This window comes from Melampsora larici-populina (genome assembly GCF_000204055.1).
Source record: "Melampsora larici-populina 98AG31 unplaced genomic scaffold MELLAscaffold_5, whole genome shotgun sequence".
In the NCBI taxonomy this organism is placed as follows: domain Eukaryota; kingdom Fungi; phylum Basidiomycota; class Pucciniomycetes; order Pucciniales; family Melampsoraceae; genus Melampsora; species Melampsora laricis-populina.
In genome coordinates, this window is record NW_006768769.1 from 2,539,056 (window position 1) to 2,603,268 (window position 64,213).

General features: G+C 39.7%; 16 protein-coding genes across 16 annotated transcripts; 8 read left to right on the plus strand and 8 right to left on the minus strand.

Annotated features, from left to right (window-relative positions):
• Nucleotides 1–1,122: 1,122 nt before the first annotated feature.
• Nucleotides 1,123–3,067, plus strand: MELLADRAFT_93668 (uncharacterized protein; the record flags this gene model as incomplete). The annotated part of the gene is made up of 5 exons (XM_007406036.1): nucleotides 1,123–1,311; nucleotides 1,418–1,723; nucleotides 1,797–2,120; nucleotides 2,195–2,344; nucleotides 2,411–3,067. The coding sequence occupies 5 exons, from the start codon at nucleotides 1,123–1,125 to the stop codon at nucleotides 3,065–3,067; spliced, it is 1,626 nt and encodes a 541-aa protein (XP_007406098.1).
• Nucleotides 3,068–4,094: 1,027 nt separating this feature from the next.
• Nucleotides 4,095–5,642, plus strand: MELLADRAFT_103327 (uncharacterized protein; the record flags this gene model as incomplete). The annotated part of the gene is made up of 4 exons (XM_007406037.1): nucleotides 4,095–4,359; nucleotides 4,400–4,929; nucleotides 5,003–5,109; nucleotides 5,522–5,642. 4 exons carry the CDS (start codon nucleotides 4,095–4,097, stop codon nucleotides 5,640–5,642), a joined length of 1,023 nt encoding a protein of 340 aa, XP_007406099.1.
• A 4,336-nt stretch (nucleotides 5,643–9,978) lies between these two features.
• On the plus strand, nucleotides 9,979–11,167 carry MELLADRAFT_76897 (uncharacterized protein; the record flags this gene model as incomplete). Its single annotated transcript, XM_007406038.1, has 5 exons — nucleotides 9,979–10,406; nucleotides 10,477–10,534; nucleotides 10,611–10,654; nucleotides 10,723–10,801; nucleotides 10,871–11,167. The coding sequence occupies 5 exons, from the start codon at nucleotides 10,228–10,230 to the stop codon at nucleotides 11,066–11,068; spliced, it is 558 nt and encodes a 185-aa protein (XP_007406100.1).
• A 666-nt stretch (nucleotides 11,168–11,833) lies between these two features.
• Nucleotides 11,834–13,475, plus strand: MELLADRAFT_103329 (uncharacterized protein; the record flags this gene model as incomplete). Its single annotated transcript, XM_007406039.1, has 2 exons — nucleotides 11,834–12,923; nucleotides 13,042–13,475. 2 exons carry the CDS (start codon nucleotides 11,834–11,836, stop codon nucleotides 13,473–13,475), a joined length of 1,524 nt encoding a protein of 507 aa, XP_007406101.1.
• A 492-nt stretch (nucleotides 13,476–13,967) lies between these two features.
• MELLADRAFT_93672 (uncharacterized protein) lies at nucleotides 13,968–15,420 on the plus strand (the record flags this gene model as incomplete). The annotated part of the gene is made up of 5 exons (XM_007406040.1): nucleotides 13,968–14,566; nucleotides 14,660–14,753; nucleotides 14,828–14,884; nucleotides 14,991–15,174; nucleotides 15,254–15,420. 5 exons carry the CDS (start codon nucleotides 13,968–13,970, stop codon nucleotides 15,418–15,420), a joined length of 1,101 nt encoding a protein of 366 aa, XP_007406102.1.
• A 622-nt stretch (nucleotides 15,421–16,042) lies between these two features.
• On the minus strand, nucleotides 16,043–17,943 carry MELLADRAFT_71015 (uncharacterized protein; the record flags this gene model as incomplete). The annotated part of the gene is made up of 4 exons (XM_007406051.1): nucleotides 16,043–17,427; nucleotides 17,508–17,644; nucleotides 17,721–17,752; nucleotides 17,867–17,943. 2 exons carry the CDS (start codon nucleotides 17,617–17,619, stop codon nucleotides 16,259–16,261), a joined length of 1,281 nt encoding a protein of 426 aa, XP_007406113.1.
• A 4,692-nt stretch (nucleotides 17,944–22,635) lies between these two features.
• On the minus strand, nucleotides 22,636–24,360 carry MELLADRAFT_103332 (uncharacterized protein; the record flags this gene model as incomplete). Its single annotated transcript, XM_007406050.1, has 3 exons — nucleotides 22,636–22,721; nucleotides 22,829–22,856; nucleotides 23,077–24,360. 3 exons carry the CDS (start codon nucleotides 24,358–24,360, stop codon nucleotides 22,636–22,638), a joined length of 1,398 nt encoding a protein of 465 aa, XP_007406112.1.
• A 1,502-nt stretch (nucleotides 24,361–25,862) lies between these two features.
• Nucleotides 25,863–27,527, minus strand: MELLADRAFT_71017 (uncharacterized protein; the record flags this gene model as incomplete). Its single annotated transcript, XM_007406049.1, has 8 exons — nucleotides 25,863–26,393; nucleotides 26,478–26,548; nucleotides 26,632–26,735; nucleotides 26,808–26,890; nucleotides 26,964–27,058; nucleotides 27,125–27,247; nucleotides 27,321–27,345; nucleotides 27,417–27,527. The coding sequence occupies 8 exons, from the start codon at nucleotides 27,478–27,480 to the stop codon at nucleotides 26,386–26,388; spliced, it is 573 nt and encodes a 190-aa protein (XP_007406111.1).
• A 1,848-nt stretch (nucleotides 27,528–29,375) lies between these two features.
• Nucleotides 29,376–30,211, minus strand: MELLADRAFT_103334 (uncharacterized protein; the record flags this gene model as incomplete). The annotated part of the gene is made up of 5 exons (XM_007406048.1): nucleotides 29,376–29,531; nucleotides 29,601–29,679; nucleotides 29,759–29,802; nucleotides 29,870–29,927; nucleotides 30,000–30,211. 5 exons carry the CDS (start codon nucleotides 30,209–30,211, stop codon nucleotides 29,376–29,378), a joined length of 549 nt encoding a protein of 182 aa, XP_007406110.1.
• Nucleotides 30,212–32,382: 2,171 nt separating this feature from the next.
• MELLADRAFT_51796 (uncharacterized protein) lies at nucleotides 32,383–35,367 on the minus strand (the record flags this gene model as incomplete). Its single annotated transcript, XM_007406047.1, has 6 exons — nucleotides 32,383–32,533; nucleotides 32,606–33,537; nucleotides 33,613–33,800; nucleotides 33,960–34,019; nucleotides 34,942–34,945; nucleotides 35,320–35,367. The coding sequence occupies 6 exons, from the start codon at nucleotides 35,365–35,367 to the stop codon at nucleotides 32,383–32,385; spliced, it is 1,383 nt and encodes a 460-aa protein (XP_007406109.1).
• Nucleotides 35,368–38,692: 3,325 nt separating this feature from the next.
• On the minus strand, nucleotides 38,693–38,962 carry MELLADRAFT_93678 (uncharacterized protein; the record flags this gene model as incomplete). The annotated part of the gene is made up of 1 exon (XM_007406046.1): nucleotides 38,693–38,962. One exon carries the CDS (start codon nucleotides 38,960–38,962, stop codon nucleotides 38,693–38,695), a length of 270 nt encoding a protein of 89 aa, XP_007406108.1.
• A 3,104-nt stretch (nucleotides 38,963–42,066) lies between these two features.
• On the minus strand, nucleotides 42,067–43,123 carry MELLADRAFT_60428 (uncharacterized protein; the record flags this gene model as incomplete). The annotated part of the gene is made up of 4 exons (XM_007406045.1): nucleotides 42,067–42,465; nucleotides 42,540–42,645; nucleotides 42,732–42,858; nucleotides 42,931–43,123. The coding sequence occupies 4 exons, from the start codon at nucleotides 43,121–43,123 to the stop codon at nucleotides 42,067–42,069; spliced, it is 825 nt and encodes a 274-aa protein (XP_007406107.1).
• A 290-nt stretch (nucleotides 43,124–43,413) lies between these two features.
• On the plus strand, nucleotides 43,414–45,448 carry MELLADRAFT_33611 (uncharacterized protein; the record flags this gene model as incomplete). Its single annotated transcript, XM_007406041.1, has 6 exons — nucleotides 43,414–43,657; nucleotides 43,694–43,817; nucleotides 43,911–44,164; nucleotides 44,373–44,909; nucleotides 44,943–45,179; nucleotides 45,240–45,448. The coding sequence occupies 6 exons, from the start codon at nucleotides 43,414–43,416 to the stop codon at nucleotides 45,446–45,448; spliced, it is 1,605 nt and encodes a 534-aa protein (XP_007406103.1).
• Nucleotides 45,449–47,862: 2,414 nt separating this feature from the next.
• On the plus strand, nucleotides 47,863–51,744 carry MELLADRAFT_115506 (uncharacterized protein; the record flags this gene model as incomplete). Its single annotated transcript, XM_007406042.1, has 6 exons — nucleotides 47,863–48,815; nucleotides 48,937–49,126; nucleotides 49,228–49,612; nucleotides 49,695–50,366; nucleotides 50,452–51,242; nucleotides 51,332–51,744. 6 exons carry the CDS (start codon nucleotides 47,938–47,940, stop codon nucleotides 51,404–51,406), a joined length of 2,991 nt encoding a protein of 996 aa, XP_007406104.1.
• A 929-nt stretch (nucleotides 51,745–52,673) lies between these two features.
• On the plus strand, nucleotides 52,674–55,678 carry MELLADRAFT_47121 (uncharacterized protein; the record flags this gene model as incomplete). Its single annotated transcript, XM_007406043.1, has 7 exons — nucleotides 52,674–53,214; nucleotides 53,327–53,408; nucleotides 53,493–53,523; nucleotides 53,600–53,786; nucleotides 54,054–54,156; nucleotides 54,280–54,347; nucleotides 54,390–55,678. 7 exons carry the CDS (start codon nucleotides 52,674–52,676, stop codon nucleotides 55,325–55,327), a joined length of 1,950 nt encoding a protein of 649 aa, XP_007406105.1.
• Nucleotides 55,679–56,554: 876 nt separating this feature from the next.
• MELLADRAFT_93682 (uncharacterized protein) lies at nucleotides 56,555–58,131 on the minus strand (the record flags this gene model as incomplete). Its single annotated transcript, XM_007406044.1, has 5 exons — nucleotides 56,555–57,384; nucleotides 57,464–57,566; nucleotides 57,637–57,886; nucleotides 57,988–58,042; nucleotides 58,092–58,131. The coding sequence occupies 5 exons, from the start codon at nucleotides 58,129–58,131 to the stop codon at nucleotides 56,555–56,557; spliced, it is 1,278 nt and encodes a 425-aa protein (XP_007406106.1).
• Nucleotides 58,132–64,213: the final 6,082 nt, after the last annotated feature.

Sequence of the window (64,213 nt, forward strand, 5' to 3'; positions counted from 1 at the left end):
GAACCTCTCACATAGGTGACAGGACTCCCAGTACAGCCGTTCCTGAAAACCACACAACTGGTTTTTATTTTTATTTTGCCAGTGTACATTGCAAATAAAAAGTTTTTTTTTTGAATTAATCCATTCAGATGCTGATGGATCATTTGGCAAAAGAAAATCAGCCTATAAAAGTGTTTTTTAAAATATTTTGCTTATGTACAAACACAAAAGCAAAAACTCATAGCAACCAAAACAAAATACAACCGTCCAACCTTTTCAGGAACGGCTGTACTTCAAGTGTCCTCCCACTCCCAAAACAATAAATTAATCTTACTTGGCATTACTTTACGAGTCATGACTCATGACTGATCCACATTAAATATAGCACCCAATCCAATTCTGAAACTCGACAGCTTAAAGTCCTGATATGGAAGGTCATGAGAGAAGACAGGATATGGCGACTCGCAAGAAAAGGTCTTGTGGATCTTTGATGGAGATGATGTCAGACTCATAAATAGCAAGTTGAAAGACTCATCTATTTGTCGAGAGCAATCGAAGGAACGAGGAAATATGGGCCGCCCGTTTTCGAGAGTCCGGGCCTTCCGTATTTGGAATTTGATACATTACAAATTCAGATACATACATCCAAAACGGGCATAACTCCCACAGGAGGTATGTAACCACAGAAAGTCGTACGGCGCCCTGAGAACATTACTTAAGGCATAAGCAATCTTTGACCGGGAAGCCAAAAGGACTTGAGCACATGCTCAGCCGCTTGAGCCGCTCCGAGAATGCAATATTGGTGTACCATGGATCACCAACCGAACAGAACCGAGTTATATGACTTATTGTGATATATAATAGATCATTACTTCTCACACATAAATTATTTGTATCAGCTCTGAGACTCACCTCAGGCATTACAGATCAGGGGATGGTCTTTAATGTAGCCCAAACCATCCTCATTGTATATATCTAATGATTACTTCTCACCAACCTTTCATGAAATGTAGCTATTTGGCCTTTTGCTCTTGGCCGGTGAGGGACCCTGTGTCACATTATGAGGCTTGAGTTCGGCAAAGGGGCTCATCATTCTCACTATATAATCCCCACACAAACAAAGGTTCAAACCCACGATACCCAATGTCCAACAATCCTGCTCCATATAACATCAATCCACTTAAACCCCATATAGCGCTACCTTTTCCTCCTGTTCCTGGCAAGCTCAGCGGCATCATCTGCAGTTCTGAGAATTTCCGGTTGAGACCCTGCCATTCAACTGTATATTTTAAACCACGCAAACAACCCTACGCTCCTCTGATTGGCATTAGGGTACGCATGATTTTCTCTCACATCTACCTCTAATTTTGAATACCGTACCTGATGACAATTGGTCAAATTCCTCCAGTGCAAGATTGACCGCACTCACTTTCGTCAGTATTGGCTGGACAGGTTCTCATCCGAAATTCTAGCACACAACAGGCAGTTTGGCCGAGTCAATCGAAACATTCAAAACCCCGTTGTTCTCTCTGACAACCACAACTTTCAGGACAGTCACATCGGAATGGACTTTGGTCATTTGCTTAATAGTTTTACCCCCGCGACTCCACCTCCTACCCAACCAACTCGCCCCAATCCCCCAGACCGAGTACTGCCCACCCACTGTCGCGGCTACTTAGGACGTTTTGCTGAAGGACATCTGTTGTTGAAGAACAACAAATGTTCAATCAAAGCCTGCTATCATGTGAGGCAATCAAACAATTCATAGGGCCGTGATACAAACTGATGACTGACATGTTTCAAATCAAACTCAATAGTGTTGCAACGAACTCAACACCGATTCTGTCTGTCGCACTCATGCTTCCCAGTCTAAGCGTAAAGTGAAAGAGGCACAACAACAACAACTTGAAGCCGCGCCTCCCAATGGTTCAAACTCCAACAATGTTGGCTCAACCTCCAACAGTTATTCAGAGACGGCACCGACTCAAGCAGGACGTCTTTACACTAGAAAACTTACTTCTCAAGAACTTGATAAGTTCAAGACGTTGGCCATTGAGAAACAGGTGTTTGAAAGGTTGCATAAGGCAAGCCTAAATACGGCAAAGAAGAACATCACACTTTTGTTGTGGTCAAATCCCAATGTGCGTATCCACTACTCAATGGATGATTGCTTCAACGCTGACATTGTTGAACATCCTTCACCTCCCTTAACCAGACTGAACCACACGGATTGTTAGCCCACGCCCCTCAATGGCCGTTACTAGCTTTGGATGAGTCTGAAGACCTCATGAAGGTTGTTCAGGAGACACTCGGTAATCAACTTCGACATAGCTTACATGTTTGGAATGAGCACGACGAAATATGGGTAAGCATTATCCTTCTTTCATTCACAATTTACCTGATATGCTCATATTCACACCATTCAACATAGCTTCTTACTCCGACCAACATGATACAATCTTACGCTTCAGACCGCCGTAAAATTCTGATACTATTGCCCACTGTCAATGAATTGGACTGCAAGGGTCTAGAATTACACAAGGTTCAAATGGCCGCCTCACTTACCAAGGGCTCAATGGATCTTTGTTACTTTCTAACTCCATCTTCATCTAACAAGATTTCGCGCAGTACCCCAATCCACACTCATAGTACACCAATTCGCATAGACAGTTCACCAATCAACGCTCACCAATCTAGAAGCCCTTCGAACTCTGACACTCAAATTATGTCAACCGCCGACTCCGAACCGACCACTGATGAAGAAGGTGATGTTGCAAGCTCTTTAAAATGGCCTCATTCGGTGTCTATGATTCAGATGCTGGCTTTCTTCGATGCTTCTACGCGACCCAAAACTCACATCAAAGCCGCTTGGTCAGAGGTCTTTGGCAGCCCACACGTGTACAAGAAATCTACTGTTACACGTTATCGCCGATGGCTTGGATTTGTGCCTCGATCAACACTGGATAAGTATATTACAACACATGGTTCCAAGAAGACTATTCGTCAGGCCACAAGATACTTTCACGACGCGTGGGCCAAAAGTGCAAAAGTTGTTGACAGTAAACCTACAAAGCATCATAAGACTTGATTTGACGGTTGTGTTATTTTGTCTCGCTCGGAGCTCAAGTTGTCTTTTATCTTATTTTTTCACTGCCTCCTCCTTCTGATCGCAGAAACCAGTGGTTAATCTGTTTTATATTTTAATTTACTTACTCGCCACTGTTCATTTTCGTTCATTACGACATGTGTATAAGTTGTGTATATCTTATTGTTACTCGCTTTTGTAAATAAGTATATATCCTTTCTGCTTATCTTCATTATTTCTTGAAATTAACTACACGCTCATTATGACCTATTGACACAATGAGAATTTATACATCAACAGCCTCGTCTATGGAGAGAAGAACTAAATTAATAAATATGTCAAACAATTATGAATCAACATCCTTACACTGCGAACATAATGTATTCTTCCGAGGTGAAAAATGATTACATTTATTTCACAAAATGATTAAAAATGCATTAATTCTGCATTAATTCTGCATTTTTCTGCATTAATTCTGCATTATTAATCATTTTGTGCATTAATGTCAATCATTTTTCACCTTGGAAAAGTACATTATTTTTGCAGTGTTAATAAACCCACGCTAGTTAGCATTGCTACCATTCCTCTAGCCGCTACCATCAACCGATCGGATGTCCCCGATCGGTCGATCATGTTTCGCTTACTTTGTATCTGATATTGATGACTCAATCATGGAACTGCACAACGAATGATAAAATAATAAGGATTATAGTTCTATCATTCGTATCGTCAAATAACATAACTACATTACTCCATATGCCAATTGATTGTTATTTAATTACATATAGTAATGCTAGTTCAGAATCTTCGCTCGGCATATTTTCTATGCAAAACTACAAATAAAAGACTGGCACTGTACTCTTGTATTTGTTTCTCCATTTAGTTCAATCCTTCACTTCCAATATTGACTTCATTGAAATTAATTATCTATCTTTCCAGGTGGGATTTGATTTCAATCATTCCGTGTTATTGATTTTGTTGCTCACATTTATTTTTATTAAAATTCTTTGAATGGTTCCTATAAGCTGCAATGCCCGCCCCAACATCCTCATCCACACCTACTGAATCGACTGTAAATGTAGCAAACGAGACGGCTAGGAGCACTCCTGAATCAGGAAAGGATGATATCGAACCGTCAGTCAAAAGCGTTACACCTGCTCATCATCTCGCTGTGACTCCACCTGCCGGTGCAGTAGGCTCAGTGCCTGAGGTCATCCACGAGCTAGCGGAAGGTGTTATTACTTTACTCTCAACTAAACCGGATGCAGCACAAAAATCGGTCAAAATCGGTGACGGTGAGTATAAATATTGTAATGTTCAACACCTGACTATTAGGCAATTCAACTTACATTGAAAGATTTTATTGTGTAGAAAATCTCATATACCTCAACATTGGGTATAACCTCACGAGGCCAATTGCTCAGCTTTGTCCGGATTTACCCGCCATGCAGTTTGGCTTCATGTACGGTGTGATCTCAGACCGTCACGCCAACATGAACATGCGACTCACTTTTGACCCTGAAACTGTAAGAGATAGTGGATATACTGAAACCTTTGTTTCTTACAAAATTGGCCAACCAATCAGTATGATTTCCACCCGAGACATGTATGATTGGAGTACACATGAGATCTACGTTGATTGGGAGCTACTTCCAAAGAAGCTTACCGCAAAACAACATCAACGTTGGACCAGCCTTGCCGCCCGATCACACTGTTTGGCACGCTCAAAGGCGAACCTGTATGTCACTCGCATGCTTTCGTATTATCAAGAAAGCCTTTGCATCCTGTGGACAAACCATTGCAAACCTAGCAGTAAGGCAGCTACGAACCTTGAGAGTTTCTACAATCAAGCAAAAAGACTCCAGGTAAGTATATATATGTTCCAATGTCAAGTAATTATATTATCCGACTGATAAACAACATTCATTTTGATGTAAGGTAAAGAACTTGTACCTCTTACAAAGTTTGGTAGCTCAACCGCCTGGACAAACTGGTTGGTATATGTGCGAGAGCCAGCATGAATCTCAGCCGAAGCGCTACGTTTGGTATTATGATTTTTATGACAAAGAGGCCAACACCGATCCCTGGAAAGATTACATTCATTCTTTAATTCATCACACCTATCATGAAAGTGGTAGGCAAAGTTTGATAGTACAGATTGACTGTGACCAAGAGGGCAGAATAAGCGATGTAGAGTGCTACAATTCACAGTAAGTCAGATAGAAGCTTGATAGATGCTACTTTTTACTCAGTCCACCCGCTCTTGTTTATGTGTATGTTCTCATAGAGATCTAAAGCGAGGGCCAGGCGACTGGGAAGACATGGATAACGCTTTCTTTTTGTTTCCACTGCACCATAAATGTAACCATCTTTGTGATCAACTTGGCTTACCAAAGCTGAACTGATTATTGGCTTCCGTTATCTGCTATCCATCATTTCACTTTGACTAATCTCTAGCACAAATAAGCTTTCAAATGATGGTTTTATTGTTATGTTTTTGATATGTGGCCAAGCAACTGCAAAAGTGATGCGTATAGTATGGATGATTAATGTTATTCAGCAGAATACTTCAGACTGAAGCAAAGATACATTAAACAAATTGATTCAAACAGTTATAAATGTTAAATGAGACGAGAAGAAAGAAAAATAAAGATAGCAAAATCGGGTGAATTGATCATCAAGGTCAAAAAATATGAATTGTAATTAAAGCAACTCTCTGGATAACCGTTATACCTACAATGACGTAGTGTTGTAAAAGATGTTTCCCAAAAACTCCACCTTGGCACGTTTTGAAATCTTTTCGCATAGACGTTTGTTGTGAAGTCTGATCATTTCGTTCAAGAAAAAGTTATACCTGGTTGCGTGCATCATGCGGCACATTGCGTCAAATCGACCAAACCACACATTTTCAATCTCGGCAGCAGACGAGTTAAACTTCCACTTTCCATTGGCTTTTTTCAATTCAGGGAACTTGTTTGGATCATTGTTAATGCGACATGTTGAATGAGATTCTTTGTGTGACTTGAAATGGAAACTGTCTACCGGGAGAAGTGTATTCTTGAAATGCGCTGTGTCTTCCTTGCTTGTGCGGATGTGAGAATATAGATTACATGCGTTATCGTAAAATATAACTTGTGGCATATCATCGGGGTTCGGGTAAAGCTCTTTTATCCAATCCTGAATGGTTGGTTCATGTTATACGATCAGGTAAGGTTTTTTCTCATTAGGAACTTAAAGTAATGTGTGCTTACTTTGACCTTGGTCACCGATTCCGATACGAAGAAAGTTTTACATGCTAATATTACGCCACATGGGGCCACCATCAGCTGTTCGTTGTGGGTCTTACGACGGGAGAACAAGATTTTGGGTTTGTTGACAGCAGATTCCCCACCATCTCGGGCCACTTCGTGTTCGCGTTCTTCTACCTCACAATATAAAAGATCTTCCTCACTCATGTTCACTTCCCCAGTTTCAGTGGAAAGTAACTCGCTCGGATCAATCTGAATCTTAGCTTTAGGCCGGTTGAGCCTCCTAGGCAAGCCAAACATTGTATTGTTGCGTTCTTTGTAAGCTTTGTATGCTTCAATATGCTCAATATCATCACAGGTCTGACTGTTGAATGAAACCGGTCTCATGCAAGGTTGTGCCTTACATATACCGCTGAGCAATCGTGTGTGCGTTGGGCAATAGCGGTCATGGACCTTGTGCAGAGGTTCATCGCAATAGTTTGAAGCTCTGTGGGGATCGAGGACTTTGAGTTGGGATTCGGTGACACTACAACACCAGTGACCAATAGTTATACCATCGGTGACGAGGGCACGCATGACTTTGTAAAAGGTAATATAAGTATTGATATTAATGTAGTTGTTCAAACAATGAGTATAGGTACAAACGTACTAGTTGCTTCGTCTGTCCCAGGTATCCTTTCAACTTTAGTGCAATCAGAACACACATGAGCCAAATATGGGGTGCCTTTGACTTTCTCCCATTCAGAATGGGCTTCCATCGCTGAAAAAAAACGGCGATCATCTGTACCCTTGCCATCACTTATCAATCGTATCCCTCGTTCACTGGAAGATCTAAGTAATCGTTGGATGTCCAGCCCCTGGGAACAAACATGCGGGCTAATCCTGCGTGTATAATTAGGATCATTGAAATCATTCGTGTAGTCGGCCTCAAGGTCTGCGTGCGTGTGATTGTATGAGTTTACAAGGTTGTAGACCGATACCCTACGTGTTTAGACAATGAAATAAGTCAGTATTTGTTCTAAGTGTAATCAGGCGAGTGAACTCACACTGCAAGCATTTGTAAGTGGTTGAAGTAGTTGGCTAGTTCATGGCTCATGAAGTAATGTTGAGTGACCTGGAAATATAACGTGGGCTGGCCTTCTTCCGGTGTATAGTATTCACGAATACCGTCGTGTCGGATGTAACATGGCGTATAAGTTGAGTTACATTCTAGGCAATGAAGATGATGATCATTGATGTCAGTGGTTCATTCCAGTGTGGAGTAAGACAATTTTCTACACTTACTACGACAGTAACCATTAAAGTGCTGGACGGTTTCTATTCCTTCAACATCTAAGTGATAGCCATACACTTGCCGTCGAATTTCAAGTGCAACTGGCCCACACTCGTCGATACAATTGAAACAGTGTAAGGTAGGAGGGTAGAAGGTGTGTTCAGGTATGACCAGAGCGCAATTGGGGCGGTCCTCTGTTGGAATACCATTAACGGGTAAGTTGTTGGGATTGTGGTTGCAAGACGGAAGGTCGTAATACATGATGTGCCAGAGCCTTGCCCACGTAGCTGGGGTCTGGGTGGGGTCTAGGCAGCGCGTAAGGTATTCGATTGGCCCTTCGGTGGTTGTGGTGCCGTACGCTCCATCTGTCTTATTCAGGAACTCGGCAGAGAGCGTGGCAAATGTGGATAGATGTTGGACAGTCAACGTCTCATAAGTATCGGGGTATGCTTCGAGGAGTTGCATCATCAGATCCTTGACTAGCATTATATAAAGTATGTTTTGGAGTGGTGATAGAGGTTTGAGTTCAGTTTGGATGTAAGGGATTCAGAATGAGTCAAAGAGAGTAAATGATCATTTATTATAACTCTTATTATAACTCTCTTCATATATATTTATATATATTGTGCACGAAGTATTTCTCATCACAGTGCATTTCTTTGAGTCTTAGCGTCGAGTAAGGCTCGAGCGATTGCACGAGCGTGGTGAGGTCCTTATTCGCATTAGAGGATGAGGCTAAGGAAATCTCAGGCAAAGGTCAATTTGCAGGCAAAATATCCCGGTTCATCTCATCTTCTGATTAGGTCTCGGTGAGGTTATGCCTCGGTGAGGTTATGTCTCCGTGAGTACTATCCGCTGTTTGATGCCGGTTGTGAGGGAATCTAAAAGAGTCTGCGCGTATCTCACGTCTGGGCAGATGGGTAAACTCAACTAAGTCCCTCGCTGAGTCTCGCACGCTTCGAGCGCAGCGAGGGACTTATGACTCCCAAGCACATTTTTGCCTGTGAGGGGATTGCTTTTTGGCTGGTGGAAATTGGTGTCCTTATAAATCTTTTTCATCTATTTGTGAAAATCCTTGAGCCAAAGAAATAATCTGTTCGCCTCTATGAGGCCCTTTGAACCATCGAAAAAAAAACCGAGGAAACCGAGGACCCTTCCTCTAAGGGCTCCTCAAGTTCCAGCTTTTGGTGTAATTTCCGACTGTATCCACTTGTAGCAATTACATATGACGGCTTAAACAAGACAAAGTCCCAGAAATTACCCTCAAACGTGAAACTTCAGGAGCCCATAGAGGAAGGGTTCCTCGATTTCCTCGGATTTTTTTTTGATAGATCGAAGCGGCTCAGGTAGGCGAAGAAAAAAATTCTTTGGACCAAGAAATTTCACAAATAGGGGAAAATGTTTCATAAGGAGAGAAGTTTTTCTCTGCCAAATTTCATTTCCCTCACAGGCAAAAATGTGCTTGGGAGTCATAAGTCCCTCGCTGCGCTCGAAGCACATTAAATATAGCACCCAATCCAATTCTAAAACTCGGCAGCTTTATGCAAGGTCATGAGAGAAGACAGGATATGGCGACTCGTCTGCGTATTTCAAATGGCCCGTGGCTCTGGCCCGATGGGCCGCCCATGATTTCACTCCCCTTCGATTTCTCTGCTATTTGTCAAAGAACCTGGTGTAGTGAATTGAAATCAATCAAATCAAATGCTCTTGAAGTGAGAAGAAACAAAAACTACAGCAACATCTTTATCGTTAAACATAGTATTTCATAAGTTTGTATCGTAACAAATTTGAAAATGAGAATAGTATGACAACATTTGAAAATGACATCACAGGAAAAAGTGAAATGCTGATAAAATAAGACGAGAAACTTGAATGTAAATAATGCCGTCAACATTTCGGCACACGTCAAGCGCATCATTCATGCGCTTCAGTCGATTACCTTGACATGATTCTTCATGACAACACTTGAAGATTCCGGGAGTTCTAAAGCATCATGCGATCTTACGACCCGTCAGTAATCAAAGTCTCATAGGCTCTATCCTTTAAAGCGGTGAGCACTGAGCTGAGCTGACCTAAAGGTGACGATAATGAGGAATGTCGTGCGCATGTGGGTAGATATGTACCACAACGAAAAGTGCGCTATGTATCACCAAGATTTGGGTACAAGATAAATTTGTATTACAATCGGCTCACATCGGGCACAAAGCTGAGCTTTAACTTCAAGCATCAAGCACGATATCTTTGTGCATCTTACTTTATGGTTCATCAAAACTCTCGGCTTTACGAGTTTTAACTTTTGGACTTACAAATTAAATCCAATCTGGCAGACATCATTGCCGGCGGAAAATGAAAAAAATTGATCTTGGACTTGTAGATTTCTTGTTTCGCAGTCTGACAGCAAGTTTTTCATTAATTAGGTAAAGGTTATCCTGGTGCGGTAGAATTATAAATACGTCGACAATTCTTGAATCGTAAATCAAAGAAAGTCTATCAACCGCAGTGCGATCAGCCAGTCGTTGTCAATCACACCTTTTACACTCGCACTCTTTTTGCACATCTTTCTCTCATATCACAATTCAACTTTTCTCCAATTTCTATCTTTTTAACACTCACACTTTATTATCCTCACTCGGAATTTCATTATGAAGTCGTTTATCATTATCATCACTCTTCTTGCACTATGTCTTAATGAAGCAGGAACAGCTCAAATAGTCACTCGAGATGCAGAAGTCGATAAACATACGAAATCGTCATCAAACCTCATGACCTGTCATGCTAATGCCACAAGTAACGTAGTCTCTGATTTAGAAGATTGCGATAAGTTAGTCAATAATCAAGTTTTACGTTCTTGAATCGATCTAACCAAAAGTCAATTTTGATTCGTTCAACAGGGTCGCTACTTACATGGCCACAAACAAGTCGGCATGCGCAAAGTACAGGTCTTGCACCGTGAGCAAAATATTTCAAAGTCTAGAAAAACTCAACTTTTACTGAGCCCATAGGCTTTTATACTTGGTTTGTATAGTTGATGACCAGAGCCGGTATCGGTAAAGCACAGGCGGTTCAAGTGTAAGTGTTTAATATATCCTCATAGTGTGTCAGACAACCCACTCACTCGCTCATTACTTACTTTGTAGGACATCGCCCACCGAACTCAGATACGCCTTCTCCGCCTACTTTGAAAAATGTTGTAATGTTACTGATCCAATAAAGCCTGTAAGTCATCTTTTCTCATGTTTCTCTATCTGAATCTCTTTGACTGATATTCATCCATACTATTTATAGCGTTTAGAAAAATTCCCCAAGACTGCTGATGGAGACCTTTACTTGACTATAGCCTTATGTGCAGTTTCTGATCCAAAGTGTAATACAGGTGATCAAGTTTCAGTTTGTTCTGATTCGACTTTTGAAGAATTGAAAAACGCTCAAGCAAACTTAACAGATGTTCCAAAGATTGGTGTGAATCAAGATTTATCGTATTAGATTGAATTTTTCTTTTTACATACTTGTACTTACTTTACAAGCTTATGGTAGTGAGTCTTGGGAGTCGGATATGCAATCAAGAAGCGGGACTTGGATGTTGCCTTGAAGTCAGAAATGAATTTGTGACAATCTCGTATATCTTTGGCCTGTAAAGGACAAAAATTTATGGAGACACAAGAGGAGTTCTCAAGAAAATCATGAGCGCTTTTTCCCTAAAGTCTCAAACCCGTGTCTGAGCAATACGTCACTTGCACCTGCCTACATGGTCTTGTGACTACCTTACATTATTATCCACCTTGTGTATATGTCGGAGTGCATTCGCCTTGGTAGCCAAGATTTTGATCTCAAACTACAAAGGCAATCAATAAATTGGCTGGTTTGCGTGGATGATTGAAATAAAGACTTCATTTGTTCGCCAGTGAATATACTGAAACTATAGCTGTTGTTGAAACTTATGCAGATGAACAAATTCAAGTCTAAAAAATAGTCTTTTGTGGGTTTTCAAATCAAAACATACCAAAAGAAAAAAACATCCCTAAATGTTTTGTCTGATAATCTTTTTCTATGTCTCAAAGTTCCCGAGTCTGCAAAAGTCGTGCTCGAGTTGCAACAATTGCCACACCGCATGCACAGGGAGGTCGGTACGGTCTGGTTACTGGTAAAATATAGGTACGGCTCATATGTTACATGAGGTGTGAGTCGAGAGTTGGGGTATAAATTGAAGTCGATGACATCATTTGTTTTGATTTTTCAGAGTGAGATGTGATGTTCAATTCAAACAACAACAACAACAACAACCACCAACATCACATTCCTAATGAGAATGATACTATCAACACTCATGTATCAATTCAAGAACAACAACAAGAATCAATCTCAATTCCAATATCAAGAATATCTCAAAGAACAATCAACTCAAACAACAAAGCTCAAGTTAAGCTCACCAATCTCTTCAACACTATCAAACGTAAATTACTTATTCATAAAAGAAGATATTGGATTTACTCAATAGCTCTAATGATGATGGTTTATTATTGTCTATGGAACTTCAATTTGGTATCATCCTTTAAACCTAACTATTCAATTTCAAACTTATTTATCAAATCTTTTAAAACACCATTAACTTATCGAAACCAAATAGAAAGCATCACAACTTCAAGATTTATTTTAAATCGATCAAATACACTTTCATTTGATCATATTTATGTTTTAAGTTTACCTAACAATTTTAAAAGAAGACAACGAATCCAAAAGATCGGAAATGCACTTGAATTGAATTTTACATTTATTGATGCGATTGAAAAGAATTCAAGTGTGATTGATTGGATTGGATCAAAAGTAAAAGAAATCAGAAATAAGAAACGTAAGATCTTATCAACTCAATTTGGAAAACATCAAAGTGAGATTGGTGGAATGAAAGTAGGATCAGATTGGTTATTAAGAAATGAAGAAGAAGTAATCATAAAAGAATCAGAAGAAAAAATTAAAATTAAATTACCTGCTTTATCAAAAGATTGGGTAAAAGAACTACATCAACATCAAGACGATCTTCAATCTTTGTATCAACCGAAGTTTAATATTCAAAGTCAACTTTATGATCCATTAGAAAGTAAAGCTCCAAGACAATTAAGTTCAGGTACCATTTCAGTTTGGTATGGTCAAACTAAAGTGATGAGAAAGATGTTAGAGAATCAAGATCGATCTGCTTTGGTTTTAGAAGATGATGTAGATCTTGAATGGGATTTAGGACAACTTTGGTCAAGTGTGTTACGTAGATTACCAAAAGATCACAAGAATCGTCAAGAAGGATGGGAAATCGTTTATTTAGGTCATTGTTGGGGTCGTGAAAACTCTCGTAAGTCAGTTTTAATATCACGAAATCGATTAGATTCAAAATTTCCTCATCTCGCTCTTCTTTATGAGACGCATTCTGACCATCAACATACCTTTTCACCAAACCATATATGATATAGATCCACAATACGGACACCCAAATCTTCATCGATCATCTGAACCAAGATGTTTACACGCTTATGCCTTAAGTCATACAGGAGTCCAAAAGATTCTAAAATATCTTTCAGATCCATGGATAGCTTATCAAACAGCCATCGATATTGCTTTACCTACATTAATCAAATCAGGATTCTTAAAGAATGCATTTTCGATTGAACCAGCTTGGATCATTCAAGATAAAACTGAATTTGAAAGTGATGTTCAACCGCTTGGTAAAGGTAGTCTTTGGGCTGGTTACTTGATGGATTCTACTTGGGATAGAGTTTTGAAGTATGAAAGGAATGGAAATGGAAAAGAAGAAGAAGAAGAATGGGTCGAACGTAAGGGTAAATTGGATCCTGCTACGGTTTATAGGGAACCTTTGTTGGAGGAAAGTACAGGTGAAATGAATTGATTTCATGTCCTATTCTGTTAGGAAACTTTGTTGAAGTGAAAGGATTTAGTCATTTGTAGTGCATGCATGTTGTAAAGAGGAGATGTATGATATAGTTATTTGTTGTTTTCAATCTGATGTTTCTGCAAACCTGCAAAGATTTAATGTATAAGGGACTGTTTGAGCATAATTTAAAATCAGATTCAAAGCTGGAATGATCTCAGAGTGAGAGTCACGGAAATTGTAGAATTCTGATGAGAGGACTTGAATTGAGCAAGGCCAGCTTCCAAATCCCGCCCGAATCTTGCTCATATGCCAGCATACACTCGGGCTTACCCGACAAGGCTCGTTCCCGGATCATTTGTCTCGGGCTTTGCTTATGGTACCTAACGACGGTCCCGGTTGGTTGGTTTGAGATTTTCACGTTTGACGCGTTTGTTCTGGTCAGCAAGAAAGTATCATCCATCCATCCATCCATCCATCCATTCTCACACATCGGTTTACTCATCCAAAATGCCATCAAATCGAAACCAACAAATCAATGAATTATCACAAGACAATGAACAAGAAGTTCAAAGTGAAGAAGGATCAGAAGATCAAATGATAGAAGCAGAAAACCGAGAACCCACCGAACGAGATATCTTAACAGGACAAAATATGAATGAGATCTGTCAATTAGAAGAAGATCGAGAAGCACAATTGATATCTAAAAGAAAGTTACGAAACCATTTTGATGAAGTGATGGCCATGAGAGATGATACGAAGATGATCACCAATCAAAGTTTTCATTCTAGAATTCAATTATTAGATGGAGATTTCAAGAGTGTGATGAACCCAGGAGTAGCAACGATTGATGCACAAGCTTTAAGATTACTTTCTGAAGCTCAAGTTCAAAGAACAAGAGATTTGAAAACTGAAATTGAAAGTTTTAATACAGATGATTTTATTACTCATTTTACTCAATTGTTGGGTAAAAGGAATACAATGGATTCAGATGATGATGATGATGATGAAGATCATGTTCAGAATCGTGCAAGAGGATTTGTTGATTGGGAAAAAGCGGGTAAAAGGTTAATGAGATATTCTAGAAGAGCTCCTACAATGGATGTGATGTAAGTTTGAATTTTGATCTAATCTTTAATCGGGTGAAGATTTTAGGTAGATTTGAATCAACACTGCCTTGAACTGATGCTTTGGTTCTGTAGGTATGGACCTTTGGATATTGAGCATAAGAAACGTAAGTTTACTCAACGAACGAAAGTCGTCAAAGATCCGACTCAAAAAACTGCACCTACAGAGGTAAAGTGATGTGATCTTAATCTAGCATCCTTTTAGTTTTCTAATCTCATCTTTATTTCTTGTAACCGGTATAGGTTGCGGCTGCAGATTTGAATAAAGTACGAGAAGAAACCATAAGATTAACAAATTCAGTACGTAGATTCTGCAAAAAAAAATCGATTCCTGATCTTTTCTCTTTATCTTGACTATTTGATTGTTTAAATTTTTGATGATTTTTTTTTCCTTTTTGGTTTTCAGATTCGACAAAATTTACATCGTCAACCTGAATCAGGAGTTAACTTTTTTAAATTTTTCATTAATCCAAATTCATTTTCACAATCAGTTGAAAACTTATTTTTTATAAGTTTTTTAATTAAAGAAGGTGCAGCTGCTATTGAAAATGAAGATGAAGATGGAAATCCAAGAGAATTTCCAATCATTCGTAAATCTTTTTTTTTATTCACTTTCACACAAACCAAAGAAGAAAGATACTAATACAATTTTTTTTGGTTTTTTTTAAGTTGCATCTGAGATTATGTCTAAACAAGATATGGCTGAAGGTGCTTATAAGAAAGCTCAAGTGATTATGGAACTTACGATTCAAGATTGGGAAGATGCGATCGAATTGTTTGATATTAGAAAACCTATGATTGAACATCGAGATCCAACACCTGCTAAATCAAAATAAACCTATCAAATCTTAACACACCAAGTTCGAATCTTATTTGAACATCTGATCACATATATTTAGGGATGTATGAAAAACATTGTTTTAATCAACAAGAAAATCGAAATTTGTCACCTTTTTTCCCTTTTATTTTCAATGCTATATATATTCTTAATCCCAATCAAAAAAAAGCCACTCACAAGATTTATTAAAAGTTGATATAGTTTTAAATGATATCACAAGAAGTTGTTTGTTTTGTTTTTCATTTTAGTTTTTGTATTTTTTGTATTTTGATTACATAAAAGTTTGTAAGAAGATAAAAGATTTTGAGTTAAATTTGGTTGATTTTTAAATCTTATCTTGAATTTAAAAGTCTTTTAAACTTATTTTGCTAATCTTCTGGTGAGCTTTATATAGGGGAACAAATTAGGTGAGTACATGACACGGAGGTGTTCAATATGAGTTGACATTTCTTTGAAGATTTTCTTTTTGGGATTTAATCTGATCTCATTAAGAGACCTTCCATGAGTCTCTTACACAAGTAAACTAGGCTGATCAAAATTTAATGAACACAAAAATTGAACTTTTTTTGAGATATAATCTTCCCTCTTAAAAGTCTCTGCAATGATTCAGAAAGATTTGTGGTGAGATCTGTTGCAACGGGAAACAAGTTGAGGTTTGCTAACTGAAGAATTGCAATGCATAAAGTACGATATAATCATTTAGACAAAATACAATTGCGGTAAAATGAAAAGAAAAGATGTATACATTTCTAGAATTCAGTACAAGAGTTAAAGAAAAGAAAAGATCGTTTATGATTTGCTTTTCCAACCAAATAAAAAGAAGAGGTAAAATTGATTTAAGAAGGTTTTGGACCTAAATTATTCACCAAAGTAGTCAAGATTGGAGCTACTTGTTTTCGACTGGCTTCTGGATTCCCTACTTTCCAAATCCTAACTTGTACTGTATTAGAATATATAAAGGCGTCTATATCGTTTTGTTGATCGATGATTGAAGTTGATAAATCAAGTTGTTGTTGAACAGACAGATCAGGGTTTTCTAAACCTTTATAGAGTCCTAACATAGCTTCATTTCGAATCAAGATCAATAATTCTCTTTTTGTTTGACCGGTTGCAGCTGCTTCTTTTTTCTTTAGTTTTTCATTATTCGCTAGAATCCCAACCGCATCTAAACTTTTGGAAGCACCATATTCATTGGTAGCTGTTAAGAGAGCTTTCCATTTATTCGATTCTTTGTCTCGAACCCAATCACTCAGACTGATCGGTACCGAACTTAAACCGAAAGTCCAACCATTCGTTTGGTATTGTTTATAATCACGTTGTAAAAGTTGAGTTGAATTCAATCGAGTAACATCATCTTTTAAAGTTGAAAGAGTTTTATAAAGTGATTGAAGACCGTTTTGAGAATCTGAAGAGTTAGCCGAAATTGCAAATCTAGAACGAGGAATTAAGAAATCCCTTGCCGAAAGATCTGATTCAGTTGCTTTTCCACCATCTTGAATTAATTTTAAATTACTCGTATCAATCACAATAGCACTTAATAATAAATCAGCTAAACCGATTGGAAATAATTTCGATTGCCAAGTTTTTGAAAAATGATTGACTACTAATGAAGCACAACTACCGGTAGGAACTTGAATGATCCTAGGATTCGCATTAAGATAAAGTGTATTATTTTCAGCTGGTTCATGATGATCTATAACTGCAACTACTTCAGCTTGAGTTCCAAAGACCGATGAAATGACTTGATTATGATCTACTAAAGCATATTTAGCACCATAAGGTGTGAACTTTGAAAAATCTAATGTATCAGAACAAATCAAATCGTTTTGTAAATCACCCGATTCTCGATCGATTTGCATCGCATCTTTTAAGGCTGCTACATTCTCGGCTCTTAATTGAAATGCTGATGATGGAGTTAATTGGATTGGAATATATCGTGTTGATGATGAAGTATCAAAACTAGATAGGTATGCAAATGCGATCGAAGATGATAAGGTATCGAGATCTAAAATCAAAAGTCAAACCAAGCTAAGTTTCTTTAAGCTGAGAATGAGAGATTCAAAAGATATGTTGAATGTGACTTACCACCCGCCTCATTTCCAACACATAAGACCCAATCTTTTAAATCAGCTGTGAAGAAGGCTTCAATGAAGTTATGGTTCTGTTGAACAAGCCAAGATCTGAGATTATCGTTCATTGAAGTTGAAGTTGAAGTTGATTGACTATGGATATTATTAAGAAATCGATATTATGTTAGTAAGTATCTTTCCAAAAGTAAGAATAATGAAGATTGATTACCTTTGGTTAGTTTCTAGTGGATGGTTCTTGTTCTTGTTGTTGTTGGATGGTTTGGATTGAGAATTTGAATTGTAAATCAGGGAAATGTTGATGATCAAGTAAGCCAGCCAATTCACATGTAACAAACACTTCATAAGTGCACCCACTAAAAGAATCGGGTTCTTTTCTCTCTTTCTTGGTTTGTTTCAATTGTGATGAAGGATTGGAAAAAATATATCTTTCGAGCAGATTCAATGATGTCACTGATAGATCAGAAAGAACTCTCTGATCGGGTAGAGTGATCTTGATGTGAGTCTGTGAATACGGCACAGCCACTGATCAAGTATTACATCTTGAGGCAGTGTCCAAAGCTCCAGAACACTGGAGACTGCTGGATACTGTGTAACTCCTTTTCCGACGCGGCCACGTCCGCTTTCAAAGAGGGGCTTAGATGCCTCAACTTTGGCCTGAGACCAGGTGTATTTTCAAGCAATTTTGCTTGAAATCCTTTTTTGAATCACTTTAGCGGTACACAAATATGAAAACCGTATGAAAAACCCGCATGAAACCACATGGTTTTTTTACACCACGGAGGGGCTTTGAGTCTAGAAATGGCCTTTCTTAGTCTGAGAATGGTCATTCCTGAGGGCCAGCTGTAGATCGGCTGGCAGGCCATCGATCGGCGGCCCACTGACCGCCTGAAGATGGACAAGAGAAATCGAGGCCGTAGTCGGCCTCTGGGCCATTGTCAGACCAAATACGCGGTGGCGGCCTGTCTGCCTGCTAATTTTGTCAAACCTTTGCAAAAAAAACAATCAATGACCTGGAAAGAAGGTTGCCAAGTGTAGTTTTTACGTGATATCATTGTCAAGTTCGAGTCTGGAGGACATCAAGAGTTGCTAATCACTCGTGAAACCAATATCACGATATGATTGGTGTCTTTCGTGATGATCCTGGCTCAGGTTTGAACTCGGAGTCGCTTGTTTTTGTATATAATTATACAAAGTAACAAATCCTTCATGGAAATTCTGAAGTATCTGCTTGAGGACTACGACATGGTTCTGTCCTTAATGTACATACTGTGTACATCTGCTTTTTTGATGGACGGAAGGCAGATCACAGCCCGCCAGCGGGCGCAAGCAAGCCAGCCTACCGGCGAGCCCAGCAGGTGCCTGCCAGACGTCGCGCGTGAGGGCCACCTGGAGACCGCCTACCTTTGCAGAAGGGCAGACCGTCTCCAGGTGGCCTGGATGGACCGCCTGCAGGCGGGCAAAACACCCCTGTGGTGTAGGTTTCCCCGCAAAAACCAAAAAAACCATGCGGGTTTTCATGCGGTTTTCCATACGGTTTTCCCATACGGTTTTGATATTTGTGTGCCGCTTTTGTATTAGAATCAATTTTCCTCACAATCTAGGAGTGATGTGACAGGCTAAAATTGGTACAAGAAGAAGCAAAAGACCTTGAAGAAGCTCAGCCAAATCTATTGCAAGGTTTCATGACATTTAGAGCCCTCAAAAAGGCATTCCAAGCAAAATTGCTTGAAAATCCTGCTGGTCTGAGGCCAAAGTCAAGGTACCTGATCCCCTCTTCAAGAGTGGATGTGGCTGTGTCAGAATACAGGCTTAAGCCTACTGGAGGACTGCTGGGAAGCGGGAATTGCAAAAGCATTCAAAGGGTTGGGGAAGTTGAGTGCCACTCTTGTTGACCTGCAATATTCCAGTGCATGTATGTTGATTGAACACATATTTGGGGTGTCTAAAAAGTGCTTCCAAGTCATGGAAAATGGAACTTACTATCCATTCATAACTCAAGTGCAATGTGTGCCAGCTATGTGTGTGATTCACAACTTTATCTGTCTCAACAATAGCAGCAAGCATGCACTTGAATTCCCTGAATTCCATGCTCTTTCTGAAAAACATCTACCACATACTTCTGATTCAAATTTGGTAGAGATCTATGAAGTCAAAGACAGAGCAAATGATGATATGGATGCAGTAAGATAGTGTGATGAGATAACAAGTAAGATGTGAGCACACCATCAGAAGCTGAAGGAAGCTGACACCAGGAGAATAGAAAGGCAAGCCAGATCTTGATAGTTTGGGAATATGGATTGTACATCAGACACACAAATCTCAGATAACAAACTCAAATGATGTCAGACAAACCGTGGCCAGAAGCTGGAGTGCACAAAAAGGACTGGATTGTAAGACCATTTCAGAGTTCATCTTGTACTGAACAATCAAATTGAATTAGTCTATTTGTAAACTATACCCAATAGTCCCTCAAAACCATACTCACTATTAAATCCTCCCTGTCCTTTTCACTTTCATATTGCAATTCTCTCTGTCCTCTTCACTTTCATATTGCTGATATGCTGTATCAATATCTGCTGATTGGGGTTCCTCCTGCTCAGATGAATCCTTGTACAATGATGCATTATTTATGTGGTTGACTGGAGCTAGTTTAGGTTGAGTCAGATCTAAATTTACCTTTGCTGAAGCCAGAATCTTCCCAACTAGAGCTTCTATATCAAAGAGTGGAAAGCATGTGTTTAGCCATCATGCTTGGCTCACATCTTTTTTGATGTGGTACTTCCACACATCTGGTGAACTATCACCCTTCATCTCCACTGGGCACCAGTCCAATCCCCTGAACTCTCTGAGTGCCTTGATTGATCTAAAGCCTCCTTTTACCTTCATCAAAGAATTGGTCCAAAAGGAACCAAACAGTGTTTTTTTTGGATCAAAGATGGTGAGATAAGACTAACAGTATACATTTGTACACTTGGACTAGCAGTGATTGGTGGGTTTTTCAAGGCTTAAGGGAGACTTGGTTCTTACAAGTGCCTTTGCACAATGGTCCCACATTTGCTTCTTCCAACCAAATTCAGAGATCCTACCCTCTTCCTTCTCTTTCAAGAGAAATTCAATCATCTTTGCCTCATTTTCATTGGTACAACTTGTGTAGACATTTGGTGTATGGATCACTGCTTTCTTCTTTGGACAATTTAGACAGATAAATTGAAAACTATTGCATCTGGCTACAAGATCACAAAGAAATCTTGTTTCAGCCTAACAACTATCATTGAGGCCAACTCTATGGCAATAGCCAGGTCAACCTGCCAAATTCCAGCAAAACAGCCAACCTGACAAGTTGACCAAGTTTGCTGGTAGACCTGAGAGGCAGACATTCACCATGTCTGTGTGGTGTTTTCTTGTCAACAAGTGCACATGAGTCGCCTTTGTGCCTCAAAGGCAGTCTGTGTGCGCTTGTCATCACGCAACTGCCTCAAGGACACAGTGACTCATCTGGTTTCCAAAAAATCTGTACCAAACAGTTCACCCCCCAGGTCTACACTTCAAAATGCCTCTCAGGTGTATGCCTGAGCATTTGGCTACCTGTGAGGTCAATAGCTACCAAACAGGACCTTACAGAAGCCCTGAGTGTGGGGTCTGACTTTGCCAGCCCTCTTAAACACATAATTTCAACCAAATCACATTTGTTTGGACAAGTGCTTGCAGAAAAGATACAACACCAGTTTAGTCCACTGGCCCTGACTGTGGTGACTATTATACAGGTATGTGTTTGGGGCCAGCTGACTCAACTGGTGTTGTATCTTTTCTGCAAGCACTTGTACATACACATCTTGGTTCTTTACACACTCAACATCTAATTCTATATATGTCTCAAATCCAAAACTCTTCCAAATGCATTTCTATACTCACCACCAATATATTCTAATTTCCATAATTCTTTAGATAGTGTAGGGAAATCAGGAGGTCTAATGATCCTATCAAAACCTTTGAATCCCAGAGACAAGCTTGATGCATAGCCCTTTTTAGCACGAGCAAATATGATTGCACCTGGCATGTATGATGCCTCTGAGTTTGGTCTAAATTCCACTCTGGAAGACCAATCCCACTTTTGTGAAATCTTCACTTGTGGGATACAAAGTTAAAACTGGGATTTTTTTCCCAGTTTCCCAGTTTTCGTTTTTGGCTGTGTTTGGAACTTTCCCACGTTGTCCCAGTTTCCCAGTTTGCGTTTTTGGCGGTATTTGGGAAACTGGGAAACTGGGAAAAAACTCCCAGTTTTAACTTTGTATCCCCTAACTGTTTTTGCATCTGAATCATCTGATTTGTCTGTATCAATATCTGTTTTTTTAGACTGTTTCCCACTTTTCTTTTGGGTGAAATGAGGACTAGATCTAGATCTTTGAGATCTACTTTTCTTTTCATCATTTCTAGCATGCAGCAAGTTCCTTGCTGTTTGGTGCCATATCAATTTATTTGTGCGGCGGGAACCAGAAAGATGATACAGCTGTGTGCAAATGTGATCAAAAGATATGATTAGAAGAAGCCCAACCCATCAGTTATGGGGTCACATGTAAATCAACTTTCCCATTACACTTTGTTAATAATAAGTTACCAACATCAATTAACAAATTGATTCATGAAGAACAACTTTATTCCTGAGATCAATGATGGTTTACCTTTCTATATATCAAACTCCAAAAGATGTTTATATGAATAGTTTCAGAAGAATCACACTTGAATACTTCTAAATTACATCTAAATCTGTGTTGAGTTTCTTGAATCTAAAGTGCTTATAAAGCAACAAATACTCCAACCCCCCCATTTTTTGATTAAATGATTATAGACTCAAAAGTTAAAAACATGAGGAGGCTACCTGTTTAGCCGATGCCAGTGCCCTGTGAGATCACATGAGCCTTTTCTGCAGAGATTCTGGTGGCCTTGGAATATTCAATCTATGTAGATGATAACTGAAGATGTTTAGAAGTTTTGGGGGTTTCACTCCCAGTGGTTGTAACTTGTAGCTCAGACTGAGACCACTCCAAGTGCTCAAGTCACCAAGATGGATCTTGTTTTTCTTTTCAAGATAACTTGATCTTCCCAAATTTGAAGTTACTACTTTCCTAATGAGTATCACAGCATGCTCTAGTGTGATATGCCTCAGTTTTAGCAGGTCTCTTCACTCCAAGAGGTGCCAGGTATATATCATCTACAACACGTAAAAAATGCAACTCAATTCATCTGTGCTTCAGAGAAAACCTGCAAGGTATGCTTGGGTTATAAAAAGTGCTTCATGAGAAAATTTCAGTCACCTACAAAATTGACCACTCTTGATAAGCAAAAGCTATAAAGAATAATAAATTAATGATTTATATACAACAAAGTGTAGGATGCCTGTTGACTTGGTGAAATCGAATCCTGATCCGATCCACAATACAATGATTTTGAATAAATTATGATAATGATAGATTTTGTTGCTACTTCCAAAATTCGACAAAGTCAAGCAAATACTTCAGTCAGTTAGATGCCTTCATGAATCTATGATATAATCAGAAATGAAATACCATGATATCCTTGATCGAAAATTCTTGAGCTTCCGGCGCTCTAAGTACTTTAACCCCATATGATTCACGCCAGGCAGAATAACTTTGATCAATCCGATCATTGGGTTGAAGGCCTGTGATGACCAAAAGCTTCAAGTTACTTAGTGTTTCAAACTCGTAAGGAAGATTATCATCTATTGCCCAATGTGTAAGTCTTGCAGTAATCTTATCGAGTATTAAGATTTCTATAGACTTTAACATAGGTCTTTGCCAAAACCTTCGAAGGATTGGTTTGCTAGATCGGATTCTTAGTACTTGAAGTTCTGGACAATTATCACAATGACCTGCCGAGGTATATGATTTGAGTATTGCGTCAGCACTTGAGGTGTCGGTGACATCGAGACCCTTGAATGATGGATTCATAAATACCAAAGATTTGGAAACTCTATCGAGAGGATGATTGGGTTTAAACGTAACATAGTATTTTTGAGAATTTGTCCGATGTGGTGTACATGAGAGTAGGGTTTCGAGACAAGTGTATTCGACCATAAAATTACAATCACTTGAGACTAACTTTCTCAACTTTGAATGATCTCGTTTGGAGGTTAGTTCGGAAGATGAACTAGGAACATGATCAATCTCCACTTCATTCAAGCCAATAGAACTAAGCATCTTAAACAGTTCCCAAATCTTGCCAGAAAACAAAAGTTGTTTATTTGATGATAGATCCTTAGGTGAGATGCATAGTCGTTTGACGAATTTGAGTTGATTAATGTTCTTGGGAGACTCGAAGAATTGAAGAGTCTCCGTGAGCATTTCAATGTTAGAGATCGTTAAAGATTCCAGTACACGTCGCTGTAGTAAAGCCGCGAATTGTCTGCAAACCAGCCTCATGGTTCGTAAAACTTGAGTATAGGTGAATGTGTCTTGGGAAGAAGTTGTGTCCGATAAGGAAAAGTCCAATACTTGTGAGATAAGTTCGCAAGGTAGATCGAGTAAATTCTTCGCAGGAACTGGTAATCTGCTCAAAGATTTGCTTTGAAGAATCCTCGATGACCTCTTGACATGGTTGATAGGGATTATTTTACAGTTGTCACGCCCTTGGGATAAAGCAACAGATTGATAGGCAAGAAGTTTGGACAGAGATTTGTCACACTCGTCTTCCCACCTTTCTTCACACGAATGAATTTGAGAACTGATTACGCGAGAGAAGGAGCTAGAGTCCAAGGAGGGTACGTGGTGATTTAGAAGAGTTGCCAGGGTTGAAAGGCGATTCCAAAGCTTTCTTTCCCGCTTCTTGATCATCTGAAATATGGATATTTGGTAGATCTTCAAAAGTCTGAACTACCCCTTCATAAGTCCAAGTAGCAAACTCGAAGAAATCAGTGGACAGTCACCAATTTATCGTGTAGAGCAGTGATGTCCTTACCAGACGGGGGCAGGGACGAGAAGTTTTCTGAACAACTAATAATATCAATTCTCCCGGTTTTCTCTTAAGGTGGTTCAGTCAAGCCAATCAAATATAAATGTGGAGGGGATGATAAAGAGTTTTTTGGGTAAGAGATTATCAAAGATCAATGATGATAGGTCATTGTGATTGGTGATTGCATCTCGGAGAAATCTACTGTCACGCTCAAGTCACCCCGATCGGCAACATTTCTCAAAGATGAAGTAAACCACACCTTCTTAAACATGGCAAGACATGCGAGAGTTAGGGGTAAAGACGATCTATAAGGTCTATAACGCGACAAGATAGCACTTGCGGAAAAAAACTCCAAGATCCTAGACGCGAACCGGGTCAATGACGCGTTTGATGGCACGCACGCATATACCTCATACTGGTTTTGTACATTCTAAAACGATACACCAAAGAAAACTAATTCAAGGTAAGGTGATGTTGAGCTTCATCCTCGCCATGAGGTCATTCAAAAATCAGTTATATCGACTCTTTCTAATCGATTTGCAAGAAGCTGAACTCTCCTGTTGCAATAATTCTAACCTTGTCTTTGGTCGATCAAGCGTGTCAAGGGGTTAGGTCATCTTAAGGCCACGTCCGATCTCCTACATTATCATATCGCTTGAAACACTCTACATGCCGTCCCCCAAGATAATTACCGTTGATTAGCTGTTATTGCTAAAGGGACGCATATAACTTGCTTCAAGTGCTTGAAATTAAGTCCAACCGGAGAACCCGTCCAGCTCTTGTGACCGATTTGCCCCGGAGCTCAAACCAAAAATGCGCGGATATTGATTAGCATAAATTGAAGTCCGGTTGAATCCGTTATAATGCAACTCTCATTTCCACTTGTTTAAACTCTCCATGAAATCCTATCTATCGGACTTGAGATTTCTCGTCATCAAGAGGATGAGACTGGTTTGGGTTCGTTCAAAACACTTGAGGATTGCTAGAGACCCTTGTCGGACCAATCTGCCTGGTCCTCGAGAGACTGAACATCTTGAAGTACCTACCTGTAGGTACCTCACCTTCCCACAAAACACACCAAACAAACAGCCTTTGATGGAAGAGGAGGTTTAATAAGCAATGCAACTCTTGTTCACGTTTTATCTCTTCGCCCTGTACCTCAGCAACCAATGAAATAAAAGAATCTCCAAAATATTGTGGCTTGGTGAACTTTTCAGCATTTCAACTACATCCCACAATGCTGTTACCATAATTCTCTCATTTCAACACTCTTTGATTATTGTTCGAATGCTCGAACATCAGGCTCATGCTCAACAAACTAGCTACTACAGTGAGAACCAGCTGGCTTTGGCTATAATACGAGGTCCATTTCACATCAATTTCAACAAGGACAGCGAATGATCTTTGTTGCACATGTTCTTCAATTCATTTATCCTACACGCAGAAATCCATACCAACTTACCTACACACACGCGCGCGCACAAAGGAATGGGGGAATCAGAAAAGTGAAATACAAAGAAAAAAAGAAGAACAAAGAATCCACTGGGGTTTTCAAAAAAAACAAAACAAAGCAAACAGTGGGAACAAGACGAGATAGAAGACGAGATCAAGATAGTAAAATATCCATATCCACCATGTTTAACAGTACACGATTACTAAATGAATTGAGGACCAAAGGGGCAAAAGATGTTGAAGGATGACTAGTAAGGCAATTGAGCTGTTTCAAGATTTGGTAGACCTTGCTCGAAAGACTTGCCCAATATAACATATTTTTTAATGATTTCGTCTCGGTAGGATATCCAGTGCCTGATTGATTTCGACTCGGAATCAAAAAGTCGAAAGAACAAACCATGTCGCGGTGTATTCATGACATCCTACATAAACCCCAATCGCTCAGATGAAGTTGCTCAAACGACTAAAAACCGACATGAAGAGATAATTAGATCCTTTTCTGAGTAAATCTCATCATGGCGGTGCAATTCAGGAAATATGAACTTACGCCCGTCATAAAGCGATAAGGCCTGAACAATTGTCGGATCCTGTTTACTTCCTTCCTTGAATTCCTCGTACCTGGTGATCATAGATATGTCCAAAGCAAATGAGTTATTTGAGCATTCACTTGTTAGATCAGATGGAGATGATAAAAGACTAACGTGAGTTTATGATCTCGATTGTGATCCATCATTCGGAAGATTTTATCGACTCGCTTCTCCGGCGTATCCTCATCTGCAGGTAATTTGACCATTTGTCCTGTCATCTAAAAATTGCCCGATAACCCAAAATCAGAACTCTTGTTCGCTAAATGCAAAAGATGTCATAGTGAGTTTACTTTGTAGATTGACCGAACGATTTGCAGCATCTCTTCGTAACTAATGTAACCATCACCATCAATATCGTATAGCTGAAAGGCCCCTGTGTATCGAAGAGAAACTCCGGTTAAAATCCAGCATGAGGTGAAAACAATCAACATCTTTCTTTGACTAACATTTCAGCTTTTCATCTAATTGACCACGTGAAGTGACTGAGAGAGCACAAATGAATTCTTTGAAATCGATTGTTCCATTCTTATTTTCATCAAATCTAAAGGAAAACAGTAAGATCAATCAACGTTTTACCCCAGTTCAAAAGTACGTCTGTCATACGTACACATTGAAAACAAAATCAGCAAATTGTCCTGGATCACCAAATGGAAAGAATTGCTTATAAATCCTGGCAAATTCTTGTTTGTCTAGTACACCACTTGGGCAATCCTTGAGAAATCCTTTGTACCTATGAATTGATGCAAATTTGAACACGATTAGTGTTGATCTAGGACCAATACCGGAAGTGAATAGAATGGTACCATTGTTGTAGTTCTTTTTTATCGACTAGTTTCGAGATGATGTGTTAGTAAAGAATTGGTTTATCCTAGTTTGATAGTTTTGAAAGTTTGTCTTACAATATGTACTCTTTTGAAGTTCGAGAAGTTGGTCAGGTGATAACTTTGATTGAGATTTACCCATTTTTACTAAAGTGAAGAAGATCGATGAAGGGAATAGTAAGTTAATGAATTGATTTATGAATTGGTAAAGTGTGATGTGCTTTTTATAATTAGAAGGCGGTGTATGCAGTCCTCGATCTTATTGGTATCCGGGATCCGACTGTTTCAGTCACAGTCCTTCAGTCGGTGTCAGTCCTCCAAGTTGTTAAAAGTACTTTTTACACAGCATCTTGTCATCCGATGTTTTTATAAAAGGAAACTTCAACCCCATCTTCAGCAGGACAATCCATCGAATAATCATCCCAATCAAAGTTGATGATGTGTCAAATTCTACATGATGCTGCGTAAAATAACGCTCTGAGCTACATTTTATGATTTGAATTGTCTCTCTTATTTGATTCTCATCTCTTCTGGTTTACCGCGTTATCGAATGACATCACTCTGTCATTTAAATTTCAGACCACCACACACCCCAAAATAATGCCTTCAAAGTCAAAGATATCTTGATAATCTCGAAAGACTTGGGCGTATTCAATCCAGCTTACAACAAAGAAACTCATTCATTCTAATCATTTCTTACCCTGTGATTGCCACCGCTTTGTGTATTTAAACATGAGTTACAATATTCCAACTTCCCATGGGATATCTTTCAAGTATGATGTGGATTTTGGAGAAGAGAGACCTATACTCCAGAGTGGTGTAGGTTATGCATTTGACTTGTGCTGCTTACCTTCCTTGAATTTGGGGTGTTATTTGCTGTTATTTTGCCAGAGTAGGCTGCCACACTACAGACTCAGTGATATTCAAATCAGCACTGACACTCCCTCCACGCTTCTCAATTGGTGCGATGACGTCACAGTCTGCCGCAGTCCTTGAGGCTCCTTGAGGTGCTTTGAAGCCTATGTAGGACTTCATCCTATATATGTACCAAGTTTTACTAGGATTGATTAGCTTAAAAGGTGGATTCGAGTTTGTATCTAGGATTCAGGGTGACCTTTCTAGCCAAATCTAGAATGCCCTTCCATGCTACCGGTCATGCCAATGTGCTAGCGCTAGCTAATATGGATAAGGTTATATATGTTGATTTGTGCTCAATTTCTGATTGTGTCTTTGGTTTTGATGACAGTTCTCGTATATTATTGGGCTCCTCAAACGATCACGTGCTATGATGCCAACCAAATTATCAGAACAAAACTCTATATTCCTTCACTTCCCAGTCCTGACTGTCAGAGAAAACTTTCAATCAAACCGAAGAGGGCGCCCGAGGAGTTTGTTGTGATGGTCAAATGAGATAAACTCTCAGAGTCTCAGGCAAACTGCATACCAAGAAGACTGGTGTGATTGAAAGGCAGTTTGGGATGGATGAAGCCAACAGCTCAAACGGTAAGGTAGCATGGTGTTATTTTTCATAGGTGTCTTTCCGCATCTTCTTCAAAAGACATATGCACGGGGATTTATGTTTTGCGTTTACCCTACTAGCTTAGTAGCATGAATTATCCTTTGAGTCGTCTTCACTGGACTCTCTTCGGAATCCTTTGAAAAGACGGGATGAAAAGAGACTGATAAAAACGTATTGGAGAATCAAGATTCACCATAAGCATGATTAATCCGAAGTGGAGGCTAAGAACAGTCAAGATTGATCAATTTGATCAATGGTGAACAGCATCGCTACATCTCAAATTGTTATAAGGTCATCAATTAGCCAATGTAATGCTCTTAAATTTGTCAACCTGTCCAAAAAGAAGTCATAGGGAAACCAAAGAATGCATTGTCTGTGTCAATTGATATCAAGAAAACACAAGTAACAAAGCCACAAATGTCGCGTCTCCTTCACAATGACAATACTACAGAGGAAGTGAAATCAGAACTCAAAGGGATTTCAAGAGAAGAGATATTGCCACATGTGATCTCAATTTACTATGCAGCCAATGGTAAGTCTTTCAAGAAGGCTGAGACCTCAGGAGAACAAGTAGTAACCTGTTCACCAGTAGGACAAGTGGGGTCTCCAACAGCACAAATACCTGCGGTGAGATATAAATTACTGTCGACGGTCTCGGGGAAGTCTTTCGAACGCTGTAGGACAAAGTTGTGAAAAATTCAGTCAAAAAGATCCCGCCGTGCAGAGCAAAGATATGGGCTTACCGGTTTCACTTGACGAGTAACTTGACAAGATTCGTCGAAATACATGGAGAAGGAATACCTAAGTTCGGTGGAGGACGTTCTGTAAAATGCCATATGTTGGGTCAATGACCCCCTTATATATATCAGGCTATATGAGGCGGCGGAAGTTGAGTGCGTACACTTGGACTGCCTGTGGCTGGCCGATGCTGGCCCTCGTCATTAACTAAGAAATCCAGCGAGTCGGTCAGTGGCAGTGTGATATATGGCATATGAGGGGATTTTTTACTTACGGCACAAGACTTGTAATTAGCGCACGGCAACTTGTGCGATGCCATGTAAGTTGCAACCCTGATGAGTGGATAAAAGGCAAGATTTTGGATTAGATCAAATTGAAAACATGGAGGATTCTCAAGAACTGACTTTTTGCAATCCTGCAAATTGACAACTTTCTTGTCCAAACCACTTTGACATGTCATCAAGTTTGGCGGGGATGTGGCGTGTCTATAGACCGATCCGATCGTGACCGGTGCAAGAGCATCCGCCTGGCGAGCTTCCAAGTGTTGGTAGCCTTGAGGTGTTGCCATGACGTATAAACATTGAAGAAGAGCACCGATAAGAATGAATGAGTTCATATTGAAGATTTGAGTAAGTAACTGAAATTCAAGATTGAATGGACGAGATAGGATTGTCTTGTGGATACAAGTCTGGCTGGTGAAAGAAAACGGAGAGGAACTTGAAGTGAATATAAAAGTATGACGATGGTGCAAACGTTGTCGTAAACGAAGGTTTTCTTATATAAACAACTCTAGGAGTCACTTCATCTTCCAGAGAAGCGCAAAATTCTTGCCATTTTGAATGCCTCGCCGAAGGTTTCACAAAAAGCAAAACCCTGACGACTACAAAAGCTCAGTTAAGCTCGCTCCGTATCTGCGGTGGTACAACCATTTCATCGACTGAGCCTGCCACATACAACATTCTGACACTGGGAACCGGGGATCTCCTATAGACCCTGCTTAGAAAGACCCCATGTTTCTGGCGTTTCCGTTCTTGTCACATGGGTTTTCTAGTTTTTTTTATAAGAAAAGTCGTAAATTTTCATCAATCGGCTGAGAAACATGTGTTGTTGTAAAAAGACTTGATGAATTCATTCATTGTGAAAAAAGACCCTCAAAAATGGTATTTTTGAACGTCTGAAGGAATCGAATCTCTGAACAAATTTCATTGCCAAAAACCAGTCAAAGATTTGGTTTTTCATTGTCGGACAGATTTTCTCAAATGTCTTACACCTTGAGTTGTGATCCTTCTACTGATTTCTGCATGTAAATTAAGGACCCTCTGTGCAAACAAAAGTTTCATAAGCAAAGTCATGTGCTTAATTATCAATACGCCATCAGTTGGTTCATTCACGGGATCTTGTCTTGTCAATGTTAAATCTTTGCATTATTGTCAGAGTAGACAATAGGCGGCCAGCTGCCCCACAACGCATCAGGAATACTTTAATGGATTGTCCTACGCTTATGCTGAAACAGGCTACATAAAGCTTTTCCCAAATCAAGGACTTGCAAGGAATAGAATCTGTATGAATTGCTTTGCACTCAATATCCCCCTATAACATATTAATCTCATTGCACCAAAACCTATTGATCTTTGTAACTATCCACAGTCCACGTCACAAACACCTCATATCACAGGAATCCATCCTCCACATTGTCCCCTGCAATGGTGAAAGCGTGGGTGAGGTGTGAAGGTGATGGCAAGTGGTGATGTGGCCTTCCAATGAGCATGATCAACTGAGACTTGATGAAGATGGCAAGGGAAGCAATGTCATACGGACAGCTGTTGGACCTGCAGTATGGGGTTGACTACAACATTAGCAATTGTATCTGAATTTGGCAACAGGCCAAAGTTGTATCATTGAACCACAGCCAATCTTGCTTCATTATCAAGTAGATATTAGGCAGCCAGCTACCAACCCATATATGAAGCACCAGTCAATGGTGTGCACGTCAACCAAGTGCTCCCATCATCTTGTCATTGATACTACATTCCCTCACAACTTGGAAACAGTTCTTTGCCAAACTAAAGCCTGGGGCAATTGTCATGTAAGTTGCTTCAAGGTTTGTTGTTTTGCTTCTACATAATTTGAGTGTTGATCCTCTACCCCATATCATTCTTAGTAGGTACTCTTGAAAGTTGATCAAGAGCTCCTCTGGAAATCCAAAAGGCCATGATTGATGGTTTCTAAAAAAATTGTTGCTTCTTGGCTACCACAAATCGTGGATTTCATTCATGTGAAGAACTGGTATTCACTCTGTAAAAAGGTTTTCCAGAAAGCAATCCCTGGTGCTTGATATGTGGTAGATGATAGGATACACTTTGTCAATACTGGTAAAAGCTGAAAATGTTTAAAACTGATTTACTTTGTTGATCAGGATAGAATCAAACAGAATGTAATTTGTTTTATCATTGCAAAAATGGCATTGAACTGATGACTGTACATTTATGCTTTGTTAATTTACATAGAGTGATGTAAGATATCTGTGTAATGTCCACTGTTTTGATGGTCAACCTAGCTTGCATATTTTTCTGGAATCACAATACTGTAAATATTACACCAAAGGGTTTTGTCTGTCAAATAGCTTATCAGACCCACCTCTATATATGTTCAAGGAGAGACCAGATCTCACATCAATTAACGGGTATATTGCTTTACAAAGCACACATCTTTATTACACAAAAGAGAAGGCCATCACTCGCCTACAAACTTTATAATATCAATACAAAATTACCCAAAATATATCATTTAAAATCCAAATTGAAGTTGTGCCCTAGAAAAGACGGGTGGTTTCCAACATAATTGACTAGGTTGAATTCTTCTTCTTTTCTTCTTTTGATTTCGTTCGTGTCTTTCAATGATTGCATCTGATAAACAAATCACATGTTGTTTATCGTGACTAAAGAAATCGAGTCATTTATAATCAGATCATGATTTCAATAAGGATCAAATCTAATTGAATTGGACTTACTATTTTAACATGTGTAAAGTTTGACAAACATGCATCACATCCCCATGAACAATAGCCGTCTTTTGAGCGATTTCATCAATACTCACATCTTCATTTTTACTAACACATTCTAAGATAAATCCTACAATGATTTCTTCCCAATAAGCTCGATAACTTAAAAGACCTAAATCACTCAAAGGTTTTTCCGGTGAACCAAGTTTACCTTCTTTTTTACTAAGTTCATAACTAAATTCGATTAATAATTTCCCAAACCCATGACGTTGATATTGAGGTAAAGTTAAGATACAAGCTACATTATAATTTTCAGCTGATTCTTTTTCTTTTGAAAAATATCCAATCATATGTAATCCATTCGAATCACGTAAACACATCACATAATACATAAATGGATCTACATCATAATAAAGTGTTTTATGATCTAAGAAACATTTACTTAAGAGTGATAAATTCCTACACCAAGTCTTTTGTCTTCTACCATCAATTTCAAAAAAATGAATATCATCTGATCTATAAATCTCATTACCAGGTGGATGTAATAAATTACATTTCATTCGATGTCGATGGATTTGTGATTCGTTTCCAAAGAATGATAAACAGAATTCACAGATATATAAAATCGGTATATGTGCAAATTCGATGGGATAAGGTGAAAAATACCAGGCTTCGACTTCATGTTTTCCCATTTGAATTCGATCTAAATTTTTAACTCTTGAGATTTCATGATGTGATTGGGTCATACTACCTGATGTTCTTAATTTTTCAATTTCATCTTCTTTCGAAAAGGTGGTCTGTTCTTGATCTCCTTCTAATTCATCTTCATCTTCATCTTCGTCTTCATCACTCACGGCACTTTCTGAATCAATCACCATAGGTTGACTTGAATCATCATCTAGATGTTGTTCTTCAAGACTCTCTTGTCGTTTCTTTTGTTGCTGTTTAGTAAGCTTTTGAGCATTCTTGAGTGCAACCTTTCGTAATTTTCCAGAATTGACTACATCACGTTTGACTGTCGATTTACGTGATTGTTTACCAGTAGTAGGTGTTGAAGGTGTTGATGAAGTGGACGGAGTGGGTGTGATGATAGGCCATTCGATGGGTTGATCTAAATGAACTCGAGATCCGATGACCCATTCGTCTAAACGCTTATTATATCCTACCCAATGTAAACTAAAAGTCCGAGAACAATCATCAGTTTCTGTTCAAAGTACCTTGAATATGAAATCGAAGAAAAGGAGAAAGTCTAAACTCAACTAAAATTCTATTTTATCTTCTTCCTTATCTTCTTTTCCTACATTTTCTTTATCATCAGTAGGTTTTGAGAACCTTGATTTTCTAACTAATTTAGGTCTTATACCTAGAACTTCAGCTTTACGAGGTTCAGTTTCATCCAGACGTTGTGCCAAAACTTTACAACCTGTGATGATAGCCGAATGAAGTACTGAGTTGGGAGGACTGATGAGAGGTGTTTGTTGTTGTTTTTGATCGACTGATAAGTTAGAATGAGGTGCCATTTAGTGTGTTCATCAGTTCTTCAGACCATTCACACCAAAGGGGTTTGAGATTGGATGTACCGAGGAGTGAGACTGGGTACCCGACGTAGGACCGAGACGAGTTTGAGGGTGGTTCAAGAACCTAACCCTAAGTGGGAAATGCTGAGGTAAAAATTTAAACGTGGTCCTCATCGAAATCAAAATTACCACATCAGCAGTGCCAGCCACATACTTACTCAACACCTCGATCGAATTCACCATCGACTCAACAACATTCTCAAACCAACACTTTTTGATTAAATAAACATCAATTCAATACTCAACATATGTCTTCATTCTTCAGGACCGTAGGGTCAGATTCAGACTCCGATTCATCTAGTGATGAAGAACTTCTTTCAGCCTCTGGTTCCGATTCAGGATTAGAAGGTAAAAAGAAAGCAGCAGCACCTTTGAAGAATCGTTTTTTGAAAGGAGGTTCAGATAGTGATGATTCAGACTCAGATTCAGATGATATGGAAGATTCGGATTCAGATGATGATAAACCTAAAACTGCAGTACCTGGAAAAGCAAATAAGTTTTTGGTCGGTGCTGAGAGTGATACTGATAGTGATTCAGAAGATGAAAGTCGTAGGATTGTTAAGAGTGCTAAAAGTAAAAGACAAGATGAGATCGAAGCTAGTGTGAAGATTATGGAGAATGGTACCAAGATTAACGATTGGGTTGTCATCAGTGCTGGTAAGCGAACTAACTTTTCTTCACCTCATTTCTAATCTGATCAACATTCTGACTGATCAATCGATCGCACATCTTCATTTGTTCTTTTTCTTTAGAATTCGATAAGCTCACGCGTCTTGTAACACGTCAATCCAATGTATCTGAACCATTACCTGTTCCTTACATCAAAGTTATCTTGAGCTTGGAAGAAGGACAAACGGTTACCAATGCCAATGCGGCCACTAAAAAGAAAATGAATGCTACTAATGCGAAAGCATTCAATACTATGAAACAGAAGATTAAGAAAGCTATCAGGGAGAATGAAGCGATCTTTGAAAAATATAAAGAGGTTCATTTTTTCCCCAGGTTTCACTCGTATCAATTTCACACATCTTCATATCGCTGATCCATTTCCTTTTTTCTTTTCTCATAGGACCCTGAAGCGTTTGAAAAGGAAGCTGCCCAATTAGCTGCTCCCGTTATCGAAAAGAAAATCAAGAAGACTGGTACGGGTGCCGCTGGTGAGGCAGCAGAGGGTGATGACGACGATTTCACCATTGTTGGAAAGGGTGGCAAATCTTTTTCATTCTCTCCTGATTCGATCTTTAAAACTCTTCAAGCTGTCTTGGAAGCTCGTGGAAAGAAGAACACCGATCGACAAGAACAATTGATGATCCTAGAGAAACTTTTAAACATCTCTACTACTACTTACCAACGAATTCGAATCTTATTAGCTTTGGTCTCTAGTCAATTTGATTATAATCCTTCTACCGTTAGTCATATGCCAAGTGAGAATTGGAAATCAGCTCGTAATCGATTAGATGAGTTGATCATTCTCCTTACTGCTGAGCCTCAATATGTTGTAAAAGAAGAAACTGAAGATTACGATGATCAAGAAGAACGTGCACCACTTGAAGATGGGCCTAAGAAATTAGAAGTACGAGGAAGTATTAGTAGTTTACTTGATCGATTGGATGATGAGTTCACCAAAAGTTTACAAAATATCGATCCTCATACAAGTGAATATATTGAACGACTTAAAGACGAAAAGGAAATCTATGCTACCATCGTTCGGGCTCAAAGTTACTTTGAAAGTATTGCGTTGGTGGATGCTAGTGCAAAAGCAGTGATGCGACGACTAGAACATGTCTATTGTAAAGTAAGTTCTTTCAATCTTTGCATCCAATGATCTTGTAGCTCGACTAACTCCAATCATATTTGTTGTAGCCTGATGCGGTAGTTCAAGCTCTAGAACTAGCCGCACCCGATCTACCATCTAAGATCATTACTTTACCTCGACCCTCGACAACAAACGCATCGGCTTATTCATCCTCAAGTCTAGTTCATTTACTCTGCGTTTATCTTTACAAGACTGAGGTCTCACTCCTACGAACCCGAGCCATGCTTTGCCATATTTATAACTACGCCTTACACGATGAATATTACACCGCGCGTGATATGCTATTGATGTCACATTTGCAGGAGACCGTCAATGGGGCTGATGTAGGCACTCAAATCATGTTCAACCGAACGGTGGTTCAACTCGGTCTATCTGCTTTCAGGAACGGTTTGATCAAAGAAAGTCAATCGACATTACAAGACATCTTTGCTTCACAACGAGTCAAAGAATTATTGGCTCAAGGAGTACAAGCTCAAAGATATTCACAATTGACACCAGAACAAGAAAAGATTGAAAGACAACGACAATTACCATTTCATATGCATATCAATTTAGAATTATTAGAATGTGCATATTTAGTTTCATCAATGTTACTTGAAATTCCTAATTTAGCACAAGCTGGTAATGATCCTGATTTAAGAAAACGTCAAATCTCACGTACGTTTAGAAGAATGTTTGATTATGCTGAAAGACAAGTGTTTACTGGTCCACCTGAAAATAAACGGGATCATATTATGCAAGCTTCTAAAGCTTTGCAGACTGGTGATTGGCCTAAATGTGTGGAATTAATCAATGGAATCAAGATTTGGTCTCTTATGCCAAATCAAGAAGCATTGAAAGCCATGATGACTAGGTCAGTGATTTTTTCTGAAAGATAACTTGATCTATTTTTTTCGAAGCGATCAAAACTGATGAAGATTTTTTTCGATCAGGAAAATTCAAGAAGAAGCCTTGAGGACATATCTCTTTACCTATTCAGCATACTACTCATCAATCTCATTAGAATACCTTGCCACAAGTTTCCAACTATCAGAATCGACTGTAACTTCAATCGTTTCAAAGATGTTATGGAATGAAGAATTAGTAGGAGCAAGTTTAGATCAAATTAGTAAAGTTGTCATCTTATCAAAACAAGAATTAACTAAATTACAACAATTAACGATTGGATTGATTGAAAAAGTCAATGGAATGGCTGAAACTAACGAAAGGTATTTAGAATCTAAAGTTGGGGGAGTGAATGGTGGTGGTGGTGGTGAAAGAGAAAGAGGTGGGGATGGTCAGAGAGGTGGGGATAGGAAAGATGGAGATGGTCAACGTGGTCCTAGACGTGGTGGTGGTGTGAAAAGTAGGTTTCTTTTTTTTTCTTTCATGCCTGTTTGCTTCTTCTTTAGTTTTGTCTTGTTTTATTGATTGTTTTGTTTTGTTTTATGATTTTTAGATTTCCGAGGTGGTAGAGGTAGAGGAACATTTGCTGGACCTATTGGGGGTAGAGCAGCTGCAACAACTGGAGGTGGAAATGTTAGAAGGTCTTGACCCTTTTTATACAAAAACAAAACGAAAATCTCTTCTATTCACTATGCTTTTTCAATTTCAATTTATATTTTTCAGAACGAAAAAAAATCAAGAATAGGTTTTTGTTTTTGAACCTTACTTGAATTTTGTGTGTGTGTGTGTTTGCTTCTTTGTTTGTTTCTTTAATGGATACTTTTTTTATTTAATAAGTATACCAATTCTTAAAAGAAGAAAAGAAACTTGAGTTTTGTATTGAGTTTAGAACATGATTTTCTAATCATTTTCATGTTTTTTAAACTCTTTTAAACTCTGTTCATATATCTAGAGATGGGTTTTCTTTTTTTTAAAAAAAGTATCAGAGGAAATGGTATGGGTACATAGATGATTATGGGGTTTGAATTTGATTCATACTAGTTTTGGTTTTGGAAATTACAAGATCTTGATGATCTGTACAGAATAAAGAATTGAACTGATCTATGTGTGATCATTTCATGTGAACAAATATACCAGTGAAGTTTTCTCAAGAATTGTCCTTTTGGAAAAGTCTTTGCCATAGTAGACCTTAATTTGAAGTGTATGACAATTCAACTTCTGTTGTAGACCCACTCCAGGGCCAAAACAAATGGAAAAAACATTGAATTGGGTGATCAAAGTTTATATGTGGTGAAATTCATCACAGTTTTTTCATCTATCACCATCAGATTATGAAAACATTTTAGTAAGGATTGATCAGGAATTTCAAATCTTTCCTAAATCTAAGGTCATTAAGTATAAGAGAATCAACATAAAGGAAATTTGTCAATCTTACCTAGAGATCTCAAAGACACCATTTCAAACCAATGATAGGATCTACAAGTTGTATGTACATTGGTACAAACAAATAATGATGTATAGGCAGGGTCGTCTTTAAGTAACCCAGTTGAGTACCTTTTTATTGACAATTGTAAGGCACATGTGCTATGGAAAAAGACACATGAGAGGAGGAGAGGAGGAGTTTACCCACTCAATTTTGATAAGTTCCACTTAGTCTCTACTAATTGATACATGCATGCAGAAATTCAAAGGCGTTCCTGGGTGTCAATTGGGTTGGTTTTTGGTGCCCAAGGCAAGAATCCTAACTCAGGTCAAAGCAAAAAAAAGTGTTGGATGTCATATGTCTTTGGTTGAGTAAAGCTAGGCTGATTGGTTTTGTTATGCCAATGGCAACAGTGACCAACAATATCCACTACTACATCTTTCTTCAGGAACCCTCCAGTCTGCTACTATTTGACAGAGAAATTTGACAGCTTTGGCATTGTGCCCATTCACATGGAAGATTGGAGCATCAATAGATTTAGCAATTTCAGAAGGGTATGTAGTTGGACAAACTTGACAAGGGTCATTACTGAAACCAAATTGATTGTTTTTTACTAAATGTACTGTTCCACTAGTTTCAAAATTAGGAAGATTGTGAAATCCCATTGAAATGTGACTTATATCTTATTCATTAGTTTGTTATTCAAGGAAACCAAGCACTAATCAAGATGTTCAGGCCCTGTGCATTGAGAAAAGTGTCAAAAAACAGTGTGGTGCAACCAGCTTTGAGCAACAAGCGCAGAGGTATTGGGGAAATTCCCATAGCCAATCATAATCATCACAGGTTTTGATACAGATACCATTGTCAGATTATGGCATAATTACAATCTGTACTGTATCTACTTTCCCCAGTAACACAAAGTTGTACAGCAGTATTATAATGCCAAACAGGCCACTATGGTCCAGTGCGGGCTGTGCCAAACCGTACTGTTGACTGTAACCATCACACTGAGGTCCTAGTGTTTGCTGTGATGCTCAAGTTTGGTCTTTAGACTACACAACTAATCACATACTCAAGGATCCTCTCAATAGGATTTCAAGTATAATGTGATTCTGGTGTTGTGATGTGTTAGAAGATGGGGGATGAATCAAGGGAAGGGGGGTTATCTATTCATGGGTCAACCGTCAACTTGTGGTTGGTGCACAATTCTTGTCTCATTGCTTGTCAACTTGTGGTTGACACTTGGGTTGGGTTTGTTATGTATTTACATGGCTCTTGACACTGAGCCTTGTGGTGTAATTTATGGCTTTATACAATTACAGTATTCAAAGTTGTGTATAGTCTTTTGTATATACTCCTCTTTTTACCCACCAAAAACAACTATACACAAACTATACACAACTTTGAGTACCGTAAATAAAAACTCATCGAGTTTTTCAAAAACTCGTTGAGCTCTTTCTCTTTTAGAATTACTGGGCCAGGTTTCCAAAAAAAACTCACTGACTTTTTGAAAAACCCAGCAGCTTTTTGACAAAAATCGGTCACTTTCCAAAAAAACTCGAGGTTTTTTATTCGAAAACTCGAGGTTTTTTTTTCTTCAAAGTCATCAATTATGCAAAGGGCTGTATATACTCCTCTTTTTACCCACCAAAAACAACTATACACAAACTATACACAACTTTGAGTACCATAAATATTGTAGTATTACATGTGGTACTGTTAGCCTGTGGTCCTGTAATCATGGCTCAGGACTGACAATGAGTATGTAAGCAACAGAAAATTTCCCAGAGAACCAGAAGGTTTGTCATTCATCACTGTCACTTTCAGGCTGTGGGATGGTGAAGCACTGTTGATGAAGATTTGGACCATTTTTTCCTCTGATGGATCATATCAAAGAGAAGGCTCCTGTCTACTCAAAGGACTTTGGTTTGGGTGTTGAAGCAGAGTGACTGTTGATGCCTTCATCAATTGAATGCTGGGATCTTGCAAGCAATACAACCACCTGGAATGAGCTTGACAGGGAGGCTAGCTAAGCTCCAATCCAGCTTGTGCAACTCACAAAAAAGAGAAGAACAAATCATTTGAGTGTCAAGTGGTTTTATGCTCAGAAGATCACAAGTAAGTATTAAAGATCATGATCCTCCTTGGTCACTTCCTCATTTCAAAACCTGGGTCACCTTCACCAAGGGTGCCACTATATTATACTGGTTTAGGTATAGTTGAGTATAGTATGGTTTAAGCTAAACTATTATGGTTCAAGCTAAACTATACTATACTGGGTATAGTATAGTTACAACTATACTTTACCCAACTATACTCAGTATAGTATCATTTCATCAACTATATCTCAAGAAGGATTATACATGTTTTTGATCAAATTGTGCAACTATACTGCACAGTATAGGTATAGTATGGTATATCTGAGTATAGTTCATCTATACTATACCAAGTATAGTTCAAGTTAGTATAGTAGGACTCTATACTATACCACATATAGTGAAGTATATTATAGTATAGTATAGTGACATCCTTCCCTTCACCTGTGCATGGCACACTGGTGGCATGGCAGGCACGTCTCTGTGAATTTCATGAATCCTTGCCATTACTATACACTGCCAGCATTAAAGAGGTTCCCAGATGGGAATATGGGTCATAGGAGTCAGACAGCCTTTGTGACTACATATATCACAATGGCGGTCTGATCCCTACAACCTATATTCCCATCTGGGAACCTCTTTAATGCTTGCAATGATAAGCATTGGAGCTTGCCTGGTTTAATAGTGCATTTCTTGTGGACACAGTAAGGGAGACTCCCCGCTCTGATTTCTCATTCTCTTAAAAATAATCAAGTCCTAGAGCCAGTACTTACATAAATTAATACTCACAAACTGCAAGTACCCAAGGAAATGGCCAAAAATTAAAAGCTCTATGAAACTGTAAAGTGTTTATCCAATACTTGCTAGTTTTAGACCCAATCAAAGGTCCTGATTCAACCTATACTACCATTACAAAAATATGCAAAATGATGGGAAAGCACATGTGAATGCAAATAAAGTTAACACATTTTCTGATTCCTGCCTATCACTGAGACTTCTCTTCATTTTGAATTTTTTAACCTCAGCAGTATATTTATAATCCAGTATAATAGGGGGTTTCAAGTCAGTATGTTTTTGTTGAAAAAATTATGAAATGGACAAGTTTTCAAAATTTCACGGTGTTTTTTTCTGAAAATGTACAGTCAACAGCATTTGGGGCACCTAAAAAGGTGTCCCAATTTTTTTAAATTTACGGTATATTTTGCAACATTGGACAACTTGTTGGACTGTAAAATACTGTGAATTTCTTGATATGAAACCCCCTAATATAAGTAAGTCAGATATATGAACATGTGATTCTAATCAATTAAGTAGATACACATAATTGAAAAACTTACATGAATTGTAGTTTGTTTGCCATCAAGATCCCAATACATCATTCTGGAAACACAACATCAGATCAATCTTATGACTGAAAAGCACCGGTGCTGAAAAGAGCGCAACCAACAAAAATTTATTGTTGACAAAATGAAGATAAATCTGAAAATTAAGTAAGGTCAGGAATAAGCTGATGATATCAATCAAAATTGTCTCCTTTAGAAAAGCACAACAAGAGCATTGCATCCTTTCCCGTGAGATGATCATTGGAGGCATCAAGGATCAACGTGTTAGAATTGATAAATAAATCTTTCTGATATTCAACCTAAATCAGGCGACCAAGCTGTGTTGAATCTTTAGATATAAGTCATCTTTACTAGCTTGGGTATAGTCAGGTCAATCTTCTGATCTATGGCTTGCAGTTGGGTTCGACGGTAAGCCTGTCTAGATCGGCGATTCTTTCGTTTCTGGGTGGAGGTCAGCATTGATCGATTTGGCTTGAGATCACCCTGTGTAGCGTTCTTTGATGCTTTCAAGCTCTTCTTGGCCACTTGAGGTTCATTTTTCTTGGGTTTCACATCAGGAACAATTGCATCCAGTTTAGCAAGGTAAGTTCTCCGTGGAGTTGTAGTTGCAGATGGATTTATTTCCTGGTCAAGAGCGGTTTCATGAGATGAGTCTGTTTTAGTCGATTCAACAGGGATCTTGGGGTTCTTTTTTGTTCTATAAGACACTACCAGAGGTCCTGGTCGGTTCTGAAAAAGTTGATAATGATCCGAGAAAGATTAAGTATCATTCGAAATTCAATACCACATGAAAACCAACGTACGGGTATCTGTTCAGCGAGTGTACGAAGGGTGATATGATCGATTGCCATAGATTTAATCTGTTTTCGTCTGAGCTTCTTTACTTCTTTAGACTCATCATCTACATCACTTTTAGATTAATGAAGAATGATGAGAGAGGTTCTTTCAGTAAATTGATCAAGATTCCTTTACAGTGATTTGATTTTTAGACTTACAGAATACGTTTTGATTCGATTGATTTTTCTGGGTAAATGACCACTTCTGGTTTAACTTCTGGAGTAACGGTTTCGGCTTGGATATTGATCAATTGAGGTGATTTATCGGTTGATAAAAGCTTAAATGCTATCAAAAAATTATATGCAAAAAGGTGATTCAGCTTTTTTTTCATGGATTGTGGAATTGAGATAGTCTTACAAACTTGAAGAGATTTTTGATCCTGAACAAGATCCTTAGAGTCATCTTGAGGTTTGTTTGATTGTTCTTTTGGTGTCGAATGAGTTGGGATAGGATCTGATGAAGCCAAATCAAATCTAGATAACAATAACCTTTCAAGTTGTTCTAGTTGTTCTGCTGAGTTATCTTCATTTTCTAATTTCTCTTCCTTCATGGTTTTCCGTTTTTTATTTGATCAGAGTCAGTCTTTGGTTTTCAAGATGGGATTGAAATTTCCACCATGTCACGGACTGAATATATGCGCATGTCACAGATTCTTGTGATTGGTTTTAAAAATTTTGAATCCGATAATCAACTCTTGGAAAATCAAGTCACACCCAAGCCACATAAAGAATCCCTTCAAAGCCAAATCAAAACAGTCTCATCGAGTACGAGCAAGAAAATTTCACAAATTAATCAAAAGAAACTTGAATCAATCAAAACAAACACTCAGCAAGATAGTCGATGTCTTTAATTGGTCCATCCGGAGAGGCTGCGATTCATGATACCTCAATAGAACTGTCAGAAGAACCATTAGAAAACTATTCCGATGAGGAACTAATCGAAATCTATGAAATAAACGAAACAGTCAATTGGATCAAAACCAATGATTATCATATCATCGGACTTCAATTCCCTGATCATCTGTTACCGATCTCAGTTCGAATTTTTAAATTACTTAGATCTAGGCTTCCAGCTTCAAATGATGGTCAACTTGGTCAACAGGGGAAGGATGGGAAACCAGATAAGGCGGTTGAAATTTATCTCATGGCTGATACTACTTATGGTAGTTGCTGTGTGGACTGTTTGGCCGCTCAGCATGTCGCTGCTCAGGCAATTGTTCACTATGGACCGGCCTGCCTTACCACGTATGTCCATCACTTACGATGATTTTGTAAACTTGTTGCGCGCTAAAATCGAAACTAATCATAAGCTTTATATCTGAATATTGCGTGATGCAGGATAGCCAATTTGGCCGTCTACTACGTTTTACCTCGACTACCCTTGGACGATTCTTCCATACTTCAAGTCGCAACAGAGCTTTATTCGGGCTTCAAGGCGTCATTAGAACGAGACAAAGATACTGAGGACGGTAAAGAACTTCAGCTTGTGCTAATGTATGATGTTGGTTACCACTGGAAAGTAGGTAAGTCTTTTACTCTTCATAGCTCGTTTTGTTGCTCACAAATAAAACATCTGGACAAACACAGACCAAGTTCATGAATCACTCAAGACTTTGTCATCTATACCCATCACGTTGCACCACATAACCACGAGATACCGTAGCACTCGACCTACTCAAGGTCCCCCTGCGAGCGATCAACAAGGCTGTTCTAAGCAAAACGTGACAAAATGTTGTCAGACTTCCTCGGACTCAACTATGACTTGCTATGGAGATAAATCGCCTCGGCCGGAACCATCAGACGCACCACTGCGGCCCAATCTTAATGACCCAACTGTCGATGTCGACTCACCGGTAATTGACACATCCTCCTATGATGCAATCCTCTACCTAGGGCCCTGTTCAAGACGTCTTACCCATATTATGCTCACTCACTCAAGCATACCGATCTTTGCACTTGACCCATCTTCTTCTCCTTTGGCTTGTCAATCACAAGTCCCATTAGCCAAAAAACTACTGATGAAACGTTATGCAACAATTCAACGAGCACGTGATGCTGATGTCTTTGGAATTCTGATCGGTACACTTGGACTGAAACATGATCTTGAACTGATCCATCGAACAAAATCACTGATTGAAAAACAATTTAAAAAGAAAAGTTATATAATTTCAGTTGGAAAATTAAAACCAGAAAAGTTGATTAATTTTATTGAAATCGAATGTTGGGTTTTGATTGCTTGTCCTGAACATTCACTTTTAGATGAAGGGATTAGTGTCACTAGATCAAAACAATTCAATGTTCCTGTTATAACACCATGGGAACTTGATCTTGCTCTTAGTAGTTGTATTGCAGAAGAAGAAGAAGAAAAAGAAGGTTCATCTTCTATTCGTCCTAGACAATGGGATGGTCATTATGTTTTGGATTTTGATGGTTTGATTTCTATTTGGGATAAAGATAGATGTGATCCTTTGGTTGGATCAAAGCAATCGAAAGACCAGGATGCTACAGATGTATCAGATGATGATGATGCACCTGTATATTCTATGATCACTGGTACATACAAACATAGAAAGAAATGGAATACTGGGACCAGTCAAAACTGTAAGTGTCATTTGATTACATCTATAAATGAAACCTTCATTAACGTGTTTGAAATTATCAATATAGGTAAAGAATCTGGTACATTGACAATCAGAGATAATAAACAGGAATTAATTAAATTGGTGAATGGAGCAGCAAGTGAATATGCATTAAATAAAAGAACTTATAATGGACTTGAACCTAGGATCGGACTTGATCATCCTAGTCAAATGGAAAAAGGTAGGTTTGGAATCGCTCAAGGTTATGGTGATGATCATGTACCGGGAAATCCGTGAAGAGAATCATATGATTTAGTTTTGGGATATGAGAATGGGATTATGTAGATAGATGATCTCAATTTTGGATTGGATTTCAAAATTGTCATTGTATACACATTCCTTATAAGTTTCACTCACGTTAATTTTTCTTGTGTTTTGTGATTAAGCATATGGAATGCTAGCGTAAGTGAAAGATGCAGAAATGGTTCAAATGGCATAAACCACTTCGAAATCTCAGGTTGCATGAATCACGTATCATTGCAAGCTAAAATTCCTTCCAAAGTCTTGATGCCCTTGATCACCAGAACCAAGTGAACAGCTCGAAATCCGATTTTCTCCCTTCCCGAGTATTGACCTTACTACTTGATCCGATTCTAGATAACCTGAATGAGTATGAGTCTTGCAAATTGAGTTAACATTTCTGTCAAAGTAAGTCTAGATGGGCTCATACATTTTGGATACCCTTGTGCTGAAACTGGAACATGCTGTGAATCATGCCACTCAGTGTCTTAGAAGATAAGCAGGAAGTGGATAAAACCTACAAGTCAAGCTTTGACAGTCAAATTGGATTCACAGAGGGATGCAGTGATTGAGAAAAGTCTCCAATTTCTCAAACTGTTACCTGGGTCTAGATCTTTTTACCTTATCATCAGCGCTGAAAGATACTTCGAATTGCGAAATCATCTGGTAACGGCTCTACCCAGGCTGCAAGAGGCAGTATCACAAGTTTAGCTGAACCATTTCTCAATGTCCCAGCACATATATATAGCGTGTGCAAAGTACAAAGCTGTTCAAAAGAAGGAAAGAACAAGGTGTGACCTGCAATTGAGCCACACGAACTGTTTTTTACGAAGATAGATCAGATCCCTCGCCTTCAAATTGTTGAATTCCATCTAACGCTCATTAAGATGTTGAAATTTTGCTTCATCGCCGCGCTCCACCAATGTAGAATTTATTGACCAGAAATATTTGGGGAAACGTCATAATCTCTAGATGCACCATTGAGGTAATGCAATTATACTTCTATTTTACATTTCAAGTGCTATGAATGAAATCAGAATCAACCGATTCATCTAAATTCCTCATCAGTCGTCCTCTTGCTAGCTGAGGTTCCCAATAAACCTTTCGAGAATACGCACAGGCAACTCAAACAGCTTTTGTACCTCGATCAAGACTATGAAAGACAGAAGGGCGGTGATAAGATATGTTCAACTCCTAAACTTTCAAGGCAAGTTCGGGAACCCCCGAAGTTAAGCGCCGCGAGCCTGGGCCTATACGTATTCCGAGTCGCCTCATGACAAAATCTTTGAACACAGTTCTGATTCAGAATGGACAGACTATCGATGACTTGCTGGTGAAAGTTTTTGATAGAACATTGGAACCGGAAAGTGAAGGGCCTCAAGAGATAGTTTCCATGATGGATGATCTTTAAGATTCCAAGTCTTGACTTTGTGATATGTAAAGTTTGCAGAAATCTTCAAAAATGTGGATGTTCATCAGTCTGACCAACACGTCTATTCTCATATATCCGCATCTCTACAATCTCCGCGTACCCGTCTTCTCCGGCACATATTTGCCACATTCAACCAGATGGTGTCTCAAAGTTCAACACAAGATTACAAACCAGTCAATTTGAGGTATGAAAGTTTTGCTTCCAGTCTTACGATATAGTCTTGTGTGTATACTTATGTATTTTCTAGATTTTCGTATCTCGAACCACCAGCTCGGTGGAGGTAACACAACTAGAGGTATCTACAATATTTGAGGTAGGGGTTTAAGAGAGCTTGACGAAGCAGGACGAAGCCCTTTCCGCGTGGAAAGCTTAAGTGAGGTCAATTGAACCAACTTCGAAGTTCGATTTATGTTTACTGGACCCTAGAAATCTCCTATGTATACTTATGTTTAAGGTGAACCCCCAAAGAAAGGCAATTCTTTTTGGCAACCTGCTCACTTGAACGTGCTGATTGAGAAAAATGAATCCCTTTCGGTCGGAACAGTCATTGCACATGAGCCCTTTCATCTTGTCACAAATCATGGACTCTTGAAGGAAAGAGGTGGTACATACATGAAACTATCAACATGTTCTCCGATCTAAGCAAGAAAACGTGTACATGTATGTAAGGAAAGAGATTGGAATGACTAAAATCGGTATGCAGACCACTTCCCCCAATTTAAAGGAAAGAAAGAAGGAGGTTAAAAACGTTGATGATGTGCCCCAAGTAAGATAGATATAAGTTGAAGTGTTTTATCAAGAGTTGAAGGGTCGCGATGACTGTATGTACTATGAAGGTCTTGTTGATTGCGGAAGCTTTTACTCAAGACCAATTTAAGAGGTTCAAGCTTGTTGACCGATTTGAATGAGTTTAAATTCTTAAAGTTCTTCTTGATCACTTCACTTCAACTCGCTCCTTTCTTTTTCCATTTCCATCTTCATCCAAACCATCATCACCATCCACTCTTTTCATCTCACTCAGAGTCAAGCAATCAATCAATCAATCCTCACCATCATGATTCAATCTCATTCTAGACCTATCATCAATCCTGGCTCATCTAATCTGCCTCCTAACATGCTATTCGACTTACTTGAATCGGAAAGAGCTTATGTTGCTGACCTCTTTGTTATCATCAAACGCATCGCTGCGGCTTATACTCCTCAAAACCTTCCTCCGCCTCACCACGATCATCACTTTCGACTCTGTGAATCTATCCTTCGTTTCAACAAAGGCTTACTTAACTCTCTTCTTGCTCTAGGTCCAAACCCTGACAATCGAGACCCTATTCAAGTCGCTCATCTACTCGCTGGTTGGGCTCAAGACCTTGAACCAATCTATGGTCGTTATTGTAGTCCGCATGGATGGGCCGGTGCCGGTGGATGGACTAGGGATCGCACATCGATGTCTAATCCTCAACTTTGTGAAATCCTTCTCAGCATTCCTTGGCCAAACTCGCTTGCTCCTCCACCAGCGGACATCTTTCCCGGCGTACCTTATCACATTGATGATATTCGGACGACTGACAATCGGGGTTTACATCATGCAACGCTTACCACCTTCTTCGCTCTACCTTTTGCACGTTTGGTTTACTATCGTCGCTTCTACGAAAAAGCTTTGAACTCATACCAGCCTGGTAGTCCGGAGCATCGGCTCCTCTATGATGCATCTGCCCGACTTTCTAATCTCTTGGATGCTGGATGTCGTCAATGGAAAGTAAACCCTATTCCGCCCGAGTTTCAAGTCTCTCCCATCAAGACACCCCCTACGCATTTATCGCCTAGCAATAGCAGAGGATCCGCGCCCGACACACGAAAAGCTCATGTTCGTGTCAGTACAGAAACCACTGATAGTCTCGGCGATGGCGTTCCTTCGAGCTTCGTTAGCGCTAGAGAGTAAGTGTTTTCCCTGTACTTGTTGTGAAAATGAGTGAAAAAGCCCCGAATACAGACACTGCAAACTCTGTAGTCGAGTGACGTATATAACTTAACGATCGCTCTTGTTTTGCATTCACAGTGACTTGTCTGACGGCTCAAACCCCAGTACCTCCATGTCTTCTCCCAATGGATCATCAGAAGAACAGGCAGCGCTAGGACGACGTATGATTGAGATCAAGCCAGGTATATATGTTCAGCAAGCAATCCTCGATCTAGAACGGACTCTTGACACCAGTCGCTGCCTCGACATTTTCACAATGGCTCCTAAGGTCAGCTCCTTCACCATGACTCCTCACAGGTTTTTCCTCGTTCAGGCTATAGCGAACATTTTTGCTGATTGCTGTTGAATGACTTGCCTTGCTCTCTTCAGCCATGTCAACTTCACATGGCACCTGCCAATCTATCTTTCTCCCGCTCCATCCGGCTTGCTGGCGATGCCTCTTTCTTTTTTTGTCCCAAGTCTGATCCAACAGTTCAAATGACTACGACTTATGGCCGACTCGTCCTCCTGACTGATCTTTTAATCTTTTGCGAATCTATGACTGGCTCAAAGGCGCCAGGTGGAGCTGATATGTGGCTGATGTATCCTCCTCTGGCCGGGAAACATCTGAGGATCTCTCATGCTGAGCAAGACGAGCGTCAGTTTCAAGTCACGATCATGCGTAAGGAGACTATCTTTGTTACGGTCTCTAGTAGAGCTGAGCGAGACCGCTGGATGCAGGTATTGAAGGAAGCCATTGATCACGGGGGTAGTCGTACGTCGTCTCAATTGCTCTGTTTTCGCCACATTTTGCGTAAGTCGCGGTCATTGACTGCTTGTTGTAATCCCCACCAAAGGACCCGGCTCAGAGACGTCTAAGAAGGCTAGTCCACCCAAGCTCAAAGCCAACACCCAAAATCTTCATCAAAAACACTCTGCTCCACCTAGTCCCGCTCCTTCAATTTCAGCCCATCATTCTAATTCTCAGCCGGTTCCCAGAGGTGCTCCACGACTGACGCCTGCAAGCAGTCAACGTCATACACCAATCGAAGACCTCTCAAGACAGCCAAGTCCCGATAATCGGTCTCCTGCTTCTCCGGCATTTATCATCTCACCTTCTCCTACGGTCGGCCCTTCTTCAGACTATGTCGGACGAGGATTGTCAGCTTTGCCTGATGTTCAATCTAATGACCGACAGCACTTGCCCGCACGCCAGGTGTCACTTCCAGAGCAGGCTCGACATGGGCCACGACCGTTTCCAGTGCCTCAATCACCACCATCAGCCTCATCCCTAGATCAGCGAACAGTGCCTATGGGATTGCCCATGCATCCTACAAGCAACCGACCACCTCGTCTTGGCTCTACCGAGAAGATGCAAGGCGGCGATTTTCCTCAGCGACAGTCGCCGTCTGGCGAGAACATTCCAAGCTCACCAGTACCGATGAATGTCGGTATGGCCTCTTCGCATGCTCGAGGTTGGCAGCTCACTGATGAGCCTAGGCTAGAGCCGCCCGGCTCACCCCGGCATGGTACGTAATCACACAGAAGTATTATCGGCCACTGAATCAGCTTACTGATTGAACCTTGGCATTTGATCCACCCTACTCTTATCAGACACAGAAAGCGAACGTCGTCCCTCCAACCGGTCACTTCCTGGCCTCTCAACTAAGCCGTCGCCACCAGCCTCAGTTCATGAAGCACGTTCTGCATCTCCTAGAGCACTACGGAAGGCCCCATCGGCACATTCTCTTGGGCATCATTATCCATCAGGCGGTGATCCCCGATATCCTTCCAACCATCCTCCACTTCCAGGACCCCCTCGCCCAAGTGGTCCCCCGATACGCCTTGATACAACACGAGAGGGCATACTCCTCAGCCCTCATGCGTTCACTGGGATGGATATCAGGAGACCGTCGTCCACAGAACCTTATTCAAGGGACCGACAGTATCGATCACCATCGTCAATGACCAACAATCGCTCACAATCACCGTCTTCTGCATCCATTCTCCCTTCACAACGTAGTTCCCAACTCAGTAATCCATCTAGTGCCCAATGGAGTAGCCCTAATTTCCCGGCACAAGACGATGATTTTGACGATGACGATGATGATGAAAAAGCGAGAGCTGTGCCGACTCAATCAGTACTTGCAGCCACTATGAGAACCAAGGTGTTTTTGAAACAAGCTCACGGCCAATGGAAAGCATTAGGAACAGCCAAATTAATGGTTTATGTTCAAACGCCGGGCAATTCAAAACAATTGGTTGTAGAGAAGGAAGAAAAGGGAGGAAAGACGATGATCTCTACGATGGTCTTAACAGATGGAGTTGAAAGGGTTGGAAGGACTGGAGTAGCAGTTGATTTGAGTGATAATGGAAGACGTACTGGTATTGTTTATATGTTACAGGTTTGTTTTCTTTGGTTTTACGTATTCAACCTTTTTTTTTGAAGGGAATGGAATTCTAATTGATGATTTATTTTTGATCTTTTCTTTAGCTTAAGAGTGAGAAATCTGCTATTGGACTGTTTGAACAATTATTAGAAGGATCTGATAGAAGACCTGTTAGATGAAGAATGGGGAAAGGAAAAGGCAAAGAGAAGACAGAAGAAGTCATTTTTCGATATTAATCTATTACATCACTTAATGAGATTTTTTTTTTGTTTTTTTGTTTTTGTTTTTTCAAAATAAAGCAACTCTTATATTTTTTTCTACCTTTTTTTTTTGAAATTATTATCTTCTTTTTTTATATATATAATTTATATAAACCTTGTGTTGAAAAGGTTTTTTTTTCTTCGTTGATCATTTTGGACTTTTTTGAATTTGAATTTGAGGGTTTTTTTTTTCTGTTTCAAAGAGAATAAAAATTTAATTTAATGTGAAGAAATTGAGAGTTTATTTTTTTTTTGGTAATGGTTGAGGAGGTTGTACATATGTAGAATAAAGAAGGAGAGTGGAAGAGAAGTGAGAATGATGTGTATATGTTTGTTTTTTGGAAATATTATGATATATGAGATTAAGATTGGGCAGATATTTTTTCAAGAGGAGTGCTCCGTATGGCTTGGATTTTGTTTAAGAGGACAAGATTGGGTTGAAGAGTATTGATGGAAGTATATGATTTACATATTTACTTCATGGAAGAAGCTTACTCTCTAGAGGAAAAGAGTTGATTTTGTCTCTTGAACTTTTACAAAAAAGGATCATGTTAGAATTTGGTTATGTAATTGTAAAGTAAACATTAGGATCTTTTGCTATCTTTTGATATCTTATGACCTGGTATTTGAGGAGATTCCAAAAAGGTCTTCAAGCAACAAAATCTATGATCTCATTTTCTATAAAACTGGCTTATTCAAAATTCCTTGTAAAAAATGTATTTTGGTATGTATACTGCATGTTTTTGATGACCTTTTGAGATGAGGAAGATGAATATCATTTCAGAGTTATTCCCTGGCTGAGCAGGGAGATGTCACGGAGGTCACCAACACAACTTTCTCATGATGTAAAGAAAAGAAGCATACCAAACAAGTTGATTTCACCTCTTTGAGGTATTCAGAGTGAAGTGTTCTGCAGGGCAAGCCTTGATTAAAATTTCCCATGGATGATGGCATGCTGACTCAGCTGTGCACTGTCTTGGAATTTGGGATTCGGGACGGGGGGATCCGAGGCCTATAACCCGACTTCCAAGCGGGTCAGGAGAGATATTTTAGCCCTTGGATGAGAAGGGCGAATAAGGTAAAGAGCGTCATACTCAGCAAGAACACCATGACCACATCCAGTTCTGGTCATCAAGAAGAACAATCTGATGAACCTACTACAAACAGCAGCAAGGGTAAAGCTAAGATGATTGAACCTGATCAACCACAATCATCTTCAACAGCAATCCCATCTAAGACAACCAAACCCATCGATCTTTCAAATCTTGAATCATTACTCAATCAATGGAAAACTACACTTTCAGGAAAATTTCCACATCTTCATCATAATCGAAAGGATCCATTCTATCAAACTCTTTCTCATTTTCCATCTGAAGAACCAAGAAAAAGGAAAAGGACACGTCGAGCAAGACGATCACTCAAAACCAGACTTCGTAATCTTCAAGCCAATCGACCTGTTCCAGCATTTCAAACCGTATTCACACCCACGACCACATTCTCATCAATCCCTCCACCTCCTACACGTACTCTTGATCATCAACCTCCAGCAACATCAGAGCAGTTCCTACAAATCGTAAAAGATGTTCGAAAAGCCATCTTACATCCTACCAAACCACTCTTACCAAAACTCAATTTATGTGGAAGTTCTGGAAGCTATTTTTGTAAAGCTCTCGTTGACGGGACTGCTGAAGTGGTGGGAATCTTTAAGCCAAAAGATGAAGAGCCTTGTTAGTGATACTTAGCATTCTATTCAGCGATCTCCATCCACAAGCCTATCTGTCTTGTATTTGATATTTCGGAAAATTGATGTATCTGTTCTGATCTCATGATTGACTCTAGACGGCGCTATGAATCCAAAGTGGACAAAATGGTTTCATCGAGTCCTATTGGCTCCTCTCATCGGCGGCTTTGGTCGCAGCTGGTAAGTACATTCATATCTATGCTGCTATGTGAAATTTTAGTGACTGATCAGAAATCATTCATCACTTCCTACGGTCTAACGTAGCTTAATTCCCAACCTCTCGTATCTCAGTGAAGTCAGTTCATCTTCATTCAACGGGACGCCATACTCAATCCTTGACTGATTTAAATGTGTTATTTAATGCTACACAGGCTGCAGCATCTTTACTTGATCGCCGATTGGAGGCCTATATTGTTCCACGCACTGAAGTAGTACACATCTCTTCACCGACGTTTTTCTACTCGTGGCTCGATCGAAAAGCAGCTACGCGCAAGTCAAAGCCTCGTCCACTTCCTCAGAAACCAGGTAGCTTTCAGCTATTTTGTACTGGGTTTGAAAGTGAGTCCCCATTACATCATAATCTCTTCATGTCCTCATAATGAAAATCACTTACCCAAATTTCTTTGTTAACGTGATATCTAATTCAAGATGCTTCAACTGTACTCAGAACCCATCCTTGGCCTGGTCGTCCCCTTGGTGATACATTGGATCCACATAACCGTCGTCGACGCCCTCGAAAAAACTTTAGTCTTTACCGTCTACTATGTGGTCAAAGATCCGATGTGATGGACTCCGATGATGAATCCTCAGATTCTGGTGAAGTAGATGAGGCTGATAAATGTTCATCTGTTTCTCATCCATCCAATTGGTGTTGGACTCAAGAGCTTATGGATGATTTTAAACATGAAATGGAGAAGTTGGTGATTCTGTACGTATCTGATCTTTTCATTCTACACACTATTCTTTGGTCATGATTGAGCATCATATATTGCTTATTGTGGTTTTCCCGCTGACTGGCCTGTGTCCTGTACTCCTACCCGATGTACCGCAGTGATTATCTCATGCGCAATACGGACCGAGGACTCGATAATTTCATGATCAAAGTCTGCAATGCTAATTGTCATAGCTCACGAAGCCGCAAAGTCTCGGGCGCCACAGTAGCTACTACGAGCAGCCGGGCAGATGGTGACAATATAAATCCAGCTGACCTCTCACATCGCCCACATTGTCATGTTGCTGCAATCGATAATTCATTAGCATTTCCTCATCATCATCCTAACGGTTTACGCGACTACTCTTATGGCTGGTTGTTCTTACCTGTCTCCTTGATCGGCCAACCTTTCTCAGCCTCTACACGAGCTCATTACCTTCGACTCCTAACAGATCCGATGTGGTGGGCAGAAACGATCTATCAGCTTCGACAATTATTTTCGACTGATCCTGATTTCAATGTGGCCATGTTTGAACGTCAAATGGCACTTTTGAAAGGACAAGGATGGAATGTAGTCGAAAGTCTTCGACATTCTGATGAGGGACCATTGGAGCTTTGTAGAAGAAAGAAAGCTTTGGTATGGGATGAAGCTTTAGAATTACCTGAACATCAAACTTCTCCAGTACGACCTTTACCGATCCCGGCCCCCAGAAGCGGGCCAGAACCAACACGAACGTCAACGGCTCCTGCTGGACCTATGCGCCCTATGCTACCTACTCTTTCGCGTTCTTGGTCTTCACGTACGGCTAATTCAATCTCACAGAAACCACCACGACCGATCTCTCTGGCTGTTCGTCGAGGAAATGGATCCGAAGAGATTGATGCAGCTAGAGGTGTAGATGTGATGAAACAAATGGATGCGATGCAAGCGTGGGAAGAAGAAGAAGAAGAGATCGGATCACCAACCACATTTACAAGTCTTGAAGGAAACTATGGTACATTTCCAATCCAAGGTGGTGAAGAAGTTGAAGGATCAGATGAAGCAGAAGATGATATTAGAAGAGAAGAAAGAAGTCCATTGTTAGTGAATGATAAAAGGAAGTTGAATGTTGGATTTATTGAACGAGTTCAATTTGTTAAAGCTCAACCAGTCTTTAAGAATTGTTGATCGTTAATTAATTTAGAGTTGAACATTTCGATATTCTTTTGATATTGATTTGTCAGTTTGTTTTGTTATGTAATAATGAAGTCAGTGAAGGTTTGTTTTTTTCTCAAGAACTTATAATTTATGTAGAAAGTAATAGATATGTATAGTTTTTGAGTTTTGTTGATTGATTTGTAAGTTTTGATTATTTTCTTTATTGCATTCTTTCTAATTCTGATACGCATATGTAAGAGAAACAGTTTGTAATTTCAAGAAGATCCTTGTGTTTAACTTTATTAAATCTGGATGTCAATTATTTTTATTTATTTATTTACATTTGTGATTGATTATGTATTGATTGATTTTGAGTGGCTCCAACAGTATGATGGCAGGTGTACTCAAGAGGAAAGTAAAGTACACGTAGTGCATAAACTGAAAGGACGACATGGTGTAGATAGGGCCATGGAAATAGAGAGTAGCCCAAGTATGAAGGTGTTCTTTCTTAAAATGAGTAAATTGCTCATCCTACTCATGCAATCAAGGACTTCATATAAACAAGAGCCATTAGCCCAAAGAGGAAAAAAAGGAGCGTAGTAAATCTTCATATCTGGTACACACGTAGCTTGACGCTAGAATTAGGCAGTCTCAAAGGTGACAAACGCTTGTATCATTGGTACTGTGGCATGGCGATTATAAGAACTTGATCAAGTTGAGGATCTGCACACTACTGTTGAACAAAAGCTCCTCGCGCAAAAGAAACCCTCGAGATTCAGGAAGCACCGATTCTGACAGTCTTGGCAAGGAAGGAAGCAGGCAGTGAGTGACCGATTGTATGATAAACTGAGAGCTATCTGGAACAAAGTTGAATGAGAAGACCGTTCAAAGCGTGAATATCAGTTTGAATGTTCTCATTTCATCTTTGTGACTATATATCACTCACATAAAACTGGTCAGAACTTTAATAGGCATCAAGACTTGTAAAATAGAAAAAAGAAAATTTGCAATGTTATTATTTAGTTGAACAAGATATTGGGTACAACGGGACAAAGAGAAGATATTTTTGTTGGCCTCTTAAAATCAAGAAAGATCTATAACAATTTTATTCTTCAATACGATATATGAAAGAAACAAAGGATTTGTTACAGGTAAAGAAGATCAAGATGCCCAAAAGAAAGTCAAGTATGAGAGAAGGTGATATATATATATATGCATGTATCTTTTGAAGGGAAGAAGATAATAGAGAAATTTTTCTTATGCTCTGTATTGAGAAATAGTAATGCCCCCGATACCTCCAGGTCCCAAAGCTGGGTTTCCTGCGAGATTGACACCACCCCCGAGATCGAAGCCGGGATCACCGCCAATATTGTATCCAGCTTCAGCACTAGCTCCGTACCCAGCATTAATGCCTACTTGCACTGTAGAACCCGCGCCGTCGGCACCAGCGCCATATCCAGAGATATCGCCAGCGCCGAGGATTTGCCCACCCATGATCCCAGCACCTTCTCCCCCAGAACCGTAGCTAGATGCAGGACCAGGACCACCCATGCTCAGAGCACTACCGCCAGAGCCATATCCAGAGATAGGCCCAGGGGCTTGCCCAGAGCTAACAATAGCACCTTGCCCAGCGCTCACGCCCGCACCTTGCCCGAGTGTGATACCAACACGACCATTGGAACTAGCGTCGGCAGCACCAGATATAGCGCCACCACCGTTCACAGAAATAGAGCCAGGAATAGAACCAGCAGCAGCCCCACCGGCTTGCCCAGAGACTTCACCTGCACTGTGCCCAGAACCAACACTGACACCTTGTCCGGAACTTATACCGGCACCACCCTGGAACCCAGCACCAGCACCGGAGGCTGGCCCAGGTGGGATAGAGCCAGCACCCGAACTGACTCCTTGACCGATACTGATGCTACCGCTTGAGCTATGTTGGAAAACACTACTGATTCCGAAATCGAGTTTAGAAAAGGCATCGTAGTTGAGGTTCAGTCCAGAGAGAAAACTCTTCAGGTCTGTACCAATAGACTGGGCACTTGCGAAAACAGGTTGAAGGGTAGCCCATAGATTTGAAAATATCGCTGCAAAACAAAAGAGAAGTCAGATGTTTCAATTTTTTAGATGAGAGGTTTTGAAATCTATTGCACCCCTATTGCTTACGTTTGCAAGAGAGTTCAAAAGAGCCTGAGAAATGCATACTCATGTAGGAAACTACTGAGTTTAAAGATTGAAGACACGAAGCCACACTGGATTTAAATCTCAACTTGAAGATTTAAAACGGACATTTGGCTCAGTAGTGAATTCAATGGGAGTAGGACTATGTGATCACTTACGACATCATTTTGACTTCCACTACAAGGAGAACTTAAGCAATTACCAGATACAGGTTGTAAGGCAGCTGAATATTCTTGCCTTAATTGATCTAATTTAGCAATCGAAGTTCTTAGATCAGTATGTCCTTCTGTGATTTCTTGACGACAAGAATCTGTCTTTTGTTGTAATACTTGTAATCTATCACAGACTAAACTGAAACCAGATTGTTGATTGACTTGAAGATTTCGAGTTGATAAATTTATGTTATTCCTGTTGGATAGTATGATTAAATCTTGTTAGTGTTATTTGAGGAATATCATGAGGTTTGCCAATGTGGATGTTTGGTGAGTGAAAGGACATGCGTACTTTACTGGAAGCACAGATTGAGTCGAGAAAGCTGCAAAGCGGTAAGGTTAACATCGCTTCCTTGAAGGATTCATGAAATGATTGGAATGATAGAATATATATTACTCACCAACACAGCTCGAGAAAGCCAAAAGAGATTTGAACAACATGTCTTAGAACTTTGGAAAAAGAGATGGGGGTTTAAGTGAAGGACGTAATTGGAGACCGGTCTTTTGTAGAGATGAAAATCGTAAGGAAAGATAACTAAAGCGATGGAGCAGAATCTCAAAGGGACTCATATGAAGAAGGAAACAGATCTACTTAGTGAAAAACCTTTCCTAGTTTTTGAATGGACCCTCTTCGTAATCTTAAAGTAAGAGGTCTATAGCGAGGAAATCATTGTCAAGGGATAAACAGCTCTTGTTGTCTTCATGGAGTAACTGCCACGGAAAAGTTGAGGGTCCTCCCTCCGTCAGGTTATCCGTCCGCTCATCTCAACCTTTGTGTTCCATCCTACGTCTTATTCTTGACGAAGTGTCAATCTTGGTCAAATTTCTTGTTGCATTTGTCTGAGTAGCGAGCCTTTTAAGGTTTCATTTTGACTTGCCGACCTGAATTCATTCATATCTCCAAGTCATCGGAATATCTGATGTCCTCCACACATCTTCGAAATCTTTTCATGGCCAGTTCCCTCCACATGCTAAAAGGCTTGCCTAAAACGGATCCAGTGAGACAGGCATCTCTACAAAGCCAACAAGCCGGCTTGGTAATCCTCAGGGCGAACCGACCTCAAAAGACTATGGTTGATTTCACTGAACGTAAGGAAGTGTCCGATTGGGGCTTGACCCCGATTGATGAATAATTTGGCCCCGTGGGGTCAAATTTTGAGATACAAAATTTGAAAAGTTCAATGATGGACTGAGTTATGAACCTCAATCACCTCTTCTTTCTTTGACCAAGCCTCATTTTATTATGGTTCTGCTTTTGCACCAATGCCACGTCCCTCCAAACGATGCAAGGGTCAAATTAAGCGCCGCCATGCAATGGAATCATATGAATCAAAGACAAAAAAAACAAAATATTCCCAAGGACTTTTAAACGATGAAAGCAACACAAAAAGTGCAGGTCCTCTTGTGATTGGTGTAGATGCCAAAGTCTCTTCAAGCTTTGAGGATTCAGAAACATCGGACAGCTTTTCGGTGTCACTTGAATCAATTTCTGACGATGGATCTGAAGATGGTGTTGACAATGATTTCAAGAAAGATCCTTCAGATCCACAAATCAAACTCAAAGGCTATGATAATACCCTTTCTGAAACTCAAGTTAGTCAAACCAGCACAGTAGACACATCACCTCCAAACCCAACCCCAAACCCGAAATCGGCGCATCAGATTGAAGTTATCAACAAGCAATGGCAAGAGTTGCATGACGCAATCAAGGATGCTACAGACTACTACAATCAGAATCCATCTTCTAATTTGGTCGCAATCCATCAAGCTCAGGAGCTAGCAATACTAGCTGAATTTAATAACCTAAGGAAGCAGCTCAATCTTGTTAATCCATATAGTTCATCGATTTCAGCCTCAAAAGAAGTAGCATACTCATACCTTGGACGAGCACTTGACCTTGACTTGGAGTTCAAAACTGGAAAGAGTCACGCTGAACGAATTCAAAAACAATCAAAATACATTGTGATTCATAGGTGCTTACCAATACGACAGAATGGCCTGTGTTCACGACCTAAGTCAATCTTGGATGATCCAAGGGTAGAGCGGATGGTCTGGGAATGGATTACGAGCGAGAAGACTGGTAAGGTATGTGCTTTATCTAAATTCTTCTGCCAACTGTAAGACATTAAGTTATGCTTTCTTGATCCTTGTCATTAGGTCAGGCCAGCAGACCTTGTCCAGCATCTCATTGAGGTAATCTTACCCCAGTTTGACGAGTATAAGGATTCAATCTGTGCTTCCACAGCTAATAGGTGGATGCACACACTTGGATTATCAGTCACACTCCTCACAAAATGTCTCTATTACGATGGACACAAACGTGCAGATGTTGTGTTATATCGACAAAAATACAATAATCAGCTCTCTGAATTGATCAAGCGAGAAGTTACTTATGTTGGTAAAAATCTTGATCAAGTTATCAATCCGGTTCTAGACAACACAAATCGCGAGATTGTCTGAGTTTATCAGGATGAAGCAACATGCCATACTGGCGAAGAGCCAAAATCGGCGTGGCTGGCTAAAGACGACTGTGCACTCAAGAGAAAGAGTGAGGGAAAACTTATTCATGAATCTGATTTCACTGAGAAAAAACACGGCCGGCTCGTCATACCCAAAGATACACCATGTACTCTTTCATTTAAGGATGCAGCGGTTGTCATCTACCCAGGCAGCAACGGTGATGAATGGTGGAATTGTCTTCAACTTATTAAGCAAGTCCAAACACGAGCAATCCCAATCTTTGAATTCCTAAACCCCGGATGCCAAGGTCTCTTCATCTTTGACTGCTCATCAGCACACGAGTCTTTTGCGCTGGATGCTCTTCGAGTAGAAAAAATGAACCTTGGCCCAGCTGGATCACAGGCAAAGCTACACGACACAGTCATCCCCTCCGATGATCCCAACATCCCAGCCGAACTTCGTGGAACCATACAATCCATGAACTTCCCCTTTGATCATCCAGATAAGCAACTCAAGGATAAGCCTGACGGAACCAAACAATTCCTTGTTCTTGCTGGGAAGCCCAAGGGAGTGCAGCAGGTACTGGCCGAGCGTGGCTTATGGGACCACTACAATACTATCCGGACCTCAAAAGGACTCAAACCCCTTGGATTGAGATGTGCTAAGTGTGCACAGACAGGCCGTGCAAAGGATCGAATCGCTCGAGCGGAGCGCTTGATCCGAGATAACGACCAACCAAATTCTGAAGATATAATAACCACAACTGAAGCTGCACCAGCCCACGATGAGGTTATGTATTGTTGCTCAGCCAAGATCTTATCCAATCAATTGGACTTCGAGAAGGAGAAACCCAGCCTTCAGATGATAATTGAACAAGCTGGTCATTTATGTATGTTTCTGCCAAAGTTCCACTGCGAACTCAATCCAATTGAGCACGAGTGGTGCTATATCAAGGGCAGTAAGTTCATCTCCCTTTCTCAACTGAATCTCTTTTAGCTGAACACATTTTTCTTCAACGTAACTTCAGAGTTTCGCAACTGCAGTCACACAGCGAATACCTTAAAACAATCGAAGGATCTATGGGAAAAGGTCAGGACAAGCTGCCCCCTCGTAACCATCCGTAGGTTCTTTGACAGGTGCGATAAAGAAATGAATCACTTGATGTGAGTCTCTTATCAGTCTCACTTTGATTGGCCCGATTTTACTCGTCATTTCATAGATCTCATTAATTTTGATGATCTTAATTGATTGTAGGCAGAAGCCAGTGCGACCTGATCCCAGTGTCAAGTCTTATAAATCTCACCGAGTTGTTGCTCGCACAACTAGAGAAGACCTCGATATCTGACCATTTCTTTTGAGATTTACCTTTCCAATTTCCACATTTTTGCCTTTTTTCTTTCTCTCAAGGATCGGTAACCATCATACATGTAATCCAATCAGTGCCCACTTGTATTTCATGCTTGAGGAATGTAGATACGTGCTCAAAACCCCAAACAAGTCATGAAATGAGATAAAAAATTGATAGTCATTTTTTTCCCGTAAAAAGTTAATTGGGCATAATACCAGGTGCAAGCATTTCACATATGTTCTCAGATTTTAAAAAAGTTGTATTTTCAGGGAGGAGTAGTGTTTTGAAAAAAAAAGGAAAAAGATCAAATGGATCAATCTGAAGAGATATTCTGTGAAAGCCGTGCACCCAACAATTTGGAATCTGGTCTCGGACCTTTGAAATGTTAACTTTTGACGGAGTAGTAGTGTTTCACATCCTCGATCGGGAACTTCCTTACGTTCAGTGAAATCAACCATACCCCGATGAAGTTGTTGCCTTCTACCAAATTTCAACTTTGAAAAACTTCCTACCTTTCTTGAGAAGGCTCAAAGTAAGATATAAGAAAAATAGAGGGAACTGACAAGAATGGACACATGTAGCCCCACTTTAAATGGGCATGGGAGTTGATTGAGAGGAACTGTGATTGTTTCAGGTTTCAAACGCCTCCCAGCCAAAATTGGACTTGGGACTCCCTGCTTGCTCATCAAAACTGGTATATTTGTCATAAGTCCCTCTACAGACACCCAAGATTGCAATCAAAAAGTGTTTGACTAGAGGGACTTATTTAAGTTGAGATCATGTGGTATTAGGACTTGGCAAAGCCCTAGTAGATAGAAGCTTCAACATCTTCAAATTCACCCCTCAATATGAATGTGATAAAAATTAGGTCACGACAAATAACTCATACTGTGCCTAAAGAAAAATGTTGCAAGCAAATTACAAATTTTTATATTTGGAAAAGGAAAAAAGAAAGCTTCTTTCTTGAAACCACAAACACTGCTGGGAGACTCAAGTACATGGAATTCAAGGATTAGTATAGGCACAAACCACAAATTAACCAACCCCTCTGATGAAGATTGGTCTATTTGTGATGGGATACAGGATTGGCAGGAATTATGGTGGTTTGAACCAGAAGTAATGTCACATACCCTTGGAGCGTGGGTGAAGATATCCTTCCCCTAAGCCTGACCCCCCAAGGCTATTCCCTATCTGCTAATGTTTTCACTATCAGAGTCTGTCAAGTGTTTTTTGTCACATCTAGGTAGCTAGAGCCGCAGCGGCTTTTTTTTTCTCACACAACTTAGTAGCTGAAAGCGAAGTTTTTTTTCGCAGCGCCTATTTTTGTCAATATTGCAAGCTTTCAGATATCATATCTTTATTTTTGGGCAAGGTAAAGGAAACAAAAGCAGATCAAGAAATGGTACTCTTAGGTAAGGACTGTTGAGAAACCTAAAAATAAACGTTTTGTGATGTAAAGACCGTAATGAAAACATAAAACATAAAGAAAAATCAAATAAAAAGACATTTCAACAAACTTGATGTAATGTAAGGACTGTGATGAAAAAAGAAAAAATATGTATATTCAAAATCAATTAAATCAAAGTAAAAGAGTGTAGAGAAAACGATAAAAGGGATTAAAAAAGAGGTGAAAATCGAAGAAGACCAATCTAAAAATGACTCTTCCTAACTTTTTTTACAATCAACTTCTTGCCATACTCTAGTACCTTCCCTACTTCACCAAAGTCGCCAGTTAAGGGAATACCTTCAAGTGTCCAAATTTGACTGCTGACTAACATTTCAATCATGCGAGGAACCAATCCTCCTCGCTCTGCTGTGCAGACTCGTACTAGCTTGTATCGTCCTCCTGGTTGAGCAGCAGATGCAGCCGGCGTTGCTAGATAATCCCGAGCCAAGATGGATAAAACCGGGTATTTACACCCATGAGTCTTTAGAATTTTGTGTATTAGTAAGGGATACAATGAATGACTAAATAAAAAGGAAGGGGTACTCACTCTCCACCAGTCTAGTGCATGTTCTGGGTTGTTTGCATCAGGAGATAACATCGGATCAACACCTTGAATATATCGTTCAAGCTCGTTGATATTGCCGGATGTTGCAACCTCATCATACAGGTTCAAGAAGTCCCCTCCAAATCCTTTGTCAGGCTCAGGCGATTTGCTTGAGACTGTGGTGACTGGTTGATTACGAAGGTCGGTCGCCTCGCTTTCAAGTGTAAAAACACTTTCTAAAAGTTCCATTGCTCGATCATGACTGGCCGAGTCTTCCCCAAATGCGCGGGCAAAGAAACGGACTCGTAGACTTGGGTGGAAAATGCTGGCTAGAACAAGTGTGTCGCAATCGAGGGCTTCATTGAGATATAAGGTGATTTTACTTATCATTATATCAACCATTGGGAACAATGGATCATTCTCGTGCATTTTCTTGAGTCGCTCTTCCATTGACGCCTTGAGTTGTACATATTTAACTAACACCATACACCCTGTGGGCTTATCACCCTCCATTTCTCGGGTTAGAATTTTGTATGGCTGTAGAGTGTAATTCAAGTACTCTGAAAACATAATGGATCCAATTCAAAGTGGTAGTTGAACTACGTACAGTGAGAATATCAAGCATGTCACGCATTGCTTGCCAATCTCCAACTGAGAATACAAGCTCTTCAAAATAGCCGTACTTCTTACCATCTTTCCGTGGACGTCGTTTTTTTGAATGCAC